Here is a 72,089-nt window from a genome sequence, read left to right on the forward strand (position 1 = left end):
TTAAAGGTACATCGAACTAATGTTTTGCATTAGTTGTAAGTGATTTGCTTTTAATATTTATTCACATTGCTTACACAAATATTGCTTCTATTTTGGTCTAGTGCACTATGTTCAATGCTATATGCTATGAAGGCAAGCATTTTCGAACACAAAGAATTGATGAAAAAGAGGAATACACAAGATTGCGGTGTCATAGAATACCAAAATGTATAAGATTTACTTAGTAGTTTGTGCAGTGCCAACACGGAGTAAAATGGCCAAATCTGAGGTGGCACAAATCTGAGGTAGTGTGTGACTAAAGCTTCTGATGCAAATGTTGGTGTGCTCAATCTTTGAGGCTAGGTGGCACCTAGACAGATTCTAGGCAATGGCGTAAAAGAGGATCTCAAACCTTGTTAAAACTACAAGGGCACGAGAAAATGGGACACAACGATCAACAATTAGATGTAATGAACAATTTGAAACCGAATCAACACTGTTTATATTACAGAATCAGATGAGATACAATAATGATAAATTCTAACTCTAATATGGAAGGGCTAATCCTTCAACCCTATCCTAATGATAAGGAGCTCAATCAATTGACACAATTAGTACAATGTTATGAGTGTTAGAAGACACTACACACTTAAGAGGTGGCTTCTGTTGACTATTATTCACTCTTGGTCACTATCAACACAGCTGCATACAAAGCACGCTTTTAAAATAATCCAAAATGAGTAGCTTGTCACCGCATCATTCCTCATCGTCATCACGAATGTAATCAAGTAAGTGTGCGCAGATTACTAAATTACAATGTTTAGATTAGCTATGCAAAATTATCACCTGAGACGATTGTAACCTACAATTTCTCCTTTGATGTAGGGATCGATTTCTACCAAACAAGAAACGCACCTACAAAGCTTAGGAAACCATAGAATGGTTTGAATCTTGAATCTTTTAAAAGTCTATTGATGGTTATATGGGTATCATTTTGAGGAGTGCCGAAGAACAAAACAAGTGAACCAATCATAATATCTCAATATAACGGATTTTTCTTACGTGAATGGAAAGATTTCCAGCTAGATTTACCCAGATGATGAAATAGGATGATTCACAAATCCAGTATTCATCCCTACTCCATCCCCACTCAATGGGAGTGTAGTGAGGTAGAACTATGATGTGCATTATGGCGTCATGGAGCTCAAAGTTCTGAGCGGGTGCACTACTACGAGATCCTATGTATCACATGCGTTCAAGGGGTATTTTAAAAATCCTTACCTGTGAATTTTTCTTGAATAAATGACCCATTTTTCTTTATGGACTTACGGGTTTTTTTATAGATTGAATAAAAAAACCTCTGCTGTAAATGTATGTGTTTAAATTTACCTTGAATTTTTGAATTAAAAAACCCCTTTCTTTTGAAATCACGTGTGGTATACTTATATATTTTTAGGTGAGCCCCCCGAGCAAGGTTCGGGGAGCAACAAGTGGCCATGAACATGTACTAGAACACCAAGAATTGAGAATAGAGATCCATCCCATTCTACATCTAGCCATAGCTATATTATTCTAACAAGAAAGCCTAGCAATCAAAAAATAGAACATATAGTTTCCTAAACCTAAACCATGTTTTGATACCACATGTAAGGTCCCCGCTCTAGATGGGACAAGGGGATCCTTTTGATAGGCAACTAGGTCTCCTTATCTTCGATTGCGACACCTTGATCTCATGGAAATACGAGGATATGACCAAATGGCATGCGATGGTGACAAAACTTTACAAATGTATGGAGAGGGTCTCCCCCATACACTTGTAAAGTTAGGTCACCATCGGGACGTCCGAGTCCAAAAAACCTAGTTTTAGGTGATTTGGGGCCTTTCGGGGAAACCTTACATAGAAAACGTGGGAGGTGTTGAGGCTAAACCAAGCCCCAAACAAATGTTACCCACATGAATCTGAAATTACAGAGAACATGCTCTAACCACTTCCCACACACATCATAATTATCATTTCAGATTACAAAAATAAGAAACAGACTATCTATCTCTATCGCAAAACACAATTCAAAATTACAACATTACATTATATAAGGAAAATAGACTTCTGAAAAATCACGCAATCCTACAGAACAACAAGATAGATATAGAAACGACCAAAATTCAGTTACTAGTTACGCACATTGCCTGATACATGACGGTTACATCTATATATAAGTTCCAAATGATGTCACCTAAAATCTCAAGTAAAAGACTAAGTTAAAAGTATCTAAAGGAACTTATGTAAAACTCTAGGTTTTACACATGGCACACCTAGTGGATAAAAATTTCTTCAAAAACTTTTAGACCTGAACCCACTTCCAAAATATTACTTTACTGAAAAGTACGTTGATTACTTTTCAGTTATGTTACAGTCTTCATCTCTGCATCAGTGTCTTTAATTTCCTTCATACCATCCTCATTGTCTATTTGAATATCTGCTCCACAGGGTTAATTTGATCTAATTGATCATCTGATATCTTCTTAGCAACATCTATAATCTTCTTAGGAACAATCCCTCAACTTTCAACATTCTGTTCTGAAACATCAAGTACAGGTGTAATACATTTAACACATCTTCCTCCATATCTTGCTTCTTCAGTCCTTCAAAGTGCCTTTTCCTACAAAATCACAAAAAAAACTTAAAAGAACTATGACTGTCTCATCAGAAAAACCCTCTTCTAAACCATGATAGCCCTTGAGGGAGTATAAAAGATCCTCCCACACTAACTTTTCAGGGGGTTTCATTTGATGAGATTCTTGAGTAACTGGCATCTGTTTCATCTGTAACTTCAAGTTTTCCTCTTCCAAAGCTGTAATAATCTCCTTAAGCAAAAGTATCTATGATTTGCATTGCTCATCTGCAAATGCCTCCCAAGGTCTTATAAGAACATTGTGAATTCTCTCTTTAATTCTAGCCCAAATCAAATTTCCTGTCTGCATCAATTTCCCCTTAATTCTTTCCAAATCTGTGCTGCTTATAAAGACCCCATCTACATCAATCTCTTCATCTTCTACAAAGTCTCTCAATTGCTCCTACATTTTCTTTAATGCTGTAAGAATCTCATTAGTTGTTACCAATTCAGTATTTTTCTTCATTAACTCCTCTAATTCAGCAGAAAATGTAACCTTTATTTCTTTAAGCCAATCTGTAATAACCATTTCTGACTAAATTTTTGCTTTAGCCTTCTCTTGCCCCATAGTCAAGTCTAAATTTTTGCTTTAGCCTTCTCTTGCCACATAGTCAAGTCTGCTTCATATTCTTCTTTCTTCTTCAACAACTCCTCTTGAGCTTTAACATTTTTTTCCAGATCCTTCACTTGTTATGTTTTGACATCCTGTTTGCTTAATTACTGCTCCAAACTCTGTATTCGTAATTGCAATAATGGAAAAAGGTGCAGTGGCGACAAAGAACCACACAGTCAAGACTCAATGGATTCTTCCTATGAACCAACTTCTGAGACGCATCTGTGTGCAAACGTGCGTAAAGATTTGGTTTATCATCGCACATGCAAAAATGTCGTTTAATGAGAACAACTATCGCGTTTTCATGATCAGTGTAATTAAGGATGCCGTAGGAGGACCTTGCGCAGCTGGGTGGAAGGTGAAACGAGCGAAATCGCTTCGGCTGCCTAGACAGAAAATGCCGTAGCAGGCTGAATAGTAAACGTCATCATCATGAGGCACGTGCGCGCATTTCTGAAGGTAGAAACTCAGCACCAGAATGTCGAGGCTCTTTTAATGTCTGCCCTCGATCCCTCCCCCTCGCTCTCTCTCTACCGATCGATCGTTCGCTCTCTCTCCGTATTTCCCTCAATTCGTGATTACAATAATAGAAAAAGATGGAGTGGCGAAAAAGCACCACACAGTCAAAGGATTATTCCTGTGAACCAGCTTCTCAGACACATCTGTGTGCGAACGTGCACAGCGACGGGGTTTGCCGCACATGCAAATGTCGTTTAATGAGAACAACTGTCGCGTTTTCGTGATCAGTGTAATTATGAATGCCGTAGGAGGACCTTGCGCAGCTCGTTGGAACTTGGAAGGTTAAACGAGCGAAATCGCTTCGGCTTCCGTATAGCAAGCTGAATGAGCAACGTCGTCATGATGAGGCACGTGCCTGCATTTCTGAACGTAGAAACTGAGCACGGGAATGTCGTGGCTCTTTTTATGTCTGCCCTCGATCCCTTCCCCTTGATCTCTCTCTGCCGATCGATGAATCGCTCGCTCTCTCCGTATTTCAGCACCAACCAATGATGAGGAGCACTACGACACTTTATAAATGCTACAAACGTTATATATGGAGCAAATATATGTAGAACGTTCTGCTGCTGCAAAAAGGTTCTACAATCTGAATAATTAAGGTATGTGACAAATGTTCTAGACTCTGTGTCATAAAAAACAAAGTGCAGTCAGTTTGAGACAGAAGCTGCTGAATGGTTCGCGATCTCTTTGATTTAATTGTGCATGCATGCAACAGAACCTACAATTTTGCTACCTACGCCGCATGTTTCAAGTTTTTGAAGTATACGTAGAATTTCACTTTGAAGTACAAGTTTAATTTGATCCACCCTTCAAAACTCGGGTGTCATTAGGTACATATTTGATTTCCATTCATATTCTTCCTTGTGCATTGTAAAACCCCCTTTGAAAGGTACTCTACAGCCTTCAAATTTCACACACCCCCTTGGGAGAAAGGTGGTTTTCCATTCATATTGATCACGTACTCTTCCTTGTGCATAGTAAAACCGCCTTTGAAGGGCACTATACAACCTTCAAATTTCATACACCCCCTTGGAATAAGGGTGGATTGGTTGGGTCCCGTTTATCCTCGGCAAGAATTTTTACCGCGTTTTCTCCTTAAGACACATTATGTTTTCTATATGTATGAGAAGTGTGTCTTTCCTATCATAGACCCCACATCCAACCAAGGTAATTGAATCTTTCATGACATGGCTAGTAGGACGAAGATGATCCCTCGCTTGGTTGATCATCACATGCCTTTACTAGGTACTACACAAGCATTGGGAATATATCAAGAAGTACATTCGAACAAACACATACAACAACACAAGTGGCTCTTTATTGGAAGCTTAGCGGCCCCATGTGTGACAGTCCTTAATTCTAACCATATCTTAATCATACTACTTAATCTAATCAAACATTGAAACTCACTTAATTGTGCTAATTCTACATAGCAATACAATCAAATAAACCTTCTCAAATAACAAACAAGCATGCATGCCATATTTATCACATAAGCAAATAATCATGTAATCTCAAGCAAACATTCACATACTATAAACCTCTATCAATTATAGCATCTCAATCAATCACAATGTATGTGTCTATCTCAAGATTTTATCAGCATCACCATGCTCGACAATATGGTTAGTCATAATGACTAAAATCCAACCCATCTAGGGCTTTCTCCGATGCCTATCCACCCAACCTACACACCGGACATCACGGCTATCCCGGGTATACCTCTTTATGAATCTCATCCTCTCTGGGTTCTACCACATGGCTCCAAGAGGGCATAAATCGTGTTCTACACCTGGCGTTCCCTGTCAAACGACGGCCCGAGTCTCAAAATCTCATGTCGAGTCTCATAATCATACACATGTATATCAATCATTCATACACATGTATATCAATGATTCATTTCAAATAAAGCAATCACAAGTTGTGAGGGTCCTGTATTCTAGCCATATCTTAATCATATAACTTAATGTAAAAAAATATTAAACTCACTTAATCGTGTTATTTCTACATAGCAATACAATCAAATCAACCTTCTCAAATAGGAAACAGGCATGCATGCCATATCCAAGGTTCTTATCACACAAGCAAAGAATCACATAATCTCAAAAAAACATTCACATGATATAAATCTTTATGAATTACAGCATAGCATCTCAATCAATCACAATGTATGTGTCTATCTCAAGATTCTATCATCATCACCATGCTTGACAACATGGTTAGTCATAATGACCAAAATCCAACCAATCTAGGGCTTTCTCGGATGCCCGTCTACCCAACCTCCACACTGGACATAGTGGCTATCCCGGGTATGCCTCTTTCTGAATCTGGTCCTCTCTAGGTTCTACCACATGGCTCCTAGAGGGCATAAATCTCGTTCTCTGTCTGGTGTTCCTGCTTTGTGCATTCATTTTTCTTGGAAAGAGTACCTATCTTGCCTAAAAAGGGTTTTTGAAAGGTGTTAATTTTATCACATATCCTTAGATCCTTACAAATGCCAATTGTAAGTGAAACACAGAGCTATTCCTCAGCACATAGTGTCCAAAAATGGTATTTCTACTTATAAGATCAAAATTAAGGTAATCTTGGAATTACCCCTACCAACAAACTATAAGGAAGTCAAAAGATTCGTGGGCCATGTTAGCTACTATCGTCGATTTGTTCTTTTCTAGGAAGAAATAGCTCGTCCTTTGTACAAGTTGTTGATTGTATTTATATGGACCAAGTTGTTGATTGTATTTATATGGAACAATCTTTAAATACAATCAACAAGATTATGGCATGCTATGAAGTAAGTCTTGGCGAGAGATGCAATCTTTTGAACACGTAACTGGGATCTCATCTTTCATGTACACATTAATGCCTCTAATTTTGCCATTGCATATGTCCTAGCACAGCTAGGGGAACACAAATCAACCTATCCTATTAGTTTTTCATAAGGAAACTAGATGAGGGTGAAATAAATTACACCACCACTAAGCATGAAGGGTTAGCAATGGTTTATGCTATAAAGAAATTTCGGCATTACCTTATTTGCTAATAAATTTGTTTTCTATGATGAACATCAAGCCGTGTTGTATCTAGTAAACAAACCATGGTCCACAGTAAGGTTCACAAAGATGGTTTCTTGAGTTGATTTTATAGTAGTGAGGCCTAGCAAGGAACATGTCATGTAAAATCATCTATCCTTCATACCTAATGGTGAAGCACCAATCAAAGTTAATGACGAGTTACTAGATGCTACACTATTCAAGGTTCAACCTAGCTAGTGGAGTGAGAGAATCATTAACTTTCTAGCTAATGGTTTTCTAGAGGTAAACAATTTAAGGAACAATATAGCATGGAAGTTGCTTAAAGAAGCATAACCTTACCAAACTGATTGTTGGAACTCTTTATAGACGTGTTAAGGATGACATATAAAGATGCTGTCGTAGGCAAGTTGAACACTTACATCATCAAGCAAGCACACCAAGGGATAGCTAGTGGGCACTTTGTAGGCAATAATATGATAAGAAAATTACTCCAATCGGGCTGTTGGTTGCCCACGCTCTTTGAAGATTGTGTACTATTTATCAAAAGGATGTGATGAGTGGGCCAATGTTTTGCAAAGCCGCAGAAGAAAGAAATGATGCCAATGCATCCTATCAGAGTCAACCAACCTTTAAAAAAAGGGGCTGATATTTCATTGTCCCTATTAGTCCTACTGCATGTGGCACATAAGCATGCTTCATCATTGTTGCCATAGATTATGTAACCAAATAAACAAAAAGTGAATGACATGGCGTCTGCTAAGTCTCTCTATGAGAACATCATTAACCTCCTTAGTTGTCCTTTTGAGTTGGTGAGTGACCAAGGAAAACACTTTATACATGATGTAATCCGGTTGCTCACCACAACATTCATGATCTCACAATGCAAATCCACACCTTAAGTTACCCGGAAGCAAATGGTCAAACTGAGAGCACCAACAAATTACTAATTTCCATATTGACAAAAACTATTGAAGATTGATGCAATGATTGGGAATTCAAGCTGACAAAAGCTTTATGGGCTTATTGAACCTCTTACAAAGTTGCAATTAGTTTCACATAATTTAAGATGGTATGTGGGGTTGAGGCAGTAATGCCCTAAGAATTCATGATACCCTGCTTAAGGGTGGCAATGACTGAGAGACTGGAGGATAACATGTTGGCCAATCAAATGTTCATTTTTGAATAACTAGAAGAAGAAAGACAAATTACTATGTAGAACATGCTAACAGAAAAGGATCAACGAAAAACGTGGTTTGATGATAATCTCAAGGATAAGGAAATAAAGGAGGGAGAGCTTGTACTTATGTATGGAGTCTAAAAATGAAAAGAAGAAACTAAAATATATCAGTATAAATGACCATTTTGAGTCTACAAAATAACAGCTCATTGACAAGGTACTGTGCATGTTGAAACCCTTAACGGGGTCAAAACCATCCGCTTCCTTAATGGTAGTAAATTAATGGTCAAAACCATCCGCTTCCTTAATGGTAGTAAATTTAAAAAGTATTATGCTCCTCTTATTACTGAGAAAAGTATTATGTTCCTCTTACTTAGGAAGCCTTGTGGGTCACACATGATAAGAAGGTTGCTAAGGAAAAAGAAGAACTAAAAGAACCTCAGACTCAAGAGGAAGCTAAAGACCGTATTAGGTATTATGGGAAAAATCTCGCATTATGGGAATTTTGAAATTGAGAGGTTTCATGTATTATGGAAATTTCCCACTTAATGTGGGAATAGTTATTGTGGTATAATTAGTATTTGTGCATAAACATATTTTGAAAGGAGTTTGATAATCATGTAGAAAGGTGGTGTTGATAAACACCATTAATAAGAAAGTGGTATTTGTTTCTTTGCAACAAGGACCTGCACCAATTGAGTTGTACACTGCACAAAATTTATGAAACAATTGAACAAATAAGATAGAAACATTATTATATCAAAAAAATGTAGGAGGCACAAAGAAAAATTTCATTCAATAAGTGAAAATAAAAAGTAATTTAAAAGATGATAGTACAAAAGTACATCTCATTTGGATATTAGAGTTATAACCTAAAAATCCACATTGTCAATATTGCATCTACAAATGCTACTCCTCATTGAAGGAACCATCAATATGAGCTTCATCCTCACAGGCCAAGCCTAAGCATGCTTTTGCTTTACGGGCTTCCTTTTCTGCTATCTTGATTCTTTTGTATGGTGGTGGATTCCTTGGTCTCCACGACCAAAGAATTGCATCAGCATTTTCCCATACTTGTTGTTCTGCCTCATTAATTTGCCAATATCCCTTCCAACAATCAGCATAAGCTTGAGTATCTGTCAAACCTTTCTTCCTTGCACAAGGTCCCCAATATTGAATCAAGAGTTTCTTGTAATTTGGTGATGTAGGCTCATCATCAATATCCGATTCAGCCATAGCAAGCCAAACTGGATAGATGTTTGTGTCATCTGGGTGCAGCATAACAAAGTGTCCTTGCTGAACATGTAGCATAGGGTTAAATGCCTCCCTTGGTTTATCCCGTGCAAGCCCACAATAATGATCATTATGTTCTTCAATACCTAAGAATCTTTGTGCCTGCAATTGTTCAACATTCATATCATCTAATTGATGGGACCCTTCAGATTTTGGCCAAAAATTTATGTACTTTCTTGCCTCTGATTGTATTGGTTTTCCAAGCTCTTCGATTACATTACTCCAATAATCTATGACGGGCCTATAATATCTTGGCACAAATGAACCATTACTTAGATTTTGCCAAAATTTTATGTAACCCTTCAATCCTGATATTACTTCTGCATGCATCTTTATATGCTCGGCCATTGGTAGTAGAGGTGGATCTCCTTTTGGTAACCTTGGTTTACCTTCACTGTCTGTCTTCCAAAGACGGATACTTCCACTCCAATTACGAATAGCTACATGTGCCTTAAATTGCATTACCGGTGTGTCTCCTTCCATGAAGAACCTGAATAGAAGTGGTTTGGAGTGACCTATAAGTGCTTCTTGCCCATCACAAATGTAGCCATCACAATATGCCTTGAAGTCAGGGACCTCTGTAAGCAAGAAGGGAGCTGGAGAAGAAGTTGAGCTGGTTCTTAAAGTATCCATCAAATGTGGTAAAGTAAAGGTTTGTCCCACTCTTAATTTCTCTGAAAACCTGCTAAACATGGCATCTATATCCTCATGTGTATGTCCGACCATTAGAAATCCCAACTGTACAGTTTTGAAAGCACCCCGTGCAACAAGCAATGACAAATAGGCAAATAAGTACCGATTTTTATTTTCTCCAGCACAATTATCTAGTTGTAGCAACAAGTTTTCTGGCAACTTGCAAAACGAGGAAACCCAATTCATTGTGTCTCCCTGATTTATACATGGTTCAACAATGGGATCTTTACCATCACTCATATTGTGGTTGTCTAAAGCTGTCCTTGAATTTAAAGCATGTAGAAGTGAAACATTGCTCCTTGGAAGCCCATTTGTTACTAGATCACCAAGAGGATGCTTATCCATCCTCTCTAAGTTATGTAAACAACTTGCAATTGAGCCAATTGTTAGATTGGGATCAGATGGCCATAAACCATTCAAAATAAAGTGTCCATAATGACCTTCTGCATGGCCATGAGTGATCATACCAATCAATGCAATTGGTAAATTATATCCCGAATCCACACCCTTGGGAAGGACCCGTAGTCTGGGAATGGCTGTTTTCTTTTGATCCATCTTGTCATGGATGATGCATACATACTTTTGTGGTTGGGTTTCCGAAAATATGCGCCATGCATAGTATAAGCTCCTCCAACTTTGTTGTTGTCGCATGTGAATATCTCTTTCACTGAGGAGCCTTGCTCTTTCTTCTAGACTAGGTTTGGCTTCTAGTTTTGCCTTGAGACCACTACACAAGGTGCACTTGGAGAACTCACTTGCCTTTGTTAGGGACACTTGTGGGTACTCTTTATTCCAAATTCTACTAAACGATGACTTTGATAGCCTCTTCTCATGTCCCAACTGCTCAAGTGTTGCGTTGATTTCATTTAAAATGTCAACTTGCTTGAATATTGATGGAATCGACAACCTAGTTTCCCTTGAGCCATCTAGCATTGTTCTACTTTTGTGTGGCGCAGGCTCGGAGTTCATGTTCACAAATTCATCAAGTAGTGCTCTTGCCTCACTAGCATGTTGTAGGCCTCTCCTCAATACCCCTGTGTTTCCATGCAGATATTGACACACACCAGACTCAAACTTTTCCCTGTAACGGTAAAAGGATGTCTTTGGTATACCATGCATCTCATACCATGCTCTGCAACAAACAATCACCCCATTTAACCTAAATTCATATTTAATTTTTTGAGCTGAATCACGATGCCAAGCTGTAGAAAGCACATCATATACATAATTTGTACGAGACTCCTGAGATTGTCCCCAAAAGTCTTGTCGTATCCTCATTAGTACATCACGATCGATTAGCTGACAACATTTTTTTGCACAACAATCAATGGATGAAATCCTTTGAACTGATTCACGTGACATATATAATGCAGAAGCTGGTTGTGGTTTCTGCTTTGGAATCCTGTTTATGAAAGTGTAGCGTCTTTTTGCAGAGGTTTGGGCAACAATAGCCTCATTAGTTACATCTCCATCATTATCCTCATTACATACATCAGCATGTTCAACATGCATGCCATTAAGCGGAACATAGCGTTGCAATGGGCTCCCATCCAGCATTGTCAGCTGTTTAATAGGCCATTTAACTAGGGTGATACTATCCACTTGCGGCATAGTTTGAAATACATTTGCACTTTCAATAGCCACACCCACACAATCATCACCAAGTTGTTGAAAGTTGACACATTCAAATGGAAACACATATAAGATAGTCCCTTGATTGATAGTTTGCACCATGCTCTCATCCTTTAGAAGAACCATCTCATTCTTCCAAGATTGTCGGATTTGCATGTCAAGTTCTGGAGATGTTATCGGTATTGCATCTATAATTGGAGGTTCCACAGACTCTTCTTGATCTGCATCACTACATCTTTCACTCCACTCTCCAAATTCTAGCTCCCTTGTGAAAGGCCTTAAAAGCATTTTTGGCCAACGAACATTACTCCATAATGCATTTTTTAGATAAATGGTATCCATAGTAGGGAATGGTAGTTCCACATCCTTCAAGCATTCCTCCACAAGTAATGACACATTTCCTTGACCAATCTTTGTTCCACTACAAGTGGAATTTGGATCAATTCTACACACGCAGCCAATACCAACAGAATCATTGTTCAACATCATGTAGACCCTCCCTCCAGATTGGAAATCCATCCTGCACATAATCATGTTGGACTTGTTAAACTAGTAATCAAATCTAGCAAGCAATTTTTTTTAGATTGAAACGTACATTAGACTCTACCATGAAGTATAGCTCTACCATGTGGTCGAGCTAGAACTAGAGCTAGAACTAGCTCTATCATATGGTAGAGATAGAACCCATTAAAGACTATCTCTACTATGTGGTGGAGTTAGACTTCAAAGCATTCTAGCGATACCATGGTGTCTAGATAGATTATTTTGATATAGCTCTACCACATGGTAGAGCTAGATCAATGAACTCTAGCTCTGTTACATGATATAGTTACATTGATGCATTCTAGCTCCACCACATGATATAGTTACCAGATAGTATAGCTAGTTCAATGTATTCTAGCTCCACCACATGGTAGAGCTAGACCTCTAGGCATTCTAGCTCTACAATGTGGTTTATGGTACAGCTAGATTGATGCATTCTAACTCCACCACATGGTAGAGCTAGACCTTAAAGTTCTACAATGTGGTCTAGGTAGAATACAGCTCTACCACGTGGCAGAGCTAGATCAAATACTTTGAGGTCTAGCTCTACCATGTGGTGGAGCTAGAATTACATTTAAGGTCTAGCTCTACCATGTGGTGGAGCTAGAATGCATCGATCTAGCTCTACCATGTGGTGGAGCTAGAATGCATCGATCTAACTGTGTACTATGCAGATTAACAAAACCAATTACTCCAAGAGAGACCTACTTCACATGACAAGAACCAAGGAGCTAGAATTGCATTTGATCTTGCTCTACCACGTGGTAGAGCAAGAATTGCATTTGATCTTGCTCTATCACGTGGTAGAGCTTTATTCTACCTAGACCACATCATAGAGCTAGAATTATTTGAGGTTTAGCTCTGCCATGTGGTGGAGCTAATGCAGATCAATAAAACTAATTACTCCAAGAAGAGACCTACTTCACAAAATGAGAACCAAGGATCTAGAAAAAAGGTCAGACTCCATTACTCCTAAAAATAGGTTATTTATAAACTTAAATTATATGGGTTTATATATAAATTATAGGTTTGATTTATATAGCTATATAAAGTCTATAAATAAGTAAAGTATAATTGTAAACTATAAACATGCTTTAAGTTACTATAGTTAACCTACATATTTAAATATGGCTTTAATCCTATTTAAATAAGCGCTTCACGGCCCATCGCTCGCCTCTCTCTCCCATCCGTCCAGTCAAGGGGCCATTTCCACACGTGCCACTTCTATAAACACTAGGGTCTTTTCACATTACAATTAAAAAAAGACCAACGAGGCTTGAAAAAGGTAAGTTGAAGAAGTTATAAATATCTATGCCAAATAATGATCAAAACTAGGGCAATGTTCAGTCTCAATACCTTTTAACCTGAGGCTCTTGATCATCAATTAATACACATAAGCATAAATTTGTTGGTGGTTCTAGATTTAGAAGGTGAAATGGGGCCACGTATCAACTTGACCCATGCCCAACACATGACCTCAAAAACATCATATTCGACACAAGCCTCACCTTATTGTTATAATTATTCCTATGCTTTACAAGGATTATCACAACCCTTTTTTGCAACCCGTGAGTTGGAATAAGTGCCTATAGGCACGGTGAGTTGGAATAAGTGCCTACGAGCATAAATCCCAAAAAAACAAATTAACCCTCGCCTTCTTAAACTTATCTAGTTTCAATCGGAGCTCCAGGTTCACTAAATCAATTATAGAAATCACCTTTTATAAAAAATTACCATTACGGTTTTTCCATAAGCCTATATGATGCATGCTTAACAAGGCTCAAATTGATAACTTGAGGTTCACCAAGTAGAAATCACTATAATATCTTGCTCTTTTTTCCAAGTTCTCTCAGTTCTCTCAATAACTGATAGAAATAGCTTTAATTTTTTGAAACTCATACAACATCTACTCCCGAGCTATGTCGGTCCGCTATGCGCGCACACGTGTGTATGGATGCATAAGGAGCATAGATGAGTCTAGTATGAAACTATGGATTAGTCGTCAAGAGCCGGGGACCTCAATATTGATTTTGCACAGCCATTGCATGTTCAAAAGATAAAACAAGGTGATTTGTCAAGATAAATTCGTAATAATTGATCTTCATAATTTAAGTAAATCCAAGAGCAAAAAAAGAATTATATGAAATTATCTTTGCTCTTGATTTTTTATTTCAAAATTGTGTACATGATGGGATGGCCTAATCCCAAATGTATGGAGAAATGAAGAGATCATTGTAACTTCAAATTTGGTATGTTACCAAATTGAATGCTAATTTTATATACCAACTCTAATTTTATGAAAATCTTGAATTTAGACTTATCCTCCTCAACCCTAAACGTATCGCTCTCCCCTAAACGTATCCGGCGGCGCTCTCTCTGCGGACGGCTCCCATACTGCAGGTTCTATTCTGGGCGGCTCTCTATCCGGACGGCGCTCTCCCCTAAACGTATCCGGCGGCGCTCTCTCTGCGGACGGCTCCCATACTGCAGGTTCTGTTCTGGGCGGCTCTCTATCCTCTGCTGGGCGCACTTTCGTGGCCCTCCACCATCAACACAAGCTACTGGGCGCACGTTTGTCTGGCCTGCATCTCTCTGGGCGGCTCTCTCTGCAGCGTTTGCTGCTCTTACTACCTAGCGTGGCGTGCTTCTCTGTGGGCGGCTCTTCTCTGCAGCCACTCGCCCCTTCAGCAGCTCCACCTTGCTCTTATCTCTCTGCACCCACTCGCCCCTTCAGCAGCTCCACCTTGCTCTTACCTAGCAGCTACTCTTTACCTCCAAATCAAAGGATGCTTAGCATTATGTACACCTGCCACAGCACTGGGGTTATAATCTATCTAAGCTTATCTGTCCCTCCACAGCCATGCAATCTGGATTCTAGCAGGTATATGGGAGTCTCTTAAACTTTAATTTTTTTATTTTCTCTTCTGAATCAGACGATACAATGTTACAGTAGTAGTTTCATTAGCAAGAGCATTGTAGGTCATAAAGGGCAATAAACAGGCCCTTGCCATAAATCTCTCATGCTTGGTTTTCATTAGGCGTCTCTTATTGCTGTGAGCAGGCCCACTCTCCTACGCAGCATATACAAGACATTGCATAGTTGCAGGCCACATCTTCTACAGCAATAAGAGAGAGCAGCCAGCATATACTTGGATTTTCTCTTCTGAATCAGGTTTTTTCTCTTCAACCATAATTTCTTGAGTTTTTGAATTCTTGCATGCTTTTATTTTCTACTCTATGTCAATGTGTATGATCTGATTTTTAATTGACATGTTTAAAACTTTAAATCTAATCATAGATAATGATTTCATATGCATTGAGACAAAAATATGTGTACCTTGTTGTATCGTTGAATTTGATAATAGATGCGGTGATGTCCAAGTGCTAGTTGTCAATGACAAGATGGGAAAGTAGGTTTGTATTACATAAACGACATGGACGTCAAGGAAAACTTGAAAAATAGCAAGACCATTTTAAATTCTTTAAGGGCGGGATAATTTGAATTTAAAATTGGGCGGGATAATTTGAATTTAAAATTGGGCGGGATAATTTGAATGCTCTACCACATGGTAGAGCTGGAAAAATGCATTCTAGCTCTACCACATGGTAGAGCTGGAAAAATGCATTCTAGCTCTACCACATGGTAGAGCTGGAGTTGAAATGACTTAAACTAGTGCAAGATTACTTGAAATGAAAAACCATCCATCTAGTATCGTACCTCTATTCATAGCATAGCTTCTCCCCTCTCCTTGCTTGAAATTGTACTTTCCTGCTCTTACACTCTAAATCTATGCAAGAGAGCTCTCATAATAATGCAAGATGTAGCTGCTAATGCTCTTACTCTCTAAGCATGTCATTGAGACTATGCATGAGAACTCTTTTACTTTTTACATGAGATCTATCCATGGGAGCTCTTATAATAATGCAAGATATAGCTCTATGTATGAGAGCTCTTATAATAATTAATGCAAGATCTAACTCTATGCATGCGATCTCTATGTATGAGAGCTCTTAATGCAAGACTTAGCTCTATGCATGAGAGCTCTTTCACTCTATACATGAGATCTATCCATGGGAGCTCTTATAATAATGCAAGATATTATAGCTCTGTGCATGAGATGTATGTAAGGGAGCTCTCATAATAATGCAAGATCTAACTCTATGCATGTGAGATCAATGTATGAGAGCTTTGAATGCAAGACCTAGCTCTATGCATGAGAGCTCTTTCACTCTATACATGAGATCTATCCATGGGAACTCTTATAATAATGCAAGATATAGCTCTATGCATGCGAGCTCTATGTATGAGAGATCTTAATGTAATACCTATCTCTATGAATGAACGCTCTAATGCAAGACCAAGCTCTATGCATGGGAGCTCTATGTATGAGAGCTCTTAATGTAAGACCTAGCTCTTTGCATGAGAGCTCTAGTGCAAGACCAAAATCTCTATAGCTCTCATGCATGATATGAGAGATCTATGCATATGAGAGCTATTAATGCATGAGAGATCTTACAATGCAAGAGGGATCTCATGCATGAGACCTCTTAGAATACAAGAGAGCTCGATCCATAAGATCTCATGTATGATAACTCTATATGCATGAGAGCTCATCGATATGCATAAGAGCTCTCATGCATGAGATATATATGCATGACAGCCCTCTATGCATGATAACCCTCTATGCATGAGATATATATGCACACGACAGCCCTCTATGCATAAGAGCTCTCACAATGACTCGCACTTGATAATAGCTGATCTATATGCATTAGAGCTCTCTTTGCATGAGATTTGCGATCTATATGCATGGGAGCTCTCACAATGAATCACACACAATGTTAGCTCTATATTTATGAGATCTATATGCATGGATCTCTCATGGAAGAGATCCACGCTTGAGAGCTTTATGTAAGATCTCTCACAATGCATGAAAACTCTCTATGCATGAGAGCTCTCACACCTTGCGTAGATATATCCAAGATCTATATGCATGAGAGCCCTCTATGCATAATCGATAACACATGCATCACAGTAAATAAAAGTATGTAAATAATTCTCTATTGTGTTATTCTCTTGACCTCACGTCCTGACCATGCCTTGGTGTTAGGTCCTCACCACCTACCGAGTTCTGGTAAGCTCTAAACCCAATGCTCTCTTTTTTATGTTGCAACCCATCAGGGTGCTATGGGAGTTTTTTATAAGAGCATTAGATATCTCATGGCTGCAAGAGATCTCTATGCATAAGATCTCTTATTTTCATTTATTTGCATTGAGTGTACGAGCTCTCTTGCGCTGCATGATATCTCTATATGCATGTGAGTTCCCTATCCATGAGAGCTCGCATTTAGTAAGAGCTCTTTTTGCATGAGAGCTCTCATTTGCATCTTTTTCGAGAACCCGGATTCGGACAGTTAGAAGTTAGGATCCGGGACCCCATCAGACAACGGACCACACGGACTTGTGCTAGGGAAGTTGCTCTATGTCCACATCACCCCGTGCATGGATTTGGGCATAGCAATCACTTCTCCCAACGCGTCAAAGTTAGGTCCCAGCGCCATTCAACACACTTGTTTATCTCCTTGGTTCTCGTCATGGTCTCTTCTTGGAGTAATTGGTTTTGTTGATTTGCATGGTACACAGCTATTCTAGCTCTACCACATGGTAGAGCTAGACCTCAAATGCAATTCTAGCTCCACCACATGGTAGAGCTAGACCTCAAAGCAATCTACGATGTGGTCTCGGTTGGATACAGCACTACCACGTGGTAGAGCTAGATCAAATGCAATTCTAGCTTTTTGGTTCTTGTCATGTGAAGTAGAACTCATCTTGGAGTAATTGATTTTGTTGATCTGCATGGTACACAGCTAGATCGATGCATTCTAGCTCCACCACATGGTAGAGCTAGATCGGATGCAATTGTAGCTCCTTGGTTCTCGTCATGTGAAGTAGGTCTCTTCTTAGAGTAATTGGTTTTGTTGATCTGCATGGTACACAGCTAGTTCCGGGTTGCTTGCCACACATTTTTCCATGCATGATTCGAATTTCATGCCTCTTCGGTGCCGTTTGTGCCACGGTTGGAAATTTTCGCCATTTGGCACGCTCGTTCATCTTTTTCGAGAACCCGGATTCGAACAGTTAGAAGTTGAGGATCCCGGACCCCATTAGAGAACGGACCACACGGACTTATGCTAGGGAAGTTGCTATATGTCCACATCACTCTGTGCATGGGTTTGGGCATCGCAATCACTTCTCCCATCGCGTCAAGGTCCCTGGCGAAGATAGTGCAAAATCACCATAACAGAGTCTCGGATCCGAAATGAGTCCGAATCGCATCTGAACACAACAACAAAGATCCGGTTGCTTGCCACACATTTGTCCATGCATGATTCGATTTTCATGCCTCTTCGGTGCCGTTTGGTCTACAGTTGGAAATTTTCGCCATTTGGCACGCTCGTGCATCTTTTTCGAGAACCCGGATTGGGACAGTTGGAAGTTGAGGATCTGGGACCCCATCAGAGAACCGACAACACGGACTTGTACTAGGGAAGTAGCTCTATGTCCACATCACTCCGTGTATGGATTTGGGCATTGCAATCAGTTCTCCCAGCGCGTCAAAGTTGGGTCCCGGCGAAGATAGTGCAAAATCGCCATAACAGAGTTTCGGATCCGAAATGAGTCCGAATCGCATCTGAACGCAACAAGAAAGAAAGCACAAGTCCGTGTGGACCGTTCTCTGAGGGGTCCCGAATCCTCAACTTCTAACTGTCCGAATCCGGGTTCTTGAAAAAGACACACGAGCGTGCCTAATGGCGAAAATTTCCAACCGTGGCCCAAACGGCGCTAAAGAGGCATGAAAATGGAATCATGCATGGACAAATGTGTGGCAAGCAACCCGGATCTTTCTTGTTGTGTTCAGATGCGATTGGGACTCATTTCGGATCCGAAACTCTGTTATGGCGATTTTGCACTATCTTCGTCGGGACCCAACTTTGACGCGCTGGGAGAACTGATTGCGATGCCCAAATCCAAGCACGGAGTGATGTGGACATAGAGCAACTTCCCTAGCACAAGTCCGTGTGGTCCGTTCTCTGATGGGGTCCCGGATCCTCAACTTCTAACTGTTCGAATCCGGGTTCTCGGAAAAGATGAACGAGCGTGCCAAATGGCGGAAATTTCCAACCCTGGCCCAAACGACGTCAAAGAGGCATGAAATTCGAATCATGCATGGAAAAATGTGTGGCAACCAACCCGGATCTTTCTTGTTGTGTTCAGATGCGATTGGGACTCATTTCGGATCCGAAACTCTGTTATGGCGATTTTGCACTACCTTCGCCAAGACCCAACTCTGACGCGCTGGGAGAAGTGATTGCGATCTCCAAATGCATGCACGGAGTAATGTGGACATAGAGCAACTTTCCTAGCACAAGTCCGTGTGGTCCGTTCTCTGATGGGGTCCCGAATCCTCAACTTCTAACTGTCCGAATTCGGGTTCTCAAAAAAGATACACGAGCGTGCCAAAGGGTGAAAATTTCCAACCGTGGCCCAAACGACGCTAAAGAGGCATGAAAATGGAATCATGCATGGACAAATGTGTGGCAAGCAACCCGGATCTTTCTTGTTGTGTTCAGATGCGATTGGGACTCATTTCGGATCCGAAACTCTGTTATGGCGATTTTGCACTATCTTCGTCGGGACCCAACTTTGATGCGCTGGGAGAACTGATTGCGATGCCCAAATCCAAGCACGGAGTGATGTGGACATAGAGCAACTTCCCTAGCACAAGTCCGTGTGGTCCGTTCTCTGATGGGGTCCCGGATCCTCAACTTCTAACTGTTCGAATCCGGGTTCTCGAAAAAGATGAACGAGCGTGCCAAATGGCGGAAATTTCCAACCCTGGCCCAAACGACGTCAAAGAGGCATGAAATTCGAATCATGCATGGAAAAATGTGTGGCAAGCAACCCGGATCTTTCTTGTTGTGTTCAGATGCGATTGGGACTCATTTCGGATCCGAAACTCTGTTATGGCGATTTTACACTATCTTCGTCGGGACCCAACTTTGACGCGCTGGGAGAAGTGATTGCGATGCACAAATCCATGCACGAAGTGATGTGGACATAGAGCAACTTCCCTAGCACAAGTCCGTGTGGTCCGTTCTGTGATTGGGCCCCGGATCCTCAACTTCTAACTGTTCGAATCCGGGTTCTCGAAAAAGATGAATGAACGTGCCAAATGGCGGAAATTTCCAACCCTGGCCCAAACGACGCCGAAGAGGCATGAAATTCGAATCATGCATGGAAAAATGTATGTCCACATTACTCCGTGCATGCATTTGGAGATCGCAATCACTTCTCCCAGCGCATCAAAGTTGGGTCCCGGCGAAGATAGTGCAAAATCGCCAAAACAGAGTTTCGGATCCGAAAAGAGTCCGAATCGCATCTGAACACAACAAGAATGATCCGGGTTGGTTGCCACACATTTGTCCATGCATGATTCGATTTTCATTCCTCTTCGGCGCCGTTTGGGTCCCTGTTGGAAATTTCCGCCATTTGGTACGCTCATGCATCTTTTTCCAGAACCCGGATTCGAACAGTTAGAAGTTGAGGATCCGGGACTTCATCAGAGAACGGACCACACGGACTTGTGCTCGAGAAGTTGCTCTATGTCCACATCACTTCGTGCACGAATTTAGGCATCGCAATCACTTCTCCCTGCGCGTCAAAGTTGGGTCCCAGCGCCATTCAACACACTTGTTTATCTCCTTGGTTCTCGTCATGGTCTCTTCTTGGAGTAATTGGTTTTGTTGATTTGCATGGTACACAGCTAGATCAATGCATTCTAGCTCTACCACATGGAAGAGCTAGACCTCAAAAGCAATTCTAGCTCCACCACATGGTAGAGCTAGACCTAAAAGCAATCTAGCTCTACGATGTGGTCTAGGTTGGATACAGCTCTACCACGTGGTAGAGCTAGATCAAATGCAATTCTAGCTTCTTGGTTCTTGTCATGTGAAGTAGATCTCATCTTGGAGTAATTGATTTTGTTGATCTCCATGGTACACAGCTAGATCGATGCATTCTAGCTTCACCACATGGTAGAGCTAGATCTGATGCAATTGTAGCTCCTTGGTTCTCGTCATGTGAAGTAGGTCTCTTCTTAGAGTAATTGGTTTTGTTGATCTGCATGGTACACAGCTAGATCCGGGTTTCTTGCCACACATTTTTCCATGCATGATTCCATTTTCATGCCTCTTCGGTGCCGTTTGGGCCACGGTTGGAAATTTCCGCCATTTGGTACGCTCATACATCTTTTTCGAGAACCCGGATTCGGACAGTTAGAAGTTGAGGATCAGGGACCCCATCAGAGAACGGACCACACGGACTTGTGCTAGGAAAGTTGCTCTATGTCCACATCACTCCGTGCATGGATTTGTGCATTGCAATCACTTCTTCCAGCGCGTCAAAGTTGGGTCCCGGGGCGAAGATAGTGCAAAATCGCCATAACAAAGTTTCAGATCCGAAATGAGTCCGAATCGCATCTGAACACAACAAGAAAGATCCGGGTTGGTTGCCACACATTTTTCCATGCATGATTCGAATTTCATCCCTCTTCGGCGCCGTTTGGGCCACGGCTGGAAATTTTCGCCCTTTGGCACGCTCGTTTATCTTTTTCGAGAACCCAGATTCGGACAGTTAGAAGTTGAGGATTCGAGACCCCATCAGAGAACGGACCACACGGACTTGTGCTAGGAAAGTTGCTCTATGTCCACATTACTCCGTGCATGCATTTGGAGATCGCAATCACTTCTCCCAACGCGTCAAAGTTGGGTCCCGGTGAAGATAGTGCAAAATCGCCATAACAGAGTTTCGGATCCGAAAAGAGTCCGAATGGCATCTGAACACAACAAGAATGATCCGGGTTGGTTGCCACACATTTTTTCATGCATGATTCGAATTTCATGCCTCTTCGGTGCCGTTTTGGGCCAGGGTTGAAAATTTCCGCCATTTGGCATGCTCGTTCATCTTTTTCGATAACCCGGATTCGAACAGTTAGAAGTTGAGGACCCGGGACCCCATTAGAGAACGGACCACACGGACTTGTGCTAGGGAAGTTGCTCTATGTCCACATCACTCCGTGCATGGATTTATGCATCGCAATCACCTCTCCCAGCGCGTCAAAGTTGGGTCCCGACGAAGGTAGTGCAAAATCGCCATAACCGAGTTTCGGATCCAAAATGAGTCGGAATCGCATCTGAACCCAACAAGAAAGATCCGGGTTGGTTGCCACACATTTTTCCATGCATGATTAGAATTTCATGCCTCTTCGGCGCCGTTTGGGCCACGGTTGGAAATTTCCGCCATTTGGCACGCTTGTGCATCTTTTTCAAGAACCCGGATTCAGACAGTTAGAAGTTGAGGATTCGGGACCCCATCAGAGAACGGACCACACGGACTTGTGCTAGGAAAGTTGCTCTATGTCCACATTACTCCGTGCATGCATTTGGAGATCGCAATCACTTCTCCCAGCGCGTCAAAGTTGGGTCCTGGTGAAGATAGTGCAAAATCGCTATAACAGAGTTTCGGATCCAAAAAGAGTCCGAATCGCATCTGAACACAACAAGAATGATCCGGGTTGGTTGCCACACATTTGTCCATGCATGATTCGATTTTCATTCCTCTTCGGCGCCGTTTGGGTCCCTGTTGGAAATTTCCGCCATTTGGTACGCTCACGTATCTTTTTCGAGAACCCAGATTTGGACAGTTAGAAGTTGAGGATCCGGGACCCCATCAGAGAACGGACCACACGGACTTGTGCTAAGGAAGGTGCTTTATGTCCACATCACTCCGTGCACGAATTTGGGCATCGCAATCACTTCTCCCAGCGCGTCAAAGTTGGGTTACAGCGCCATTCAACACACTTGTTTATCTCCTTGGTTCTCGTCATGGTCTCTTCTTGGAGTAATTGGTTTTGTTGATTTGCATGGTACACAGCTAGATCAATGCATTCTAGCTCTACCACATGGAAGAGCTAGACCTCAAAAGCAATTCTAGCTCCACCACATGGTAGAGCTAGACCTAAAAGCAATCTAGCTCTACGATGTGGTCTAGGTTGGATACAGCTCTACCACGTGGTAGAGCTAGATCAAATGCAATTCTAGCTTCTTGGTTCTTGTCATGTGAAGTTGATCTCATCTTGGAGTAATTGATTTTGGTTATCTCCATGGTACACAGCTAGATTGATGCATTCTAGCTCCACCACATGGTAGAGCTAGATCTGATGCAAATGTAGCTCCTTGGTTCTCGTCATGTGAAGTAGGTCTCTTCTTAGAGTAATTGGTTTTGTTGATCTGCATGGTACACAGCTAGATCGATGCATTCTTGCCACACATTTTTCCATGCATGATTCCCACATTTTCATGCCTCTCTGGCGCCGTTTGGGCCACGGTTGGAAATTTCCGCCATTTCGCACGCTCGTGCATCTTTTTCGAGAACCCGGATTCGGACAGTTAGAAGTTGAGGATCAGGGACCCCATCAGAGAACGGACCACATGGACTTGTGCTAGGGAAATTGCTCTATGTCCAAAGTAATTGGTGGCCACTCTTGCTTAAAACAAGAGTAGAACCCTCAATCTCTCAAGACAAAGAAAAGCTTACAACTCCATGTAAGCTAAATTTTTCTTTTTTTTAAAATTTTAATTCTATGGTTTTCTTGATTTTCTTGTTTTATAGTTGATTAAAGTAAATTCTATTGCTATGCCTTGATGAATAGGCCACCTCCTTCTCTTCTTTACATTCCAGCCTTTCTTTATCCTAAAATGATTAACAAAAAAATTAATTAAACTTTTTTTTTTGCTTATTCTCTTGGAAATTAAGAATTGTATAGATTAGAGTACTATACATCTAATTGTGTAGATTAGAGTACTATACATCTAATTGGGGTTAATTTAAGTTAGAATTAGAATGATAAAATGAGAAATGGTCAGCCATACAAAGGAGGTTATGGCAAAATTTTTTATATTTTTGTGGAAAAGAGTGTTTTTATGTTATTCCAAAAGAGTAATTCCCCCTGTTTGTGCATTCTCTAGAAAAATTTTAATTTGCTCCATGTATATGCATGGATACCACTGATATTAATTATTAAAATTAATTTTTTTGCATAGAAAGATGCAAAATGGATCTGGAACCCCATAAGGAAACGGACCACAGGGACTTGTGCTAGGAAAGTTGCTCTATGTCCACATCAGTCCGTGCATGGATTTGTGCATCGCAATCACTTCTCCCAGCGCGTCAAAGTTGGGTCCCGACGAAGATAGTGCAAAATCGCCATAACAGAGTTTCGGATCCGAAATGAGTCCGAATCGCATCTGAACACAACAAGAAAGATCCGGGTTGGTTGCCACACATTTTTCCATGCATGATTCCAATTTCATGCCTCTTCGGCGCCATTTGGGCCACGGTTGGAAATTTTCGCCCTTTGGCACGCTCGTGCATCTTTTTCGAGAACCCGGATTCGGATAGTTAGAAGTTGAGGATCCGGGACCGCATCAAAGAACGGACCACACGGACTTGTGCTAGGGAAGTTGCTCTATGTCCACATCACTCGGTGCATGCATTTGGAGATCGCAATCACTTCTCCCAGCGCGTCAAAGTTGGGTCCTGACAAAGATAGTGCAAAATCGCTATAACATAGTTTCGGCGGATCCGAAATGAGTCCCAATCGCATATGAACACAACAAGAAAGATCCGGGTTGCTTGCCACACATTTGTCCATGCATGATTCCATTTTCATGCCTCTTTAGTGCCGTTTGGGCCACGGTTGAAAATTTTTGCCATTAGGTACGCTCGTGCATCTTTTTCGAGAACCCGGATTCGAACAGTTAGAAGTTGAGCATCAGGGACGCCATCAGAGAACGGACCACACGGACTTGTGCTAGGAACGTTGCTCTATGTCTAATTGGTGGCCACTCTTGCTTAAAACAAGAGTAGAACCCTCAATCCCTCAAGACAAAGGAAAGCTTACAACTTCATGTAAGCTAAATTTTTCTTTTTTTTTAAAATTTTAAATCTATGGTTTTCTTGATTTTCTTGTTTATAGTTTATTAAAGTAAATTCTAATGCTATGCCTTGATGAATAGGCCACCTCCTTGTCTTCTTTACATTCCACCCTTTCTTTATCCTAGAATGATTAACAAAAAAATTAATTAAACTTTTCTTTTTATTTATTCTCTTGAAAATTAAGAATTGTGTAGATTAGAGTACTATACATCTAATTGGGGTTAATTTAAGGTACAATTAGAATGATAAAAATGAGAAATGGTCAACCATACAAAGGAGGTTATGGCAAAATTTTTCATATTTTTGTGGAAAAGAAAGTTTGTTTTTATGTTATTCCCAAAGAGTAATTCACCCTGTTTGTGCATTCTATAGAAAAAATTTAATTTACTCCATGTACATATTCACCTATGAATATGCATGGATACCACTAATATTAATTATTAAATTTAATTTCTTTGCATTTAGAAAGATGCAAAATGGAGCTGGGACTCCATTAGAGAACGGACCACACGGACTTGTGGTAGGGAAGTTGCTCTATCTCCACATCACTCCGTGCCGCACGGATTTGGGCATCGCAATCACTTCTCCCAGCGCGTCAAAGTTAGGTCCCGGCGAAGATAGTGCAAAATTGCCATAGCAGAGTTTCGGATCCGAAATGAGTCCGAATCGCATCTGAACACAACAAGAAAGATCCGGGCTGGTTGCCACACATTTGTCCATGCATGATTCGAATTTCATGCCTCTTTGGCGCTGTTTGGGCGCCCCTGTTGGTAATTTTTGCCATTTGGCACGCTCGTGCATCTTTTTCGAGAACCCGGATTCAGACAGTTAGAAGTTGAGGATCCATTACCCCATCAAAGAACGGACCACACGGACTTGTGCTAGGGAAGTTGCTCTATGTCCAAATCACTCCGTGTACGGATTTGGGTAACGTAATCACTTCTCCCAGCGCGTCAAAGTTGGGTCCCAGCGCCATTCAACACACTTGTTTATCTCCTTGGTTCTCCTCATGGTCTCTTCTTGGAGTAATTGGTTTTGTTGATTTGCATGGTACACAGCTAGATCAATGCATAGCTCTACCACATGATGGTAGAGCTAGACCTCAAATGCAATTCTAGCTCCACCACAATGTAGAGCTAGACCTCAAAGCAGTCTAGCTCTACGATGTGGTCTAGGTTGGATACAGCTCCACCACGTGGTAGAGCTAGATCAAATGCAATTCTAGCTTCTTGGTTCTTGTCATGTGAAGTAGATCTCTTCTTGGAGTAATTGATTTTGTTGATCCGCATGGTACACAACCAGATCGATAAATTCTAGCTTGATAGAGCTAGACCTCAAATTAATTCTAGCTCCACCACATGGTAGAGCTAGACCTTAAAGCATTCTTGCTCTAAAATTTGGTCTAGGTTGAATACAGCTCTACCGCGTGGTAGAGCTAGATCAAATGTAATTCTAGCTCCTTGGTTCTCGTCATGGTCTCTTCTTGGAGTAATTGGTTTTGTTAATTTGCATGGTACACAGCTAGATCAATGCATTCTAGCTCTACCACATGGTAGAGCTAGACCTCAAATGCAATTCTAGATCCACCACATGGTAGAGCTAGACCTCAAAGCATTCTAGCTCTACGATGTGGCCTAGGTAGAATACAGTCCTACCTCATGGTAGAGCTAGATCAAATGCAATTCTAGCTCCTTGGATCTTGTCATGTGAATTAGGTCTCTTCTTGGAGTAATTAGTTTTGTTGATGTGTATGGAACACAGCTACATCGATGCATTCTTGCTCTACCACAAAGCTTTCTACCTCTACGACTCTAGCTCCACCACATGGTAGAGCTAGACCTCAAAGCTTTCTACCTCTACGACTCTAGCTCCACCACATGGTAGAGCTAGACCTCGAATGCAACTCTAGCTCCACCACATGGTAGAACTAGACCTCAAAGCATTCTATCTCTACAATGTGGTTTAGGTAGAATACAGCTCTACCACAGTTACATTCAACCTCAGCCACTTACATTCAACCTCAGTCGGTTACATTCAACCTCAGCCGGTTACATTCGTTGAAGTCTAGCTCTACCACATGGTAGAGCTAGAAGAATGCAATTCTAGCTCCACCCCACAGGGTAGAGCTGGACCTCAAAGCATTCTAGCTCTACGATGTGGTCTAGGTAGAATACAGCTCTACCACGTGGTAGACCTAAATCCAATGCAATAATTCTAGCTCGTTGGTTATTCTCATGTGAAGTAGGTCTCTTCTTGGAGTAATTGGTTTTGTTGATGTGTATGGAACACAGCTAGATCGATGCATTCTTGCTCTACCACATGGTAGAGCTAGACCTCAAAGCTTTCTACCTCTACGACTCTTGCTCCACCACATGGTAGAGCTAGACCTCAAAGCATTCTATCTCTACAATGTGCTTTAGGTAGAATACAGCTCTACCACAGTTACATTCAACCTCAGCCGGTTACAAGCAATTCTAGCTCCACCACATGGTAGAGCTAGACCTCAAAGCATTCTATCTCTACAACGTGGTTTAGGTAGAATACAGCTCTACCACAGTTACATTCAACCTCAACCGGTTACATTCATTGAAGTCTAGCTCTACCACATGGTAGAGCTAGAAGAATGTATTTTAGCTCTACCACATGGTAGAGCTAGATTTCATAGCATTCTGGTCAATACATTCATTAATCTTGCTCTGCCACCTGGTAGAGATAATATCCATTGAAAAACCAGCACTAGAATACTTTGAAGTCCAGCTAGAATGCATTTATCTAGCTCTACCATGTGGTAGAGCAAGACTAATAAATGTATTGAGAGCTCCAAGATGGAGTAATTGAGATAGAATGCTTTGAGTTCTAGCTTTACCATGTGGTGGAGCTAGAATTACACTTGAGGTCTAGCTCTACCATGTGGTGGAGCTAGAATTGTAGAGGTAGAAAGCTTTGAGGTCTAGCTCTACCATGTGGCGGAGCTAGAATTGTAGAGGTAGAAAGCTTTGAGGTCTAGCTCTACCACAGTTACATTCAACCTCAGCCGGTTACATTCTTTGAAGTCTAGCTCTACCACATGGTAGAGCTAGAAGAATTCATCCTAGCTCCACCACATGGTAGAGCTGGACCTCAAAGCATTCTAGCTCTACGATTCTAGCTCCACCACATGGTAGAGCTAGACCTCAAATGCAATTCCAACTCCACCACATTGTAGAGGTAGGCCTCAAAGCATTCTATCTCAGTCGGTACATTCATTGAAGTCTAGCTCTACCACATGGTGGTAGAGCTAGAAGAATGCATTCTAGCTCCACCACATGGTGGAGCTGGACCTCAAGCATTCTAGCTCTACGATGTGGTCTAGGCAGAATACAGCTCTACCACGTGGTAGAGCTAGATCAAATGCAATTCTAGCTCCTTGATTCTTATCATGAGAGGTAGGTCTCTTCTTGGAGGAACTGGTTTTGTTGATGTGTATGGAACACAGCTAGATCGATGCATTCTTGCTCTACCACATGGTAGATCTAGCCCTCAAAGCTTTCTACCATGTGATAGAGCTAGATCAAATGCAATTCTAGCTCCTTGGTTTTGTTGATGTGTATGGAACACAGCTAGATCGATGCATTTTTGCTCTACCACATGGTAGAGCTAGACCTCAAAGTTTTCTACCTCTACGATTCTAGCTCCACCACATGGTAGAGCTAGACCTCAAATGCAATTCTAACTCCACCACATTGTAGAATGCTTTAAAGTCCAGCTAGAATGCATTTATCTAGCTCTACCATGTGGTAGAGCAAGACTAATAAATGTATAATTGAGAGCTCCAAGATGGAGTAATTAAGATAGAATTCCTTGAGGTCTAGCTCTACCATGTGGTGGAGCTAGAATTTCAGTTGAGGTCTAGCTCTACCATGTGGTGGAGCTAGAATCGTAGAGGTAGAAAGCTTTGAGGTCTAGCTCTACCACAGTTACATTCAACCTCATCCGGTTACATTCATTGAAGTCTAGATCTACCACGTGGTAGAGCTAGAAGAATACATTCTAGCTCCACCACATGGTAGAGCTGGACCTCAAAGCATTCTAGCTCTACGATGTAGTCTAGATAGAATACAGCTCTACCACATGGTAGAGCTAGACCTCAAATGCAATTCTAGCTCCACCACATGGTAGAGCTAGACCTCAAAGCAGTCTAGCTCTACGATGTGGTCTAGGTTGGATACAGCTCTACCACGTGGTAGAGCTGGACCTCAAATACAATTATAGCTCCTTGGTTCTTGTCATGTGAAGTAGGTCTCTTCTTGGAGTAATTGGTTTTGTTGATGTGTATGGAACACAGCTAGATCGATGCATTCTTGCTCTACCACAAGGTAGAGCTAGACCTCAAAGCTTTCTGCCTCTACGATTCTAGCTCCACCACATGGTAGAGCTAGACATGGTAGAGCTAGACCTCAAAGCTTTCTACATGTACGATTCTAGCTCCACCACATGGTAGAGCTAGACCTCAAATGCAATAATAGCTCCACCACATGGTAGAGCTAGACCTCAAAGCATTCTGTCTCTATAATGTGGTTTAGGTAGAATACAGCTCTACCACGGTTACATTCAACCTTAGCCGGCACATTCATTGAAGACTAGCTCTACCACATGGTAGAGCTAGAAGAATGCATTCTAGCTCCACCACATGGTGGAGCTGGACCTAAAGCATTCTAGCTCTACGATGTGGTCTAGGCAGAATACAGCTCTACCACGTGGTAGAGCTAGATCAAATGCAATTCTAGCTCCTTGATTCTTGTCATGAGAAGTAGGTCTCTTCTTGGAGTAATTGGTTTTGTTGATGTGTATGGAACACAGCTAGATCGATGCATTCTTGCTGTACCACATGGTAGATCTAGCCCTCAAAGCTTTCTACCACGTGGTAGAGCTAGATCAAATGTAATTCTAGCTCCTTGGTTATTGTAATGTGAAGTAGGTCTCTTTTTGGATTAATTGGTTTTGTTGATGTGTATGGAACACGGCTAGATGGATGCATTCTTGCTCTACCACATGGTAGAGCTAGACCTCAAAGCTTTCTACCTCTACGACTCTAGCTCCACCACATGGTAGAGCTAGACCTGAAATGCAATTCTAGCTCCAGCACATGGTAGAGCTAGACCTCAAAGCATTCTATCTCTACAATGTGGTTTAGGTAGAATACAGCTCTACCACAGCTACATTCAACCTCAGCCGGTTACATTCATTGAAGTCTAGCTCTACCACATGGTAGAGCTAGAAGAATGCATTCTAGCTCCACCACATGGTAGAGCTAGACGAAAAGCATTCTGGTCTCAATACATTTATTAATCTTGCTCTGCCACCTGGTAGAGATAATATCCATTGAAAAACCAGCACTAGAATACTTTAAAGTCCAGCTAGAATGCATTTATCTAGCTCTACCATGTGGTAGAGCAAGACTAATAAATGTATAATTGAGAGCTCCAAGATGGAGTAATTAAGATAGAATTCCTTGAGGTCTAGCTCTACCATGTGGTGGAGCTAGAATTTCAGTTGAGGTCTAGCTCTACCATGTGGTGGAGCTAGAATCGTAGAGGTAGAAAGCTTTGAGGTCTAGGTCTACCACAGTTACATTCAACCTCATCCGGTTACATTCATTGAAGTCTAGATCTACCACATGGTAGAGCTAGAAGAATGCATTCTAGCTCCACCACATGGTAGAGCTGGACTTCAAAGCATTCTAGCTCTACGATGTAGTCTAGATAGAATACACCTCTACCACATGGTAGAGCTAGACCTCAAATGCAATTCTAGCTTTACCACATGGTAGAGCTAGACCTCAAAGCAGTCTAGCTCTACGATGTGGTCTAGGTTGGATACAGCACCACGTGGTAGAGCTGGACCTCAAATGCAATTATAGCTCCTTGGTTCTTGTCATGTGAAGTAGGTCTCTTCTTGGAGTAATTGATTTTGTTGATGTGTATGGAACACAGCTAGATCGATGCATTCTTGCTCTACCACAAGGTAGAGCTAGACCTCAAAGCTTTCTACCTCTACGATTCTAGCTCCACCACATGGTAGAGCTAGACATGGTAGAGCTAGACCTCAAAGCTTTCTACATCTACGATTCTAGCTCACCACATGGTAGAGCTAGACCTCAAATGCAATAATAGCTCCACCACATGGTAGAGACCTCAAAGCATTCTATCTCTATAATGTGGTTTACCACAGTTACATTCAACCTCAGCCACCGGTACATTCATTGAAGTCTAGCTCTACCACATGGTGGTAGAGCTAGAAGAATGCATTCTAGCTCCACCACATGGTGGAGCTGGACCTAAAGCATTCTAGCTCTACGATGTGGTCTATGCAGAATACAGCTCTACCACGTGGTAGAGCTAGATCAAATGCAATTCTAGCTCCTTGATTCTTGTCATGAGAAGTAGATCTCTTCTTGGAGTAATTGGTTTTGTTGATGTGTATGGAACACAGCTAGATCGATGCATTCTTGCTCTCCTACATGGTAGATCTAGCCCTCAAAGCTTTCTACCTCTACGATTCTAGCTCTACCACATGGTAGAGCTAGACCTCAAATGCAATTCTAGCTCCACCACATGGTAGAGCTAGACCTCAAAGCATTCTATCTCTACAGTAAGGTTTAGGTAGAATGCAGCTCTACCACAGTTACATTCAGGCTCAGCCGGTTACATTCATTGAAGTCTAGCTCTACCACATGGTAGAGCTAGAAGAATGCATTCTAGCTCCACCACATGGTAGAGCTAGACGAAAAGCATTTTGGTCAATACATTTATTAATCTTGCTCTGCCACCTGGTAGAGATAATATCCATTGAAAAACCAGCACTAGAATACTTTAAAGTCCAGCTAGAATGCATTTATCTAGCTCTACCATGTGGTAGAGCAAGACTAATAAATGTATAATTGAGAGCTCCAAGATGGAGTAATTAAGATAGAATTCCTTGAGGTCTAGCTCTACCATGTGGTGGAGCTAGAATTTCAGTTGAGGTCTAGCTCTACCATGTGGTGGAGCTAGACTCGTAGAGGTAGAAAGCTTTGAGGTCTAGCTCTACCACAGTTACATTCAACCTCATCCGGTTGCATTCATTGAAGTCTAGATCTACCACATGGTAGAGCTAGAAGAATGCATTCTAGCTCCACCACATGGTAGAGCTGGACTTCAAAGCATTCTAGCTCTACGATGTAGTCTAGATAGAATACAGCTCTACCACATGGTAGAGCTAGACCTCAAATGCAATTCTAGCTCCACCACATGGTAGAGCTAGACCTCAAAGCAGTCTAGCTCTACGTGTGGTCTAGGTTGGATACAGCTCTACCACGTGGTAGAGCTGGACCTCAAATGCAATTATAGCTCCTTGGTCCTTGTCATGTGAAGTAGGTCTCTTCTTGGAGTAATTGGTTTTGTTGATGTGTATGGAACACAGCTAGATCGATGCATTCTTGCTCTACCACAAGGTAGAGCTAGACCTCAAAGCTTTCTACCTCTACGATTCTAGCTCCACCACATGGTAGAGCTAGACATGGTAGAGCTAGACCTCAAAGCTTTCTACATCTACGATTCTAGCTCCACCACATGGTAGAGCTAGACCTCAAATGCAATAATAGCTCCACCACATGGTAGAGCTAGACCTCAAAGCATTCTATCTCTATAATGTGGTTTACCACAGTTACATTCAACCTCAGCCGTCGGTACATTCATTGAAGTCTAGCTCTACCACATGGTAGAGCTAGAAGAATGCATTCTAGCTCCACCACATGGTGGAGCTAGACCTAAAGCATTCTAGCTCTACGATGTGGTCTAGGCAGAATAGAGCTCTACCACGTGGTAGAGCTAGATCAAATGCAATTCTAGCTCCTTGATTCTTGTCATGAGAAGTAGGTCTCTTCTTGGAGTAATTGGTTTTGTTGATGTGTATGGAACACAGCTAAATCGATGCATTCTTGCTCTACTACATGGTAGATCTAGCCCTCAAAGCTTTCTACCTCTATGATTCTAGCTCTACCACATGGTAGAGCTAGACCTCAAATGCAATTCCAGCTCCACCACATGGTAGAGCTAGACCTCAAAGCATTCTATCTCTACAGTAAGGTTTAGGTAGAATGCAGCTCTACCACAGTTACATTCAAGCTCAGCCGGTTACTTTTTTTAAAGTCTAGCTCTACCACATGGTAGAGCTAGAAGAATGGATTCTAGCTCCACCACATGGTAGAGCTACATTTCAAAGCATTCTGGTCAATACATTTATTAATCTTGCTCTGCCACCCAGTAGAGATAATATCCATTGAAAAACCAGCACTAGAATACTTTGAAGTCCAGCTAGAATGGATTTATCTAGCTCTACCATGTGGTAGAGCAAGACTAACAAATGTATTGAGATCTCCAAGATGGAAATACTCTTCATCTCCTCCACAGTGTTTTCATGGATATATATTGTGATTTTTGAATATGATATTGTAAGTTTTTTTTAAAGTGTAAGAATACAATAACTATAATTAACAATTGTGGTTTTTGTTGTAGGTGAAAGATGTCTCAGAAAAGAAAAGTGGTGGAAGTTCCGGACAGTGTTAACTTTGCCTCTGCTGATCAACGACGACAGTGGTACTTAGATATTTGGGGTCTTCAGGGTTCACAATTTAACAAAATTCATCTATTTGTTGCTAGTGATGTGGGCGTGGATACTTTTGAGGATCTAGGACCAATGACTCTATCTTATATTTCTGTAGTTGATTCTCATCCCGATATTGAATGCATAAATATTGGGGTACCTGGGATCCATGAGTATCAACTAGATCCCAAGGCATTCATTATTGAACGAATAGTAAGAGATAAACAAGATACTATGTTCTCTCGAGGGTGGAAGTTAGATTGTGCAAGTCAAGAAATAACTCTTGAAGAGTTGCAAGCTTCCATTGCTTATTGTGTGAAAGGCAAACAAAAAAAAGAGAAAACGCCCTCTAAAAATCCAGTTCAAAAAAAGGCAAAAAGCAGTACAGGTATTATGGATGTAGATGAAGCAGTTCTTAAATCTACAATAGAGAAAACAGGCTTGGAAAATTCAACAAAAATAAGATTTGTGGATCCCAAAGTTTTGGAAAATGAGGTGCAAAAGGCACAAAAGAGTGATACAGGGGGTATGGAAAAATACTCTAAGTATTTTCCATTCAAGTACAAAGAGTATGAGATCCCTGTAGATCAATGCTGGCTAGCTCCTGATCACTATAACTCTCGTCAAATAGAACCTCACCGTGTGGATGAATGCGTGTTATTTTTTGGTGCAAGTGCAAACAGGCCAGGAGCGTGTGCATACTTGATGCCTGTAAAGAATGCTGGCAAGAAGAAAGGAATTCCAATGAAACTAAGTGAGGTAACAGAGGAGAAACTCACTGAGTATTCATATTGGATTATTGATGGCCAACATTCCATCTATGCTGCAAAATTCTTACGGTATCAAGAAATGGAAAAAGATGGTCGTGCTCAAGATCTGATACAAGTGTATGAAAAAAGGAAGGCTCGAATTGTTGTAGATCCAGAGCCACAAGTTGCGACGGCCATATCTGCTATAGCTAATGAAGAGGCCCAATCATTATATGTCAAACAACCATACTATGATGTCTTGCAGCACTTGAGGAGTCAGTGGATCTTCAATAATTCTCCGTCAAGACCACCATCTGGAGTAACAGAGGGCTCATCATCTCGTGTAGACTGGGATGTATGTCCATATCCCTTGCTCTCTTATAATTATAAGTTTTGAAAAAAATACTTGATTTTGATCTTTTTTTCTTTTATTTCTTTGCAGAAATTTTTACGAATGGCTAGAATTACGGTGGGAGCATCCTTCATTTCAAAGCAGTCTCACATGGTCATTTACTCTGATGAAGTTTTCAAAGGCTGGCTTGAAATCATGGAGAAGCAAAACAAGAAACCAACTGCCACAGTTTTCAGATGTCTTGCTGGGCTAGATGAACAAGAAGTCAAACAAATACAATCAGAAATCAGGTCTGGAAAAATTGTTCTTTCAAAGGGTACTAAGGATGTAGATGTGATTGACATGCCAGAGCGTATCAAGCAGCTCAAGCAAGATAAAATTATTCAAGATGCATTGCTTGTAGAGTTCAACACTCTGAACAAGGACAAACAATGTCAAGATTGGTCAGAATTGACTATCACCTATAGCATCAATGAGGTTGTATACTCAGTTCTTTTGAAGTTATGTGATGTGTATATAAAGTCAAAGCTACAGGTTGGATCAAAGAAGATTGATTTTCCAGTAGAAGCAAGGCAATATGTGGAGTGGAATATCAGCCTTAGCAAAGAAAGTTCAACCTTGTCCTTGGATCTTCCTTGGTGTATTTATGCTGTGAGTCTTCCATTCGACGGGAGTTACTACTTGAAGCGCCACCTCAACAATCCAATTTCCATTGGGTTATGTGTTCTGGATAACACTGAAGATTTGGGAAGAAATATGCATTGGGATGTGGAATCATTTTGCAATCTTTTGAACGGCATTATGATTATTACAGCAGCTGGTAGATCTTTGCCATCCCAATATGTGTTGCTTACCTTTCTAAATATTACAGATTTTATTCACTTGCAAAATGCTTTAAAAAATTTGAGTGGCATAGCAAAGGAACAGTATAATGGGGCATTGCATTTTCGACGTGACAACCGATGCATTGGTGCAATAGAGTTCTTCACATCCTTAGTGTTTTTCAGCAAGGGAGATGCCTTTCAAGGACTAGCAGATGTTCCTGATCCAGGTACACAAGCGACAATATTGGATACTGGACTTCTTGATATAGATAATGAAGATGTTAAAACTATCCCAGACATTGAGTTTCTAAGAATCAAGAAGAATCTTTTGATCAAGCAATGTATTCGAAAGTATTGCAGAGAAGGCTGCAAGCTTGTTGATCTTTTCAGTAATGGCTACATCATCGAGCTAGGGCTAGCACTAAATAAGGAAGTGATTTGCCTAGTGGAGAGTATTGAAGATCAAAGAAAGATGGGAACAAGGCTTCTTGACTTTGCAAAGTCAAGAAATGAGCAACCAGTACTGCCTATTTCTAACAATCCAAGGAATACCACGGAAAGATCGAGCCATGGTGAAGTTCGTTCAGCTCGAGATTTTTTGGATTTTGAAGACAGTATGTAACTTCTTAATGGGCTTTCCTTGTATCTTCAATACTTTGATTTGGTGATGTTTTGACTTGTTATATCCTTGGTTCATTTTTTAGTAGTATTTTTGTAGCTCTCTCCAAATTGGGCTTTGAAATCTAGAATCACCAAGTTATGGATCCTAACATGTTCATTGACAAATTCACTTTTTACATAACCAATTGGTGAATTTGGAAAGCCTACTTAGTGGTCGCACAATGGCCAGTTGGTGAATTTGAAAATCTTGCTTATAAATCTAAGATGATAGAGCTAGAGATCCTCTCATTTACTTCAATCCTATCCTGTGGTAGATCTAGATTTCAATAGGTCTACAATTTGGTGGAGCTAGCTACCTCTTCAAAGTGGTGGACCAAGAATCCATTAAAGTCTAGCTACCTCTTCAAAGTGGTGGAGCTAGGCCAATGCACCCCCCCAAAGACAGTTTTTGCAGAGCATCCATTTAAGTCTAGCTCTACCATATGGTTGAGCTAGGCCAATGCATTTCTAGCTCCACCAGAGCTAGTTCAAATGCAATTCTAGCTCCTTGGTTCTTGTCACGTGTGATGAGCTAGAACCCATTGAAGTCTAGACCTAGAACCTATGGAAGTCTACTCATAAAGAAGCTATCTTGATCCCCAACTCAACCACGTGGTAAAGCAAGACTTATAAATTTCAGCTCTACCATATGGAAAATCAAAAACATCTAAAATTTTAGCTTTACCATATAGTTGAGTGGTTTTGTGTTTCTCACCTCCACCTACTCTTGGAGCTCAAGAGTGGATCAAGAGTGGATCTCAAGGGCTACTTCCAAGAGCTCCCTTGCAAACTGGCTCTACCAAACGGTAGAGCTAGAATAATGGAAATCCATTTTAAACCCTCCAATTCTAGAGTGAGCAACTAGAATTTATAATTGGTATCCAAACATGATTTTCTTTTAGATTACACCAATAAACATGTGTTAAGAGTGAGTGTTACAATTGTAAATTCTTTTAGTTTGAAAGATTGTTGAGTCAATGTTACTTTTTTTTCTTTTAGATCCCGAAATTGAGATAGTAGCACCAAGTGAAGTAGCTACGGCGGAATGCCACAATCAAACTGTGGATGAGAGCTTCTCCCACACATTCAGTGATGTCCATCCAGAAGGTTTAAAGACAAATGCTGACAATGAGATTGGGGTACCTAAATCTCCAACAAATGAAGCAATGGGTGAGAGTTTCCAGCCTGAAGAAGAAGTACCAAGAAGTTCCGACACTGCTATCTCCAAGAAATCTGTGTTGACAATTATGTTGGACCTGAATGGTCTACTACTGAAACGTTGTCAACAACAACCATCTTCAATACATGAAACTATTCAAATGGATTCAAAACGATATATTGTACTAAGGCCAGGATGTATCCAATTCTTGAAGATTTTATTAAAAAATATTAATGTTGGGATCTGGTCAACAGCGACAGAGAGTAATGTTCTTCAAATATTGAGAACATTACAAGACAGAGCAGGAGAGATATTGCCTTTTTTTGTAGTTTGGGCTCAAGAGGCTTGCGAGAAGGATAAAAGTGGTAAAATAGCTAGACCTGATAATCCAACAGTTCAGGCAATGTTCAAGCCATTGTCAAAAATTGCTTCATGTTTTGATTGTGATGCTCGTAGAACGGTTCTTATTGATGACTCTCCATACAAGGGATGTGCTTCTCCTGATAATAATTGTATATATCCTGCAAAGTTTGATGAAGAAAGGATGGTCGACAATATTCTCATTGATGAGCTGCTCCCTTACTTATTGCAGCTTGATGAGAGTGAAGATGTGCGTGAGATCATTGGCTCTAATCGCTACGGACAACCTCCAGTATCCAATGAAAATGAATACAGAGGTGTGGTAGATTTTTGGAGAAAGCGCAATTTAAATTGGTCACAGAAGACAATCTACACTGATAGGCTACCACTATCAGAGATTATACAGAAGTATGTCAACAATCAAGAGGTATTAGCGAGACAATATGAAAACAAAAGAGAAGAGATAATAGAAATTATGGCAAAAGAACGAGTCAGTATTGCTAGCATGAGGGGACCACAAGTGATTTCTCTAGCTAGAAAATTGGGTTCTACCACAACACAGTTGAAGGCAGCCAATGCAAGGGCTTTCATAAACAAGGTGTTAAATGAGTACAATCTTCTCCAACGTGATAGAAATAACTAAGGTACTATCCAACATAAATGATAATTATAACTAAATACATGATTTTATACAACAATTGTGTATTCACAATGAAGAAACTTAATTTATGATGGTTTCTTGCAGATTTATTTCAAGGATATTGTTCCAAGGAGTATTCACTTAAAGAAGCCATTTGTCACCAAGGATTGTATTTTTTTTGGAGGAATTTTATCTTTTTGCAATCATGAATTGACAAGAAATTTTGTCTTGTTTTTAAAGTAGTGGCAAATGTATTACTCTTCAAATAATTTTATAAATGTTGGAGTGCACTCTACTAATTTGAAAATGTATGGAAGCTTGATCTTTGTCTTATGATTTTAATTCCTACATATATGGACTATGGTAGAGCTAGATCAATGCCTTCTAGCTCCACCTCATGGTAGAGCTAGACTTCAAAGCATTCTACCTCCACGACATGGTAGAGCTAGACTTGAAAGCGTTCTAGCTCTACCATATGGTAGAGCTAGATCAATGCATTCTACCTCCACGACATGGTAGAGCTAGACTTGAAAGCGTTCTAGCTCTACCATATGGTAGAGCTAGATCAATGCATTCTAGCTCTTCCACGTCACCACACATGGTTGAGTTGGACTTCCAACCATTCTAGTTCTACCATGGAGTCTATCTAAAATATTTTGATACAGCTCTACCACGTGCTAGAGCTGGACTTCAAATATTATTTCTAATTTTGCCATGGGATCGAGCTAGAATACTTTGATATAGCTCTATCACATGGTAGAACTAGATTTAAAAATATTCTAGCCCTACCACATGGTTGAGCTAGAACAGTGCATTCTAGCTCTACCACGTATTGATCTAGATCAATGCATTCTAATTTCACCACATTTTGATACCTGCTAGCACATTTTGTCGCGTCTTTTTAGAATCAAATGGAAAGAGTCTTTGCATCTTGAGTCATTTTGTAATGCAACTAAAGTCAACATTTTAGAACAGTATATAGTTTAATGTTATTTGTTTTGTAATTGTTTAAAATCTATCTTTGCATAAAAGTAGTTGTAACATGCCTTCCCCCACATGCACACCTTTATCATTAAGCATGCTCATTTTTTTCCAGGTCATGTGATTGATTCTAATTGGCAGAGGCGACTTCTTCGTCACAGAGCATTAGTACGTCACATGTCCAAGAAAATCCAGAGTGTACGAAGACAGTTGGTTCAGCGCCGTCTTGACCGTCTACGGGAAATTGATGCAAGGTTGCGCTTTGTGCATCCCTCCGAGGGGGTTATCATACTGACATGGTATTCGTCAGACCCAATATGCGTACCCCTACGCAAAGAGGATGATAGGAGGGCTATTATTCTAAACCTTAATGGTTTGTTGTGCCATGTTGTCGAAACCCAATATGATGAGAAGGATCCTCCTTATAGCAACGAGTTGGTAAAATATCCAATTAACCAATATCGTTATGTCCTATGTCACAAGGATGCACATGAGTTCTTAGATTGGTGTATTCAATTCTTTTATGTTTTTATTTGGAGCGCATGTAGGAGAACTAAGCTCTCTGGAATAATTGACACAGTATTTCCACAACAAAAGCCCAAGTTTGCAGGTGTTCTCTCACAAGAGCATTGTTCAAAATCCACATGGGTTGTGCAGAATAGACAAGTTTTCTTTAAAAAGCTTGAGACCTTTTGGGGTCTCCATCCTTTGTACAACAAGAAAAATACATTGATAATTGATGATAGCTACTATAAGGTGTTTAAGAATGAACGAGGAACCTGGTTAATAGTCCGAGAATTATACCATCAACCTTCCAAGGAAAGGTATAGTTTTTTGACAGAAGATTTAAGAAATTGGTTGTTTTTATGGCTACAGAATGAAGATCGGCAAGAGTATACATGGGATAATGCCTTTGAAGAAAAACCTAACCAATTCTCAGATGATGTGATGAATAAATGGCTTGAAGAAGAGAAATTGGAAGTAGAGAATAGGAAAAAGGCAGAGGTGTGGAAGCAACAGCAGGAGGCTGATGTTGAGGCAGAGAGACAGGAACAACTTGAAATTCAAAGAAAGCAAAGAGAGGAGGCTGAAGCTGAGGCAGAGAGGCAAGCAGAGAGTACAAATCAAGCAAAGCAACAAGAGGAGGCATCATGAAAGTAATACACCACCATGAAGCTCATTTTGTTTGTCCCTAATATAATCAAATGTAGAGGATGCAAGTATTTTGGCCTTTTTTTAATGTAATAAAAAGCCATATATTGAAATATGATATTGTAATCAGGCCTCTTATGGAGCATACTGTTCAAATGTTTGCCTTTGCAAAGCATTGAACAAATTCTAGCACAAGCAATAAATTCATGTTCATTTACAATGTCTTATTATAATTGAGTCATAAATGGAGTGCATCCTTCTCTAAGGGGACTCCTTTTATCCTTTTATCTTCTGGTCAAAGTTTGCAAATTATTATTTTATTAGTAAGAGTAGGTGAAGACTTTTAACTATCATTTTGACAAAGGTCATCCTACTGCAAGGAGACTCTTTCTATCTTTAGTAATGTTAATTTGTAGTAGTTGTGTATATAAGGAAACTTTCACCATGTCAAATTATAAATTCTTGTTTCAAATTATTTAGTCTTTGTTCATTACAATGCAGTCATAAAATTGGAGAGTGCATCCTACTCTAAGGGGACTCTCAATATACAATCTCTTGTATCAATGTTTTTACTTGGGAGTCTAGATTGAACAAATGGTAGATCTTGGTTCTTTCAATGCGTTCTTGCTCCACGTTGGTAGAGCTAGCATTCTATGTCTATATCTACCATGTGGTGGAGCTACCATCCATTGAAGTCTAGTTGTATAATTTCATGGAGCTAGCTAGCTCCACCATGTGGTGGAGGTAGCAGCCATGGTCTCTTCATGGAATTTTGGCCTTACCACATGGTGGAGCTAGTATCCATGTGTGGTAGACCTAAACCTTTGGAAGTCATCAAATACGACTAGAATTTTGAGTCTAGATCTACCGTTTGGTGGAGCTTGCATCCACTGAAGTATAGCTCTATAATGTCCAAGTGGTAGAACAGGATCTAGAATGGATAAGTCATGGATCAAGAAATCCTTTTCAGCTCTATAACAGACAAGTGCTAGATCTAAAGTGAAGAGATAAAGTGATTGACGTTGGACTGCTAGCCCATGCTAGCTAGACACCTCAATATGAGCAACAAGTCAAATATCTCGCTACATTGTCCATTTCAGATAAATAACTACACGAGTTTTCTTCAAAAAAGTTCATTTCTTTTGGGGTCTCCATGTTTTGTACAACAACAAGAATACATTGAAACTCGATGATAGCTACTACAATGTGTTCAACAATCAAGATGATAATCAAGATAATAATTGAGAGAATAATCTAAGTGTGTAATCTTGTGAGTACACAAAAGGAACATGCTTAAAAAGAAGCTCAATACCTCATTCAACCAATACACCCCCATGACACTAGTACATTTTGTTACTCCCTTTTGTAATTGAATGTAAATGGTCTTTGTAAATGGTCTCTATTATAATAAAATATAAAGGGCCTTTGTAATCTGGCCATCTTCGCGAGCGTGCTGTTCAATTGTGTGCCTTTTGCAAGGCATTGAACATATTTTAACACAAAAAAATAAATTCAGTTTCATTTACAATGTTTTATTATAATGGAGTCGTAGATGGAGTGCATCCTACTTTAAGGAGACTCCTTTTATCTATTGACAAAGTGCATCATACTTTAAGGAGACTCTTTAGTAGAATAAGCTTCATCAAAATGAAATCTTTTAACCGTAATTTTGACAAAGTGCATCCTAGTCAAGGAGACTCTTTCTATCTTTAATAATGTTAATCTGTAGTGATTGTATATATAAGTATAATACCTTCACCACCTCAATTTATAAAATCTTGTTCATTTTGTCTTGTTCATTACAATGAAGCTTTAAAATTGGAGAGTGCATCCTACTCTAAGGGGACTCTCAAAATGCAATCTCTTGTATCAATGTTTGTAATTGGGGGTCTAGATCAATCAAATGTTATATCTTGGTTTCTTATGGACTGTAGAATGGCCAAGTGGTGGATCTAAAAATCTTTAAATGCTCCTCAATGTGTTGTAGCTCCACATGGTAGAGCTAGCTCAAAATTCTAGCTCTACCATGTGGTGGAGCTAGAACCCCTTAAAATCAAAATTACACCCCCATGATACTAGCACATTTTGTTACTTCATTTTATAATTGAATGTAAATGGTCTTTGAATATGGTCTCTAGTATAATAAAATATAGAGGATCTTTGTAATTTGGCCAACTTTGGGAGCAGACTGTTCAATTGTGTATCTTTGCAATGCATTGAACAAATTTTAACACAATAAATAAATTCATAGATGGAGTGCATCCTAGTCTAAGGAGACTCCTCTTATGCATCCACAGTGCATCCTACTTTAAGGGGACTCCTTTTATCCAGCTATCTTTTGGTTGTTAATGCAAAAGTTTTATTATTTCTTTAGTAGAATTAGCTTCATCAAAATGAAAATTTATAATCGTAATTTTCACAAAGTGCATCCTACTCCAAGGAGACTCTTTCTATCCTTAATAATGATAATTTGTAGTGGTTGTGTATATAAGGATACCTTCAAGTGGTGGATCTGAAAAATCTTGAAACCTAAGTTTCTATTTCTAAGATCAAGCTAGGTTCGATCTAGCAGCACTTCATAAAGCAAACCATTTTTAAATTTTTTATACTAGGTTGAAGAAGGTAGATTCTAGATTAAATGCATACAATTTTTCAATGTGGGAATGGGATTTTTCCCACTTTACCTAATACGGTCTTGCTATATAAAGGCAAATCCAACAACAACAATGCGATCCTAATCTTGCATACACACAAGCCTTTGTGGGAGAGGTTGAAGGAGACATAAAGCAACACATAGCACCTCTACAAACATCCATTCAATTTCCTAGCCTTTATGGTAAAGTGATTTATAATGCATTACTTGATATGGGGACTAGTCATAATCTAATTTTTTTCAATGCATCGAACCAATTAGAAAAAACCTCAACTTGTAGATACCCCTTTAAAGGTGAAAGGTATCCATGGTAGAAATATAAGAATATGGCATAGCGGCAAGAGATAGCAAGACAAAGCACAATAGACAATGAAATAGATACATAGTGGCGAGAATTTAAATTTTGATTATACCAGAGGTACAAGTGATGGTGCTGTCCACCCGTGCGCTCTCAAGTAGAGCTTAGATGGCGATCTATACAGACTCTGGATGGAGTATGTACGAAGTGTAGAAGGGTATGGATACTCACAAGTATTGGATACCTTAGCTCATGGAAACCATGTCCATATATAGTATTGTAGGCGGTGTGGTAGATGCGTATACAATGAGGGTGGTTACACAACATAGACACGGTCACCGCTTCAACATCGACAAAATCTAAAGAAACTCCCTCCACTTTGGCTATTCAAGAAACTCCCGACTCTTTTACACCCATAAGACAAAAACCTGTATGTCAAAAGGATGACCACATACAACAAGCTATAAAAACCCATAAGACAAAAACCTGTATGTCAAAAGGATGACCACATACAACGAGCTATAAAAAAGTGGCAACCCAAATCTACCTTGAAATGGGTTCCCAAAATTTCTCCATCTCTACCACCATAACCATTGAAACGAAGAGGATACAATAATCGATGAAAGAAGCCCAAATTACAAGGCACCCAAAAATGGATACCCAAATTCTTATTCAAATCTCAAGGCTGTACTACGAGGGTAACCATTGCATTTGGATACCAAAACATAAATAGAAACGACTAGTCTCATTTCCACCACTTACAAATTTTCAAATCTCCTCATCAGAGATGGATAAAGGCTTCAATAGCTCAAATGAGAATAAAGGGAAAACTATTGCAAAGGACCTTCAACACCAATGACCAAACAAGTCTTGATCCCAACGAGAAACCCTATCACACAAGATATGGTGATTGATGGTGAAGCTTCTACATCATAAAATATTACTATTGGCTATTCAGGCCCCAACCCCACTAGTTTCCCTAGAGCGACCCACAAGGAAGAGAACCCATAAGCTCTATCGAGTCTTATGACCACCATTAAAGTTCAAAATTGAGATCCCGAAACCAGTAACAAAGGGTACTCCTAGGCAACAAACACTAATGGAGCACAGTTGTTGGAAGGGATGGTTACAAAAAACCTACAAATACCTTCCACGAGGTCCAGGTACGATGGAAAGTAGGATGGGGGGACTTATCCTAACATCACTACTTTTACTCTCCACGTTTTTCTCCCCCACAAAGTTCATGTTCGTGTCAAAGAGGGAGTTTGTTGGAAAAAGCTAACCCATGACAATATAGCTTGCATCAACATGCATAGTAATATAGCTCCTATGCACATGCTAAAAATCTGACTAACCATGTTTATATTTAAAAAAAAGATGATTAGAATGAGCACATGTCAAAAAAAAGATGATTAGAATGAGCACATGATTTACAGGCCATGAGTATGGACTTTTCATGGATTGATATGAGTGACCCTATCCTGGACTCGGATTGCCTAGAATGGTACTATTAACGGTAGCTGAGTATTCCTCCTTTCCAAACCCACTCATGCTATTTTTATGCACCACTAGGGGAGAAATCCACCTTTTTGGACTCGTTCTACCTACAAGTTCATCCCCTTGCACCATGTTTTACCCATAAGCATCCCAAGTTGTTCACAAGATCTTACTTATGCTGGTATGTTGAGAAACATGGACCAATGCTAGACTTAAGCTAAGGTGGATTAAAGAAAATGCTAAACATGATTAATACTAAAGAATAACTAAAAAGAGATGAATAAGAAATGCAATCAAATGGACTTACTTGATATTGCTTAAGATGAGTTTATTGTATTTACATTGCTTGACGGTGTCCCTTTTATATGAGGTGGCTACTAAGAAATCTTGTGCACATAGTTTAGCAAATAATGTTTTTGGGGATTGAAGATTATGTTTTTCTTTGCAAGGTCCACAATTGCAACTGCATAGGAAATTGTTATAAATTGCGTCTATAAGTGGGTCTAAAATTGCGTCTAGTTTCAAAGGAACTAGACACGATTATAGATGTGTTTATAGACGCGATTATAGATGCCCCCGTAACTTGTGCGTCTATGTAGTGCATCTATGCTTGCTTTATGTTGTAGTGTGACCATAATTTAGAAATATACATAGGGTTCATGCCAATATCTTGCGGAGCTGAAATATGGCTTGAAACACGTCAAAATATGAAAATCTTATTTAATAAAGATTACTATACACAATATGGTCTTCTTCCTTTAACTAAGAGGATACCTCAATCTAAGACAGTGACTTCCCTCTCTTCATGTTGCCCTCACATCTTCACATCTACGGAATATGATGTAAGATGAGATATTTGAAGTAATTTAAAAAAATAGTAATAATGAGACATGCTCCATCTCTTCCTTTTTGTAGAAGTTATGGATTAATCATGCTGCTCACATTCAAGGCAGGGCATCTCACATTCATACAAAATGAAAGATCCTTCATCTCTTCCTTTTTGTAAGAGTTATGAAATCATGGTGGTCACATTGAAGCAGGGCAGGCATGTCACATGTATCGCAAGCGTATGACATTTGTGAGTGGAAGCACACCCAAAGAAGAGCGAGAACAAGGAGGAGGAGGCGGCGGAAAGAAGAATAGGTCTTGCAGCTTTTATGTGTCCTGTCAGTTTGGCGCAGTGCTAATTCCTTTACTTTGGTTCTTTGTAAATGGGGCAGATACGCTTACTGTTAGAATTTGAGGATTGATGCTCGTCATATTCAAGCTTCAGAGTCAGTCTAAGCACGAGAGATCGATAAAAAGATAATGTTCACGATGGTTTAGTTGCTAATGCGGATCAATAAGCTGTAACTTCTCACAGGGGGGGGAAAAAAAACATGCAAACTCAAGTTCTTCCTTCTTCTTCTTTTTTTCCCTGAACATGCAGGAGAAACGGAGGTTATGAGATGAGTTCACTAAAGCAACAGACGTTGCAATGTTAGAAGAACGAAGATCTCGAGACCTTCTTTGGAGCAGTCCAGCAAAAAGGGAGATGTTGCGTTGTTAAAAGAGGGTAGATCCGTCCAAGAAACGGAGAGTTATTGTTTTCCTCGTGCAAAAATCCACGGAACGAGGCTTAAAATACAAGAGTGACATTTGGTGGCTGCAGAACCTAAGGACATTTTGAACGCCGTGGGTTGCGTGCCGTGAGGGCGGAAGAGGGCACACCTCATGAATTAAATCCATTATGCCCAGCAAAATCCCACTCTCATGGCGTATGCTGAGTTGTCTACCAAAACGTAGTGCTCAGTTTCCTTATACAAAAAGAAGAAAAAGAAACTACACCAATCACACGTACAAAGACGATGGACCAATGCACAAAATGCCGTATTGAGGCTTTGAACGAATCGCGACGGAAAACAAAACCTGTAAACTAGTAGGGGCGGTGCTGCCTTTGCTATTACACCTTATCAATGCATTGCAGAGGTACTGATGCTACCCTGTAACGAGTCTTCATCATCAATGGAGGGCGCTGATGTTGGTAGAGGGGTTGATTTGGTTACGTTGGCGGGGCTGCCAGGAGGCGGAGTGAAACCCCGCCACATGTTGTATTTTTTAGGGCCATCCTCCAGGCAGCTTGACGTTTCCTCACCAGGCGCACTCGTACCGCCGACCCCAGACGCTTCCTTCAGTACGTTGTGCTGCTTATCAGCTAACGGGGGTGCAGGACCTGCATACAGCTTGTTGCCAATTCGAAATGTTGCATCGATGGCGAATCCCCCCGAGCAATCATCAACAGCAGCAGATGAGAAAGATGCCGCATCTACCATATCTGCAGGCTGCACCATCACTACACGTAGTATTAGTACTAAGAACAGTACAAGTAGCATTACAACTAAGGCCTTGCAGCTTGTAGCCATCTTTCCCTGAGGTCTTTCTCCAACGACCTTCCAATTCTTCGCCTGGCCGCGTGCATATTATTAATCCCCCTGCGTAGGGGGTGTGTTTGACAAGGAACCCACTCATTTGGCTTCCTCCTGACGCTGCCTTGACACAAAGTAATGAGGGATAGTCCGCGCTTCCATGAGGAGAGTATCATGAATATTATGCACAATAATTTATAAAAAAAATAGTATAGCCGAACCTTAAAACAACACATCCATAAATGAAGCTTACGACCTGCTCTAATTAGTAGTAACTAAAAGACACATATCTATACTAAGCCTCTTCATCTACAACTCTCTCTCTCTATCTTTCTGATTTTTTCTTGCAGACTTGATTCATATTCACGAGGTATTGGGCTAGGCTAAATGTTCATTTTTCTCAACAAACCATAAAAACCTATAAATTCAAAATATTACACGGCTATCTTACAAATTTGCAAATTCCTCAGCCTTTAAGTTTGCATGTTTACTAAAATTGGAGAATCTTGCAAGTCCACTATATATAGTTTACATGTTTCTTTATGTGAATCTTGCAAGTCACAAGGAGCCAATCCACTAGAATGAGATAAAACGTGTGAACCTCACTCATATCACTAGGCTTTGTTTCACAAGGAGCCAATTCATCAAAATGAGGTAAATATATAGATTCTTCTCCAAGAATCGGAATTATGGTCCATCCACCTAGAAGAGAGAGAGGTCTATCATAGACCCCACGTCCAACCATGGTAAAACTAACTCTTCTATGATATGGTTGTTTTAGGACAAAGTTGATCCCTCGTTTAGGTGATTATCATGTACATTTACTAAGAGCCCTTGCTAGCTACTATAGACAAAGTTGATCCCTCGTCTGGGTGTCAATGTTAAAAACGAAACAGGTCTTATTTGGAACAAGTCACATACACATGAGATTGTAGTAATTATATGGACGACTAAGGAAGTTAAAACACCCAACAAGACCTAAAATCGAGCGATCAAAACCAAACTATTATTTCTCATTGTTTTCCCTCTCAGCAGAATGGTAAGCTAGGGTGACGGACCAGTCAAGCAATGCCATGGGAGACATGTAGCCACCCACCAAAGCTTCTGGATTCCAACACCAAATCGAGTGTGGTCATGGGGACACTTAGAACACCGCTCAACCTTGGAACTTCTCACACACATGCTCTGCTTTCACGCCACCACATAACTCACTCACTCAAGCAACATTATTCTTGTATTACTTCCAGAACGAGTACAAGTTCACAATTGAGCAACTGCTCACACAGGACTAAAAACACACTCTTCTACAATCTTCAATTGGCGCTCACTTTCTAGGGTGCGATCCCAGCTTGGAGTTGTAGACCGACACCAGGTCTCCTTGTTTGAAAATTTTGAGCTTGAGATGTCTGTCAATCCAGGCTTTCCTTCTCTGCTGCACTATTTCTATCCGTAGAGAGCTGAGTTGCCTTTCCTCCTCTTAAGCTAAGAGCTCTTGTGTTCTATGCTCCCGGGATTCCTCCATTGGTAGCTTCTCTTGGATGGCCACTCTCAAACTGGGCACCACAAATTCCATGGGCATTACAGTCTCTAGTCCATGTACCAGCTTGAATAGTGTTTGCCCACAGTTGAGACTTTGTATGACATGCGAAATGAGGTGGCATCTAGGTTCTGGTCCCAATCATTTTTGTTGGCATTTATGATCTTTAGAATTTTGGTCAAAACCTTGTTGGTGGATTCTGCCTGGCCATTGCACTATGGGTAATAGGTTAAGGATTTCTTGTGATTGATGAGGTATCTTTCTATCAACCCTTTCATTACTTTGTTCATGAAGTGCCTTGGTCACTAACTATCTCCACCGACAAACCATGCCTAGCAATGATGTCCTTGAAGAGGAACTTCACTACCTCTTTTACGGAATTTCTCTTTACAACTTTAACTTCCGGTTACTTTTGGTGAAGTAATCAGTTGTTGCCACAATTATGTATTCACATGTGCTGCCTTTCATGGGTGACTTGATTGGTCCAATAGAATCCAATCCCCACTTTATAAATGGAAACAATGGCAAAATGGGGGAGATGGGCAATCTATCAGAATCACCGGGTTGACCCATCCGCTAACAGATGTCACATTGCTTTGCGTCACTATTGGCATCTCTCATGACTGTTGGCCACCACAAGCTTGCTTGTAAAATTTTTCAGGCTGTAATTTCTCCACCCATGTGTCCTCGTGTAATGTCGCAGTATGCTTCTCTTAGGACCGCTTGATGCTCTTGATGTGGGGGGACTCACTTGCACAGGATCTGGTCTATGCCTCTTTTGTACAATTGTCCCGCAATCATGGTGAAATTTTTGCTCCTTAAGGCAACCCTCTTCTTTCTATCAGTAGTGTACTTTTCTAGGACTGTTCCATCCTCTAGAAACTGCGTCATATCATAATACCAATTCTCTTGTACTTCTACAACCTCAACCACATGAAGAGGTTGGCATTCGAGAGTTGATCATCCACAGCGAGTCCTCCAGAATCCAATCTCGACATAAAATTTGCTATTGCAATTTCTTTTTTGGGTGTATTCTAGATGGTGAATAGTAGGAGCATCCATCTTGCCATCTTTCCTACCCAAGTTCTGTTCACTAGATAAATAAGGTCTCGATGGTCCACATGGAAAAAAAAATTATTTCCCAAGAGGTAGTGTCGAAATTTGTTCCCATCATAAATCATAGAGAGAGCTTCCTGCTCTATTGTTCTTTAGTTTCTTTCTACCCTTGTGAGGGCTTCTTGCATAGTGAATACGTTGCATGTACCCCTCTTGCTTCTCCTGCATTAGTGCATCACCCACTTCTTTGTATGAGGCATTTACATAAACATGGAATATCTCATTTCAGTTTGGGGTGATCACCCCCACTGGTGTAGTTAACACCATTCTCTTCAGCTATTGGAATTCTTCTTGACACTCCATGTTCCATTCATACTTTTCATCTTTCTTGGACAGTGCATACAATGGGTTCGCCACATGTGACAAATATTTTAAGAATCTAGCATGCCACTTGACTTTACCAAGGAACCACTCAAGTTGCTTGATGTTCGGTGGAGCGGACATTTTGGATATGGCCGTTGCTTTAGTAGGATCTATGGCCAATCCTTTGGCTTATACAATATGTTCGAATAGAGTTTCTAATTTTAGTGCAAAGGCACACTTGGCTGGATTTAGCTTGAGCCTTATATCTCTTCATCTCTGCAGACATAGTGTTATGAGATTAACAGAAAACACTATAAGGTAAGACTAGAAAAGATTATTTATATGCAAAATGTTTGCATATAAATAAGGTTCAAGGGATTTCAAATTGGAAATACCTAAAGAAAATGTTAATAGACATTAAGATCAATGTAAAAGGGATATAGGTGGTGCATAAGGAAAGCCCCCCAAAGGCCACAGAAGTAGGCACCCCCTTCTAGGGGAAGTTGATGGATAGTGAAAGGGCCATGCCTAGCCATTGAAAGGTCAAGGGGCTGAAGTTGGAAGGTCATGCATCACCTACGCCTATATAACCATGTGTTTAGGGTCCATTTGGGATTATGGTTAGGTGGAGAATCAAAGTTCTAGTCTTACAAGTCCTCAAGCTATTGATGCAAGAAGCATTACATTGGTATCAGAGCTAAGTTATTTCTTTTCCATGTTTCCATTAAGCTACTCATTGCTAACTCTAATATCTACTCCTCCATCTCTTCTCTATTCATTTCCATAAGACAATCCTTAATCTCTTATATATTCATTTTCATAATCCTCATATTTCTCAAATCTTCTCCATACAAATACTTATTACCTAATAGATTGGGCATACCTCTTGCCTAGTTGATTTTGAGCATACTTATTGCCTAATAAATTGGGCATACTTTGGAGATTCTACATGAACCAAGTGGAGTATATGAAAACCTTTAAGAGTCATTGAAGTAAATATCAACAATGTAGAATCAACAAAATTGTTCTTCACATCATTAAAGATAATTCATAATTACCCAATCAAGTAAGGTCGTTGTGTTGCATCTTTTTTTTGCTTTGTAAGAAAATTTCTTTCTTATTGTTAGAGTAAATGGCTTCTCAAGGGTGGGAAGGATGAAAATGGAGAGAAGGGAGAAATCCCAATGTCCTCTTTCCACATGGAAGACGATATTACAAAAACAACTGAAATAGATATGCAAGATTTAGATCTTAATAAGTATGAGGATATAGAAATGAAGGAATGAAAGACAACATCTATAATATAGAGAATAAACTTGAGAAAATGATGGGTATTCTTAGCTCCTTAATGAGAGGGGAAGTATTGGGATTAAAATAAATATCTAAAAATAACATTGATGAGGGAAGGAAAAAAACTCTAGAAAAAGGATTGAACAAAACCATAGTTGAAGAGGGTCCCAAAACTACACATTTAAAGGCACCCACTTTTAATGGAGAAGAGAAGGAGAGAAATAAAGATGCGGTCCATATTTTTCTACAAAAATGGCAAGATTTGCATCTTTTAAGAAATGTGATTGATCATAACCACCGAATTGAAGCTATCCTATCCTTACAAGACAAAACGTATAAGTGGTGGATGAGCTTAGTAAAAGCTAGGCAAGTACTTGATTCTTGGGATTCCTTTAAGGAATTATTCTTAAAGGAATATCTTCCTAAAAATGAAGAAGATTGAAATTGGGAGGAGTGGGATAATTGTTCTATGGAACAAAAGAATTTAAATCTCACTCAATATATAGCTTGCTACAAAGAAACTGTCTTAAAGCTTAACGAAATAGAAAATATTTAAAAAGCAAGAGGCTTCATTAAAGGCCTAAAAAGGGAGCACAAGAAGGAAGTTCACTCCAAACAACCAAGAAACTTAGATGAGGCTATAAAATTTGTAAAAACTTTTGATGATAACATGGGTAATGGAAATCGTAAAGAAAATGATTTAAAAAAATCATATAAGCCTCATGAAGAAAAATTTAGCTCTCAAAAAAGAAAGGGTTTTTGATTGAAAAAGGAAGAACCTCTTAAAAAACAAAAATCCAATTGTACTAAGTTAAATCTAAAAAAGTAAGATTTTGAGAACACGGTTAAAGAATAACTTTGTTTCTCTTGTCTTGAGCCGGGACATGATAAAATGAATTTTCCTAATTCCCAAGGATAAGAACTTACTGGAAATGATAATGATAAGCCTAAAGGAATGCACACTTAAATTATTTTCATTGGGAAAAACATTTTTGAGAAGCTATTTGCATAATACACTAACATTTGAGCAGAAAGCAAAATTTATTACATTGCAAGGAGAACACAATGTACTATCTTCTCCTTTGATATGTAATATTGAGCTCCAAAAGCTTCATCAAGAGAATGGAATAGAACAAATGTTTTTCTGTTATGCAATGTCTGAGTTTAAAAACCATTGTGAAATTTTTGATTCAAGTATTTGTGAAGTAGTGAAGTCTACTTTAAACAATTAATTAGAAGAATTTAAAGATGTTTTTCCAAAAACATTGCCAGAAGGTTTATCTCCAGATAGAGGGACATATCAGTTTGATAGAAACACAATAAGTTGAAAAGAAGTTCGCTAAATATTTAGAACAAGGCTTTATTAGGCCAAGTAAGTCTCTCTAGACTTCACCGATATTATTGGTAAACAAAAAAGATGCATATATATGCGCTTGTGCATATATTATTATGGATTAAATTTAATTATAATAAAAAATAAGTTTCCTATTTCTAGGATAGATGAGTTATTTAATCAATTCAAAGGTACTAAATATTTTAGTAAGATAGATTTAAAGTTTGGATATCATCAAGTACAAGTTAGAACTGAACACATGCCAAAAACAGCATTTAGGCCATATTTTGGGCACTTTGAGTTTTCAATTATGCCTTTTGGTCTAGCTAATGCTATATTTAAGAAAATCTGTGGTGGTTTTTATTGTTGATGATATATTATTCTTTAGTCAAAATGAACAAGAACATATCGAGCACCTTAGAAAAGTATTTCAATTATAGAAGAAAAATAAATTATTTACCCCAAAAAAGTCTAAATTATTTGAAAGTAAAAGTTAAACAAAGCTCAAAGTAATTATTCAACTTATGAAAAAGAACTATTTGCAATTGTGCATGCTTTGAAAAAGTGGATTCATTATTTGTATAGTGCCAATTTGGAAGTATTGACTTACCATGAAAGTCTCAAACTTCTTGTTGAAAGCTCTATGCATAGCCTTCTTGTAAAAGCTCAATGCATATGCTCTATGTATAGGCTTTATACATAGAGGTTGTAAATAGGGCTTGTAAGCTTATGCAAGCTCTATACATAGAGTTTATGCATAGAGCTATATGAATCTAGCTGAATGCATGAATTAAGATCTATGCATAAAGCTTAATACATAATGTTTTATGTATAAATCTTATGGATGAGCTTTATGCATAAGGCTTCACATGCGTTATGTTTTTATGCATAAAGCTTTTTTTGATGTAGAGTGCCTTGCATGAATGGAGAGCATAAGCTTTTTGAATGTTTATACTCTCTTATACATATAACATATATTTCTTATGCTCTGTTTTTCTATGCATAAGGTATTCTCTTTATTCATAGAGTTTATATATGTTATCAAGGTAAGATCTCTTATCCATGTAAAACAAGATCATGTTTATTACACCATTGGGTGATGGGATTAAGGGTTAGCATAGTGCATAAGGCTTATAGCATAGAGCTTATGCATAAGACTTATGCATATGGCTTATGCATAGAGCTTATGCATAAGTCTTGCATAGAGCTTATGCATAAGACTTATGCATAGAGCTTATGCATAAGACTTATGCATATGGCTTATGCATAGAGCGTATGCATAAGTCTTGCAGCCTTATTATGCAAGCTTATACTTAAGGCTTGCAAGCCTTACTATGCATACGATTGCATAAACCTTATTCATAAAGCTTGCATAAGACTTACGTATAGAGCATTACACATAAGCTTATGTATAGATCATTACACATAAGCTTATATATAGATCATTATGCATAGGCTTTATGCATAAGACTCTATGCGTTCAGCTTTAGGTATAGGCTTCTATGCATAGAGCTCAATGTGTAGGCTCTATTTACAGAATCTATGCATATCGATTTTTGCATAAGGCCTTTATAAATAGCTATTTATGAATAGAGATAGCTTCTCTCTCCATCCTTGTTCTAATTACCTTCTTAATTTTGTATGGAGAGAAGATAAGCTAATGTATAAGTTATTTTTAAAATCTCCCTCAACGGCGGCTGGGGAAAAGAAGCCCGTTTGACGCTTTTTTTTATATTTTTAAAGTCTCCCTCAACGGCTGGGGAAAAGAAGCCCATTTGACGCTTTAAATGTTATTTTTTAAAATCTCCCTCACGACTGGGGAAAAGAAGCCCTATTTTATGGTTTACATAATGCTTTGTGTAATGCATAATGATTTGTATTTAATGAGCTGCATATATATATGTTATCCTGCTAGATGGAGCCTCTCAATCTTGAAGAGAGAATAGCGTGTCCATGCATGCGATGTAAGTACCAAATATTTCGAAAACGAAGGATTTGCAACCAGCATGTTCATGACGCTGGCATATTTCCAATGGAGCGCTTGCAAAATTTACGGTTTCAATCGTACAACCAAGCAAGTGTGCAGCCGCATCTTGATAACATTGCGCCTGTGAATTCTCGTCCCCAACAAAGGATGAGGATATCGCAGGAGGGAGTGACAGATGGAGCTCAATTAACAGCACCCGAGGGAATGGAAGAAGGTCAGGAAATGGAAGAAGGTCCAATGGAAGAAATGTTGGATGCCTTCATCGAGCAACAAGAAGCTCTCTTTGAGGAGCATGAACATGAAGATCATCAACCACGACATTCTCAACGGTCAAATTATGAACCAGAGAAAGAGGCCATGCGTAAACTTGCACGCCTTCCATTATACAATGGTGCCAACATATCTGTATTGTGTGCATCTCTTACGATGCTAAATTTGCAGTCAGTTTTTGGATGGTCTAATACAAGTGTCACTGAACTATTCAAGTAAGGACTTTTTTTGGAGATTACACCTACTGTTGAAATGATAAATTATCAACTTGTATTTGAGAAAATCTTAATAGTAACGATCAGATATTGCCATACTTGCAGGCTTTTGAAAGACCAAATATTACCCCCTGGCAACGAGATGCCTCCATCTCGTGCAGATGCCAAGAAGTTATTGAAATCCATAGGCATGGATTACACTAATATTCATGCTTGTCGCAATGATTGTTGCCTCTTCCGCCATGAATATGAGCATTTGCAAGGTCATTTGTTGCTCTCATTAATAGTTCCAGGAAAGTACAAGGTGAAGAACATGGATGTATATTTGGCACCACTTATTGATGAGTTACGCACCTTGTGGAACAGAATTGAAGTGAAGGACATGTCAAAGCAGCAGAGTGGCCAAAGACTTACAACTGTGCAAGGTATTCTCATGTGGACAATGCATGATTGGCCTGGCTATGGAGAATGCTCAGGTTTGTCTATATCGGGTTACAATGCATGTCCTGTATGTGGTCCTCGACTTGATTCAAGATACTCAAAAGCATTACGAAAGAATGTCTACGAAGGACATGTTAGGTATCTTCCAGAAAATCATGAATTGCGGGATGGTAATCTAGGAAGACCTCCTCCAAGTGCATTGAAGGCAAGTGATTGGAAGATCAAATGGAAGGAATGTGGCAACTTGGCATGTCCTGGGATGAAGAGGCTCTCTATCTTTCACCAACTCCCCTATTGGGGTGATCTCCTTATAAACCATTTGCTTGATCCGATGCATATTTTCAAGAATGTAGCTGACATTCTGTGGAAGACCATGATAGGAAAAAAGGAGACTAAAGGCCAAAGGGATGACTTGGAAGAGATTGGTTGCATGCAAGAGTTGTGGGCTCGCACTAGACCCAATGGAAAGGTGCTACTTCCAAGAGCCCCATGGGTTTTTAGTAAGATGGAGGAACAACAAGTCAAGAGGACAATTTCAGAGTTTCGGACTCCTACAGGTTGTATGCATTGCTTGAAAAGTGCATTTACAAAGGATGATGATCTTAGTGGCCTCAAGAGTCATGATTGGCACAAGTTTCTACAATTTGTGCTACCCATAGCAATAAAAGATTGCCTCACTGAAGACATTAGAGCTACTATCTATAGGATTGGCACATTGGTGCGTTGGATTTCTTCAAAAGAAATAAAGAGAGACACTTTGGAGACAGCGCATTTAAACTCCATAGCATGGTAGAGAAGTTTTTCCCTACAAGTTTATTAACAATCCAGATGCATCTGCTAGTTCATGTTGTAGATGAGGTTGCAGTTGCTGGAACAGTCCATTCAAGATGGATGTTCTTTTTGGAGAGGTTTATGAAGACATTAAAGGGATTTGTTCGCCAAATGGCTCGCCCAGAGGGTAGTATGTCAGAAGGGTGGCTGATACAAGAGTCCCTTGTTTACATCACTGAATATTTAAGTTCCTTAGATCCAGAGATACCTCGACTATGGTCTCAAGAGTCTAACAGGCGAGTCATTGGTGAGGAACCTCAAGGCCAAGGCATTAAGAGAAAGATGGATAACAATTTGAGGGAAAAAATCAACAAATTTTGCATCTTGAACTCTCATGTAATGGAGAAGTGGATTGAGACATATGAAGCTCTCAAGCGACAGCGAGTACAAGATCGTTTAAGTTTCAGAAGGAATCGCACTATAAGAAATCTCCCATATCCAGAAGGTATGCAAGCTCTTCCGGACTTTCCCACAGATAGATGGCTAGAAGCTACAATTTTAGAAGCCAAACGTGCTGGTTTAACTATAATAGAGGAGGAGGAGGAGCTTACAAAAGGATGCGATTGGCATGTAAGTGTTTAAGTTCTACATGTCTCTTTTTTTTCTCTACATGTCTCAGTGTTTGATTCTCCATCAACAATCTTTATGTGCTATTTGTAGTATCACAAATATGGGGCGTTTTGGTCACATGGACGTCATTTTCGAGTAGAACGAATAGACCAAAGAAGAGCAACCTTTGATTGTGGTGTCACAGCACAGTTTGTTCAAGAAAGTCGTGCAAGTGCAAGTGATGATAACACAATTACTGGAATGCTTGATTACTTTGGAACCATTCAAGATATATTAAAGGTTGGCTTTAGAAGTTTTGAGTTGTTTATCTTTGATGTGAAGTGGTTCAAGGTAATCACGAATGGGCCACATGCAACTGTACGTAGAGACAAGAGTGGCCTCATCCAAGTGGACTCCACAAAGGTATGGACCGATCAGCAAGATACTTTTGTGCGCCCAGAGCATTGTGAGCAGGTTGTCTTTAAAGCGGATCCAAAAGATCCACGCTGGCTATTTGTGGTTCAAGTCGCCCCCCCGCAGTAAGCAAATTTTTGAAGAATTTGAGCTACAACAAGGTGATGTGGATGCACAGGGTGGTGGAGAGCAGCAAGAACAAGCCGATATCAACAATGAAGAGGAGAAAGCAAATGAAGAGGAGCAACTAGAGCAAGATCCAAATGAAGAGGTGCAAACCAAGGAAGCTGAAAAACATGTTGAGGAAGAAGACATAGATGATGAAGACATCCTTCATCAAGGGACTTTTAATGATGAGGATTCTGAAATGTACATAGACATAGATCTCTATGGGGCTACTGATCTTAATGAGGATGATAGAATAGATAATGATTTTTAAAATGATGTATCTTAATGATTATGCAAATAGTTATGACATATTTGTAATGATTTTATGACATTGAAGGTCCTTTCATTGTTTACCATTGTTAATGTTTACCATCATAATCACTACTGTAGGAGCAAGTTGATATAGTTTTACCAATGTTGTTTATCATTGTTAATGTTTGTCATATGGTTCTTTCATTGTTTACCGTGTAATTTTCATTTCGCACAAGTTTGTCATATGGTTTTTTGTCCAACAGGCCATGGGTGACTCACCGCCCTACGACTACAGTCCTGATTTCTCATTTAATCCTACACCCCAGGGCATGAGTCCCCAGCAGTTATATGGTTTTCTTTCATCCATGACTCCAGAGCAGAGAGCCATGGCTCAGAGTTATTGGGGTTCTGGGGCAGGGACATCTGCCTCACCATCTAGCTTCCCGACGCCAGTTCCCACACCCGTGGGTACGACAGTAGCTCCCACACCTCATACCACACAGCCTTCCACTCCTCTTATAGCTCGATCTACCACCTCTTCACATAGACGTCACTCACGTAGTAGGTCTTCAGGGGGAGGTTTGTTGTGGTGGTAGTGCCACAGATGCTGTGACACCACCACCACGTGAGCGTCGTTCTTCGCTCTCATGTGTTGATAGCACACCCATAGGGTCACCTTCCACTCCCTGGGGTGCACATGACCATGACAACAGCAAGATATACACAATTAGGGATGGGGCACCAATAATGAATAGTGCAGGGAAGGCAATGAAGACACGCATTCGACAATTGTGCACTATACAGTGTCACGACTCTGTCATGACTAAATGGGATCAGCAAGATAAGGGGAAGAAAAATTATATAAATACAAAGATAAAGCAAGAGTTTCAGCCATCTGACCCTATGAATGTCGTCTCTAATGAGTGGATACAGTATACAGCTCGCATTTTGATGGGGCATCGTAGGTCAGAGGCGAGGGATGCATTTAGAGAGGGGAAAGAGAATCCTGTTTGGCTAGATGACAGGGAGTGGACAGCCATTGCTCAGGAGCTCACAGAGACACCAGAGAGGTTTCAACAACAAAGAGAGGCGGCAAGGGCAAGACTCCAAACAGTAGGGGCTTCTCATCTTGGGAGTGGTGGTTATGAAACCATGCGCCATGAATTCGTAAGTATTTGTAGCAATTTTATTTATGTAAATGTATGTATGTGGGCTAAATGTTGATTTCTAAAAGTTATAATTGTTAATCGTTTGTGTAGGAGTTGGCCATGAATCGCCCACCAAGTAGGCGAGAGGAGAAGTGCGCGCACAAACATGGCCTTGTGGCCTTATTTGAGATGCTTGAAGAAGAAGGAGAGACCGTCAATTGGGAGGCATTACCATGATGTAAGATGACCTTCAAACTAATGGCATATGATCAAAACATTCTTGAGTATTAATGTTTAATTTAATTTCTTGTTTATCAATCTGGAAAATAAAAAAACGAGCACGGTTGTTTTTGTGCTCTATTTTAGACCGAATGGTGCTGTCTATTTGCTGTTGTTGATCCTGTTCATTGCAGGCAGCCAAGCAACAGCCAGGCAACACTATTCTGCCCAAAAAAAAAAAATTGGTACAGCGTCGGTATATTCCCTGGTATGTACACCGGTATATTCATTGGTATATCTGCCGGTACTGGCGTCGGTATAAAAGCCGGTGAACGTCGGTATAGCGCTTGTTGGTATACACACCGGTATACACCTCGGTATAGACGCCGGAATAGCCGTCGGTATTAGCGCCGGTGAGCATCGGTATAGACACCGGTATAGGCGTCGGTATTGTTACCCGATGCTTATACCGACTTCATGGTTCCGGCGCTTATACCGGCATTTATATCGATGACGGGGCCTTTTTAGACCCCGTTGAATGACGTCGGTATAAGCGCCGGTATTAGGCTAACATGTAGTAGTGTCTGTATGGTGTAATGACACTTACATGGACAGTAGGTGTTTCTAAAAGAAAAAGATACTCTCTCATAGTAGAAAGGGAGTTTAAGAAATCATGAATGACAAAGTAATATTCCTCTACTAAAGGAAGTGTTTCTATAATTTAAATACTTATAAAAGAGAACTCATTCCAAGTTGAGTGGCTACGTTGAAGAAAAGGTTTCCTGAGTTTGTTTTCGAGGATGAAAAGTTTTCTTTCAAGGGGGCGGAAATGTTATGACACTGACTCGAAACACTATAAGGTAAGACTAGAAAAGATTATTTATATGTAAAAGTGGGGAAAGGCTATCAAGTGGTCTATAGAGGCTCTTTGGGGAAAGGCTATCAAGTGGTCCATAGGAATAATCCTTTGAGTGTGTGGGGATTTTTTGCCACTCGTGAAGAAATGGCTCAAGTGAATACATGGTAATATTAATGAGAATTTCAACAACAAAAATAGAATCAGTTTCATGTTATTGCAATCAGTATTGGGACACCTTTCTCTCTCTATCTCTCAAGATAGGTTATGAACATTCATCGTGAGGAGTGGACGCCAATATGTGGGTGTGAATGAATCGATATAAATGGATTCTATGCCATCGACTCATCAAAAGTACTGCATAAAATAATTGAGCCATTCCCCTTCCTCGAGCATTGGTGAAAAAATATTATTTTATTTAGATACATAAGATGGGCAATGGTTGTATGATATCCATTTGTTGCCTCTTCATAGGCAAATATTTTAGGAAATACCAAGTGAAGGGGATGAGATTATAGATTAACATATAAATAAGAGAGAGGAGTATATCTTGGATGCAAATAAAGGATCAAAACCTATAGATGACTCCAAAAAGTGATGCAGATAATGAAAACAGTTTCAACTAGAGCCTCTTTCACTATCAATTTCAAGGTTAGAGCTTGGACACTAGGCATAACATGCATAATTTATTTGGATCCCATTGCAAGAATGAGTTGCTGGTGTACTATTCATAGTCAATATCATGTAAATTCATTCTAAACTCCCATGTATGATGTAATGTGGACCCAAAGTCAGCCTATAGTCTCCACATCTTGTTCGAGTATAAGCTCATAGTTAGGATACTAGCAATGTCCTTGGGAATTGCACCACCACTTTGATTACAACATGTTATATTAATAAACTTCAAAGTTTGATTGTTGTTCTTAGCATTATTATGCCTATGTTTCACTAACTCATGTATATGCCTATGTTTCATTAACTCATGTATCTCTCTTTTAATCATCTTTTTCAATTAACCACCTTTGAACTCCAACTCCATGTGAGTACTTTCTTTTTCTCCCCCAAATCGTGCTACCTACATTAAACATGTTGTTAACACAAGATTATCAATTAAAGAACCTAGATCTAATTTAAAGACAAGATTATCAATTAAATAATGTAGATCTAAATTTTAAAATGTACGTCCACCATGAAATATGCATGTGTGACACAAAGAGTGACACCATCTCTTTGTGCCTAAAAAGCTAGAACCATAACATCATAAGCCACCTACCTCAGGTGGTAGAGTTTCTAGAGTTATTTATGTAGATGGAGTCTAGCTTGATGTTGAGGCACTTGTAGAAGTTTTGATGGACTTGAAGGTTTGGTTTGACTCTCCCTTCCCAAGGTCGATTTTTACATGGAAGGTTTGATTCTGATTTGGTTCTTTCCTTTTTTTATTTTGGCAGTGTCAATGGCCAAGATTGAGGGCCAGTCCATTGATGTTGCTTTTGTCAACGAGGTTAAGGTTGTTTGCTTTGTTTTTGGCACCCAAATCCATGTTTTACCCTCATAGTAGCATTGAGCTTGAAGAAGACTAATTTTAATCCATCAAGGAATAACTTGTGGTTTGGATTGATTTTTGTTATGGTGTCTCCTAGGTTTCTTGTTGTTAGTGGGTTGGTGAGTGAGAACTAGTGGAGAAGCTTCAGCAGGGACCCACTTAAGGGTAGGTTGTGGCTTTCCTTTGCTAATGCCCCTGCTAGAGCTTATTCTTTATAGAGATAAACGTGGACGTGGGGCATGAAGATGAAGAATTTTCTAGTGGTGAAATGGATGTCAATGTGGAGGGAATGGCATTGGATTGTGTTGATGTTGTGTCTTTCTCCTAGTGGCACTGAAATTCTTGTTGTTGGTCCAACGCAGGCAATGTTCGTGGACTGTCAAAGTGTAGGTTTGAGATTTTTTGCCACCACTGAGACACTCCTTGTGGGCTAGTTTATCCCACATTTGAGCCACTATCATCCAAGTTTATCCAAAAAAAAAAGAATGACATGTTATTTTAAAGCTCCTGTAGACATGAGCAAAAAGCTATTGTTATCATGATAGATGATAGTTACAAGAGAACCAAGTATTTTGGTATTTTTGGCACTTACATCCTCTATTCTCATGTTAGATTTTTCAAGTTGAGGTTTACCTAAGTGATTCCATGTAGCAAAGGAGGGTAGATTGTGAATAGCACTCATGTCAAGCATAGCATTACAAGACACTTTACCATAGGGGCTAGGCAATTCAATGGGTCTTCTGAGAGTTGGAATGTGATCATTCATAAATCCCAAGTATCATTTCCATATAGTGCATCCATCTCCTCATCCATAGCTTTCTCCCAACACACATTTCCAACAGCCTCATCAATGCATGTGGGCTCTACAACCTGTACAACTTTTGCCATGTATGCATAGTGATGTGCCACATAACCATCATAGATAAACCTCTACACAGGATTCTTCACTCTCCCAGATCTTTACAACTTTACATTCATGGCTTCCATAGCCTTCTTTACACCAGATGTTCTCATAGCTGGTATCCCAAGATCGTCATTAAGGCTCATCTCTGAGCCACTAGACTCTCCATCAACATGAGAATGCCCTGCAGAAATGTCAGGCATACTAAGGGGCTCAACCACTTTCTCTTTGCCTTTATGTGATGTACTAATCACATTTGCAAGATTGGTATTATGACGCAGCCTACCACTCCATGGTCTATCAATTAAACTACTAGATGAGGACTCTCCTGGTCCACTCAAAGACTGTGATTGTTGACTTGCATTCTGTGCAACCACATTTCCACTCACATCAGTCCCAACAACAGTTTCTTTTTTATCAGCATACCAGTTGCTCATCTCATAAAAAACAACATCCCTGCTTACCCTCAACTCACGTGTAGCAGGATTACAACACCTGTATCCCTTTTGCTCAAGAGAATACCCAATAAACACACATTTTTCAGCTTTTGGATTCAACTTAGTTCTCAGCTCATCTGGCACATGCACATATGCAATGCATCCAAAGACTTTCAGATGAGACAAATTATATTTTTTGCCAGTAAACCTCTCCTCTAGAGTTACATCATGTATAGTTGTAGTTGGAGTCATGTTCATAATGTAAACTACTATAAAAACAGCCTCAGCCCAATAGCTATGTGGCATATTCTTCTCTCCTATCAATGCTCGTGCAATCTCAGGAATGTGCCCTTAGTCTCCCCTCCATCTGACCTTAGGCACTTTACATGTTTCCCTGTTTGCTTTTCAACCATAACTCTGAAATTCTGAAAATGAGTGAACACCTCACTCTTCTCCTTCATGAATGTGCAAGAAGTGCTACTTTTGCCACTAGCACCCCCGAATTCGTTGCGTGGAGGGGGCAGGGATCTTTCAACTCACATGGAGTTGGAGTTGGAGTTGGAGTTCAAAGGTGGTTAATTGAAAAAGATGATTAAGAGTGAGATACATGAGTTAATGAAACATAGGCATAATAATGCTAGATACATGAGTTAGTGAAACATAGGCATAATAATGCCAAGAACAACAATCAAACTTTAAAGTTTATTAATATAACATGTTGTAATCAAAATGGTGGTGCAATTCCCAAGAACGTTGCTAGTATCCAAACTATGAGCTTATACTCGAACAAGATGTGGAGACTATAGGCTGACTTTGGGTCCACATTACATCATACATGGGAGTTTAGAATGAATGTACATAATATTGACTATGAATAGTACACCAGCAACTCATTCCTGCAATAGGATCCAAATAATTATGCATGTTATGCCTGGTGTCCAAGCTCTAACCTTGAACCTGATAGTGAAAGAGGCCTATAATCACTCTAGCTGAAACTATCTTCATTATGTGCATCACTTTTTGGTGTCATCTATAGGCTTTGATCCTTTCTTTGCCTCCAAGATAAACTCCTCTCTCTTTTTTATATCTTAATCTCTAATCTCAATCCCCTTAACTTGGTATTTCCTGAAATATTTGCCTATGAAGAGGCAACAAATGAAGTCAAAACTAGAAAGTTTTAGGACTTATAATGCTCTATAAAGCATGTCTCAGTGATGGTTCTCTAAAATTGAGTTCAAAGGTCTCTTTGAGAGCATTCAAAACAGCCAAAGTTGTGTTTTAGCATGAAACTATCAAAAACAGCCAAGTGCCCCACTTTGCACTCGAATAACTCAAAAATGAAAGGAATTCTGGCTTTCTAGAGTCTCATACACTCTTGTAGAGATTCTTTCCATCTAAAACTTTCATGTTTACATTAAAATATGATTCTAAACATATGGAAAGATAAACTGTTTGCAAAATAGCCCCTCATGAAGGTTTTACCTAGCATCTAGTCATAAACTAGTCAAATAATCTATTTTCTAATTCTTTATCTCCAAAAGTGTTTATTCTATGAGTCTTTAGACTAAGGCGATCATTTTTAATTAATAAATTCAACCGTTAAGTGTTCCATACCTCAACTCAGATTCTCTCATATACATGCTTATCGATTTATTTATTTAATCTCAAAAGAATTTAAAGCAGAATAATAAAGAGAGTGTTTATGTACTTCCCCGATATATTTTCTAATGTCTTGATTGATTGGGAATCCATGTCTACTCTCCAAGTTGTGGAAGAGCTGCTTGTAGATTTGGCAATAAGTATAACTTCGCACACACAGTTATCAGATACTAGTCCTGTGGATACTTACAATTACCAAAACGTATGTGGTCTATATCCCAACGCGAGCCGAATTCCAAGAATCAATTGTATGTGAATGTCGACTCCAAAAATAGGTTACGTTTTATGTTTTTATCAAATTTCGATTTGCATGTCCATCTGCACACTTAACAGCTTCCTTTGAGTATACTAACTAATTAAAAACTCAATCTTGAATCTTCACTTAATTTTAACACTTAGAATCTTTACTGCTGAAAAACCATTGAAAACTTGCTGGAATTCAGTACTAAAATCTATAGAATCCAAAACTTAGGATTATCTTTAATCATAACTTGGTTAATGTCGTAGGTATGTTACATTCTCTCCCTATTAAGAAATCGTCATCCTCAACGATAAAAGCATCTTATCCTCAAGCGTTAGACCTTGAGAAATAGTTCTTCTTACTCAACTCTTATACTTAATATAGTACTTGAGAAGTCATATGCTTTTGACTTTCAAGAAAACTATAAATATCCATACATCTTCGTCTTGAGATTTCTTCAAGTAGCCTTGGAAAGAATGACTTAACAACTTGCTTGTCTAAGATCGTAACTTGATTTTTCATTTCTTAGCTTTCTCTTGGATAAAATCAACGTACTCGGTAATCACTGTATCTATTAGAATCTCAATACTATAGCATTATTTTCTCTGAGTATTGTGCTCTCTTCCATTCATATACACATGTGATTTGTAGATTTGTAGATTTGTAGATTTATAAACTGATATTGTTTGTGACATAAAAATAAACTTGACTTACAAATGGCATATAAGTCTAAACAACTTAAAGACATATTAATCTTTTTCAAATAAAAAATTATTTTTTAAAATTTCATGAATGAAAGACGCTTTTTTAATGGACTTTCTTGTGACAAATTCTACCACTATACATATATATATTTGACAAAGCACCCAAAAAATATTAGAATACATAAAATTGCAAACTCCATAATTTATTTTAAAAATCTTACAAACATCCTTGAGTCTATTTCAAGACCCAAATAGCAAAGCCTTGAGTATATACTTACCTTGACGGTTTACATGACATAATTATTTGTTCTATTATTTATAAGTAGGTATTAGGCATGATATACAACCAATGCTAAGAGTTTAAAGAGGTTAGCTTACAGATGTACAAAGGTAGACTTCTATTCATTTATATATAGAAGACAGTAACTATGGAGGCTCTGAGCAAACCTAAGCATATCAAAAGTGTAGATTTTAGAGAGAGACATCATATAGGCTATGGGTGTAAATTTTGACCCATGTGAACATTTGTTGTGATTAAGGAAATGCTTGTTATGCAACATGGATAATGATGGTGGGAAGAAATTATAGGTTTTATCATGTTGATACGTGGTGGTGGAAGAAATTCATAGTATGCATATGTTGATGTTTGATCCTGATAGACATTATCAATTATTCAAGAACTTAGGTGATGGTATATCTACTAAGAGTAGTGTAGTAATGAGATCTGGTTATAATTATTTAGAGGATATGCGAAGGATGTTGAGAGATGGTATGTCTAAGGGTAGCGTAGAATGATCTCTGGTTATAATTATTTGAAGGAGATGCGAAAGATGCTGAGAGATGCAATCTTAGCCTTCACATTATCTTTGTGTACAAAGAGAAAAGAGAGGAAATTTGGGGCTTCTTGAATGGTGATAGAGAGGAGATTGCTCCAAAAGAGAGAAGATTTGTAGCTTTCACGATGATGGTAGATTCAAGGTCCCCTATGCTAGAGAGAATACTACTACACATAGGCATGGAAGAGTCGAGGCTCACATGAATCCCCCTCCCCGACATAGATGGACCCACAACATGCATTTTCTTATAGTTCTTCAGCTTTAAAATTGAATTGTAGAGCAAAATTTAGGGTTGGTGAATTAGTCAACGATTGGTTTTCCAAATCAATGGAGTCTTGCACATCTGGATCAAAACCAATGGATTATATGTCATCATGGGTTATCTCATCTACTAGCTCTTATGCTATTATGAATTTTTGGCATCTAATATGTAGCGATATTATTTATGATACAAAGATTACATGGATACATAGACTAGCATTTTTTTAATTACCTCCTCCCAAATTTGTAGTCAAAGGTTGTAACCATGTGTGTTTTTCAGGTCCTTAGCCCTAAACCTATGTCTTACCTATATCACTTGATCCTAGGTATTTTTAAATTTTAATTCTATGATTTATAGAATTTATTTCAAAATTTGACATTTTATTAGCTACTATATACCTTTTGGAACGATTTCTTAGTGATAAAATGTAAAAAAATCTTTAAAAAACTTTATTTTTCAAAATTAAGAAAACAAGCTCCCTAAAAGTTTATGTTTTACATCAAAGTTGATCCAAAACATGAACTCTATTACATAACTTGATGTTTTGCATCAAGTTTGAGATGTGGGAGAGAAGAAAGTTGGAGAATCTGAGGTTGATTTTCACAAACAGCCTGTTTTAGCTATTCCATCCACGTTGACATGCTCAAACAAACCGTTCCACAAATTTTGAGTATCAAAACTCTCGCATCAAAACAATTTGTTAACTTGATAAACTCACATAATGATTTCTTCTGCCTTCACCCAAAAGATCATCCTAATCGAAGATAGTGACTTTTCCTACCTGCCCACTCTCGCTACCCTTGACTAGCAAAGGTACTTGTATGGACATGCTTTTAAATTCAAAGGGAAAGAGATGAGATTACACTTACCCATGTACTACTTCCTTGATTTTCTCTTAAGATCTTCATCAGAAATCAAGCTTTGATACCATCTAGAGAATTCGGGGAAGAAGGTGAACTTGAGCTCCTTGTTGCAAGCTTTTACTTCAAGCACACACACATACACACACACACACACCACACACACACACACACAAAAGTACAAAAGTAGAAGAGAGAGAGATGGATGGCTAAATTGTCTTCTACCTTCTTGATTTCCTCTTAGTGCACATAATATAAAATATAAGAGTACATGCTATTTGTGAAAGTACTCAACTAGAACATGATAGGTTTCTATAGTGTAAACCCATCCTATCAAATAAGTGCTATAACTATGCCTTCTTCTACTAGTCTAATTGTGAATTTCACACATCTTGTCATGCTTTAATGGCATATAAACCAAACTCTCCCCAACCATAATGACAGTAGATCTGGATAATTTTCTCTAACTCCTCTTCATCATATTCTATACCCTCTATATAATTAAGCCCAAGTTTTTCATGTAGCTATTTGTTTGTCAGATTTAGCTTATCCTTGGTTGCAAGTAACACTCTAACATTCTTCTTTCCTTTTTGAATAGTAATCCTTCTGATCCCCGAATCGTGCTTTATATTACCATTTGTTAACCACAGCCTTCCTAGTGGCATCGGGTAGGCTCCTCATATTTCCTCCTACTGGCATATTTCGGTAGGTTTGTGATATTTCTTCCCTTCTTTAGGACTATGAATACCACAGAGAATACATATATTTCTATTTTACTTTTCTCTCATTGGACAATTTCAACATGTCAAACTCTTCTTTGATCTTCCATTTTGATGTGGAATGGGGTTGGTTGGATTCTGGTGATACCGATTTATTTATCTAAGATATCTTGTAACATGTTGACACTTAAACCACCATCCAAAATGACATGAGGAACCACTTGTCTCCTCTCATGCTTATTGCTACTTTTGAAATGGTTGTCTCACAATCCAAAACTTTCTCCATGCTCTTACAATCCATGTCAATCCTTGACGTTTCCACTAGCTCATAAAAAATTAGAGAAATTTCTATTCATATTTGGCACCAAATTTAGGAATTGATCAAGGGTTATGTTGAGTGTCAATTTTTCTAAGGTATTCCCATAACTCATATCTTGTTTCACTTCTATCAGGTTCCTTTTAAAACATACTCACCTACTCTAGATAGGATTTACCTATGCCTCTTCTGAATTCTCCTTTATTCTATTCCTAGTTTTTGAAACGTATCCATATTCTGTTCCATGATCTAAGCACAAAATTTCTCAAAACTTACGAAACCATCACATCATACTACTGGCATGCATAGGAAGCTACTGGCATACCTAGGTAGCTATTGTCATGCATTGGAAGCTACCAGCATGCAAAGGTTGCTACCGACATACATAGGAAGCTACCGGCATGCCTAGGTTACTACCGACATGCCTTGGAAGATACTGGCATGCATAGGAAGCTACCGGCATGCCTAGGTTACTACCGACATGCCTTGGAAGATACCAGCATGTATAGGTAACTACTAGCATGCATAGGAAGCTACTGGCATACCTAGGTTGCGACCAGCATGCATTGGAAGCTACAGGCATGCCTAGGCCACCAACGACATGCCTTGGAAGCTACAAACATGCATAGGTAGCTACCGGCATGCATAGGAAGCTACTGGCATGCGTAGGTTGCTACTAGCATGCCTAGGTTGCTCTACAAGCATGCCTAATTTGCTATTGGCATGCCTTGGAAGCTAACGGCATGTATTGGAAGCTATCGGCATGCCTAGGTTTTTACCGGTATGCATAGGAAGCTATCGGCATGCATTGGTGGATGCTATTGGCATGCCTAGGAAGCTAGCAGCATGCATTGGAAGCTACCGGCATGCATGGAAGAAATAATAAACCCTATAACATGTAAAAGCATAAGAGAAGAAACATACAAGAAAGAGATCTCTTACCTTGTGAGGCTTGTATGTTTTGAAGACCTGCCAAATCAAACCAAAATAAGAAAATTTTTATTAATAACAAACCCTAATCTTAAAATCCCTAAAACTAACAAACCCTAAAAACATATAAAAGCATGAAAGAAAAAATATACAAGAAACTTGGCTAATCTTGGAGGTATATTACACGTCATGCTTATCAGATCTCTAGTCCACAATATTTCAAGACAAACATATTCAAATCAATCAAAATCAACCTCAAGTGTAGAAACAAGCTTTTAATTCAAACAGTCCTTAACTTCTCTTAGTCTTTTAATTCTCTCAAGTCATATATGAATCGTTGTTTTTAATATAATTAATTATCATGTTTTGACCAACGAGATCATCTTTAGTTGCTATATCTAAGTCATAACTATACTTATGCATTATTCCATCCAGTGTATAGGTTAGTCCATTCAGTCTATATAGTTAAGATAGCCAATCTTGATGGAAATTTCTAAAGCAAATCTTGACAATTGGTCTCTTTGGAAGAGTAATATCTTAAAGAAAAGTCAAGACTACAAAGGTTTAGGACTTGTAATGCTCTATAAAATATATCTCTCTAATGGATCTCTAAAAGAGTTCTAAGGTCCTTTTGAGAGCGTTCAAAATGGCCAAAGTTGTGTGTTCAACATAAAACTGTCAAAAAATAGCCAAGTGTCCCACTTTGCACTCGAATAACTCAAAAACAAAAGAGATTTGACTTTCTAGCATCTCATACTCTTGTAGAGTTTTCTCTCGTCTAAAACTTTTATTTTTATGTCAAAATCTAATTCTAAACACATGGAGAGATAAATGCTTCCTAAAATAGTGTGTAATGAAGGTTATACCTAAAACCTAGTCACAAACTACTCAAACATGCTATCTTCTACTTCTTTAACTCCAAAAGTGTTTATTCTATGAGTCGGACTAAGGAAATCAACAATAAAGAAAATGAAGAGGTCCACCCTTGCCTGGTGAGACAAATTTCTACTGCAGGTTTGGTTTCTAAGCTTATACGCTCAAAGAAAAGAAAATAATTTGTGTAATTGCTCACTTGATGCTAAGAGAGATTTATTCTACAAGGAGTCTAATGAGCTAGCGGCATTGATTTTGTAAGTGTCTTTTTCTTTATTGAATATAAATTTGTCGTTTACCTTAAGGTGTCTAGTGAAATATTTTGTGGAAGTTATTGTTGTCTCTTCTATGCACAATAGAATGGCCCTAGGTCCAAACTACATATGAAAAGTCAAGTTTGTTTTGCTATGCACAGTCTCTTATATGCACACAATATAATGATTTAATAATGGTCATAGAGCCATTCTTTTTTTTTCCGAGAAAAGATCCTTTCATTAGTTATGTAAAAAATGCCCGTAGGGCTACAAAAGATCTCTCCTGCTCATAAGAGAAACAGAGCAGTGAATACATCAGGCAACCCGGGAGACTCTCCCTAGGTGCTGCAAAATACAAGCATCAGTACAAAGGACTGAGAGGCTAAATCATACAATAGGGGGGGGGAAAGCCAAACAGGTGGCCTGTAGTGCCAACGGGGGGGGATCCCGTGTGTAAGGTGTAGAAGGGGCCACAGCGCCAAGTGGTGTGAAAGGCTTGGCGCCGCAAGATCGCCTCATCCCGAGTCTCCCCGGATGCGGTCATACTGTCCTCGCATGGTGTGGATCAGCTCCTGCCAAATCCCTCGTACAGTCTCTACTGGTGGCTCTAATCTCCCATCAAAGGCCGTAAAGCACCGGGCCCTCCAAGTGAACCAGATGGCAAGGCTGCTGAGGAGCTCCCATTGTAAATCCCTCTCCTGTGTCCAGCTAGCGAACGAGAAATCCGATGCCGAAACCAGGCGAGGCTGGCCCCTAATGAATCTGATGGCCTGACTGCCCTGCTCCATCTCATAGCCCATAACAGGCCCTGACAAAGTCGACCAAGCAGCGGCACCCCACGTAAACATACCCTCTCGAGAGAGGGGAGCAAGAATACGCAGCATCCGCAGCCAAATCTACTGCGCCTGAGGGCAATCCCAAAGGCAATGTCTCTGTGTCTCCATAGGGTGGCCGCATCGGACGCAGGCCGTCGGAAGACCGCTGTAAACAAGCCAAGTGCCAACTGCTGAGTCCCTGTGGGTGACCACCACCCCACTGGAAAGTCGAGATCCTACGGGCCTGT

At 39.6% G+C, this 72,089-nt stretch overlaps 2 protein-coding genes across 2 annotated transcripts; both read left to right on the forward strand.

Annotated features, from left to right (window-relative positions):
• Window positions 1-15,004: 15,004 nt before the first annotated feature.
• Window positions 15,005-46,393, forward strand: LOC147610608 (uncharacterized). The gene is made up of 4 exons (XM_086786592.1): window positions 15,005-15,034; window positions 15,215-15,325; window positions 39,673-40,450; window positions 46,378-46,393. The coding sequence occupies exons 3-4, from the start codon at window positions 39,735-39,737 to the stop codon at window positions 46,391-46,393; spliced, it is 732 nt and encodes a 243-aa protein (XP_086642718.1). The 5' UTR covers window positions 15,005-15,034; window positions 15,215-15,325; window positions 39,673-39,734.
• On the forward strand, window positions 37,806-38,784 carry LOC147610609 (uncharacterized). The gene is made up of 2 exons (XM_086786635.1): window positions 37,806-38,580; window positions 38,682-38,784. The coding sequence occupies exon 1, from the start codon at window positions 37,980-37,982 to the stop codon at window positions 38,577-38,579; it is 600 nt and encodes a 199-aa protein (XP_086642761.1). The 5' UTR covers window positions 37,806-37,979; the 3' UTR covers window position 38,580; window positions 38,682-38,784.
• Window positions 46,394-72,089: the final 25,696 nt, after the last annotated feature.

This window comes from Cibotium barometz, chromosome 49 (genome assembly GCF_041138505.1).
Source record: "Cibotium barometz isolate CiBa-2024 chromosome 49, ASM4113850v1, whole genome shotgun sequence".
Classification (NCBI taxonomy): domain Eukaryota; kingdom Viridiplantae; phylum Streptophyta; class Polypodiopsida; order Cyatheales; family Cibotiaceae; genus Cibotium; species Cibotium barometz.

Bases quoted from the DNA above. Each gene is read 5' to 3' on its own strand.
- LOC147610609 (XM_086786635.1), top strand. From the start codon at position 37,980: ATGTTCAAGCCATTGTCAAAAATTGCTTCATGTTTTGATTGTGATGCT.
- LOC147610608 (XM_086786592.1), top strand. From the start codon at position 39,735: ATGTCCAAGAAAATCCAGAGTGTACGAAGACAGTTGGTTCAGCGCCGT.